This window comes from Aquarana catesbeiana, linkage group LG01, assembly GCF_042186555.1.
Source record: "Aquarana catesbeiana isolate 2022-GZ linkage group LG01, ASM4218655v1, whole genome shotgun sequence".
NCBI classification, from domain to species: domain Eukaryota; kingdom Metazoa; phylum Chordata; class Amphibia; order Anura; family Ranidae; genus Aquarana; species Aquarana catesbeiana.
This window is the reverse complement of record NC_133324.1, coordinates 341,609,751-341,681,839: the sequence shown is the minus strand read 5'-3', so window position 1 is coordinate 341,681,839 and position 72,089 is coordinate 341,609,751. Positions and strand designations below refer to the sequence as shown.

Sequence of the window (72,089 nt, the reverse complement as noted above, 5' to 3'; positions counted from 1 at the left end):
TCTTTCTTTTTGTCTGTGAGGGCTCTGTGTACTCTGTCCAGTTCTAAACGTTCAATAGGGACATCTGGCTTTAGTTCTTGTAATAGAGCAGTAATAGTAGATTGCAGGTCTGTCACAGTTTCAGGTATTCCCCTTATGCGCAAGTTTGAACGTCTGGCTCTATTTTCGTAATCTTCGAGCTTAGTTTGAAGTATTAAATTCTCTTTTTTTAATTGTTCCAATTCTGTTATATTTTCTTGGGTTGTAATTTCAATTTCATCCATTTTTATTTCTAAGGCTGCGGTGCGGTTTCCCAGCTCTCTTATTTCTTTGGTTAGGCTTTTTGTTATTTGGTCTGAGGTTTGTTTTAAAGCCTTATGAAGCATCTTTTCAAATTGTAATAATATTACTGGGGATACTGAGGAGGCTTGTGGAGAAGTTTGTGAGAGGATTTGTTCTGTATCTGACTCAAATGGAGAGTCTTGCTGTGACATTTTCTGTCTGTGAGAGCGCCCTGATGCTGTATCTTGTGAGGTGACTGGAGCTGCTTCAGCTGCAGTGAGTGCCTGTGAGTTCTTTGTGAGGTGATTTTTATTTCTGCCACGGTTTCCTCCCAGTACCATATTTCCTGCCCAAACTTTCACAGTTTGTTCCCTGGGGCAAAAAGGTTCAAATGGATACCTTTTTGAGCCTGCAGGCTCCGCTTTGTCCTTCTCTTCTCTCCTCAGCGGTGTGGAGCTCTAACAATGCATGTCTGCTCCGCTAGGCTCCGCCTCCTGCCCCCCACATGCACTACTTTTCAAAAATGCACTGTACCAAATCTCATGGCGCCCGATGTCCTCCTTATCAACTGATGACATCATTGGTTGTTAGGATGCCAGCAGCTAGAAGATTGTAATGGTTCACATGGTACATGAAAACCTGTGGCTTTGTGTACCTAAAAGACAGGCTTGATCCACTCACTGGCTTGTATACAATTGTTGGGCAATTTTTATCCATTTTGCCAAGGCACCCCTGAGGAGACTTGAAACCACCCTGTCCAAAATATTAAAAAAAAAAGTTTTTGCCTTTAGTTATACTTTAAAAGCTAAGTTCACTTTTTGAACATGCTTCACCTGTATTTAGGGTGGAATATTTAACATGTTCCAGCCCCTGCCTCCTCTCCCTTCAACCAGCCAAGTGACAGTGGGTGGGGATCTTCTCCCCGCACCTGTTGTCACAATTTAACCAGTTGCCGACCGCCTCACGACGATATACGTCGGCAGAATGGCACGGGCAGGCAGAATCACGTACCCGTACGTGATCTGCCTCCCGCAGGCGGGGGGTCCGATCGGACCCCCCCCCCGGTGCCAGAGGCGGTCGGCATTTGTCCCCCGGCGATCAGAGGTGAGGATCTCCCGATCGCTCCCAGCCAATAGAATCATTCCTCTGCTGCTGTATAGTAAACAGCAGCAGAGGAAGTGATGTCATCTCTCCTCGGCTCGGTATTTTCCGTTCCGGCGCCGAGGAGAGAAGACATCCAAGTGAGTGTAAAACACAACATATACAGTAGAACATGCCAGGCATACATTACACCCCCCTTTACCCTCCGATCACCCCCTAATCACGCCCCCCCCCCCCGTCACACTGACACCAAGCAGTTTTTTTTTGTTCTGATTACTGCATTGGTGTCAGTTTGTGACAGTTAGTGTGGTAGGGCAATTAGTGTTAGCCCCCTTTAGGTCTAGGGTACCCACCTAATAAAGTTTTAACCCCTTGATCACCCCCCATTGCCAGTGTCACTAAGCGATCATTTTTCTGATCGCTGTATTAGTGTCACTGGTGACGCTAGTTAGGGAGGTAAATATTTAGGTTCGCCATCAGCGTTTTATAGCGTCAGGGACCCCCATATACTATCTAATAAATGTTTTAACCCCTTGATTGCCCCCTAGTTAACCCTTTCACCAGTGATCACCGTATAACTGTTACGGGTGACGCTGGTTAGTTAGTTTATTCTTTATAGTGTCAGGGCACCCGCCGTTTATTACCGAATAAAGGTTTAGCCCTCTGATCGCCCGGAGGTGATATGTGTTGCCCCAGGCAGCGTCAGGTTAGCGCCAGTACCGCTAACACCCACGCACGCAGCGTACACCTCCCTTAGTGGTATAGTATCTGAACGGATCAATATCTGATCCGATCAGATCTATACTAGCGTCCCCAGCAGTTTAGGGTTCCCAAAAACGCAGTGTTAGCGGGATCAGCCCAGATACCTGCTAGCACCTGCGTTTTGCCCCTTGGCCTGGCCCAGCCCAGCCCACCCAAGTGCAGTATCGATCTATAACTGTCACAAAACACTAAGCACACATAACTGCAGCGTTCGCAGAGTCAGGCCTGATCCCCGCGATCGCTAACAGTTTTTTTGGTAGTGTTTTGGTGAAATGGCAAGCGCCAGCGCCCTAGTACACCCCGGTCGTAGTCAAACCAGCACTGCAGTAACACTTGGTGACGTGGCGAGTCCCATAAGTGCAGTTCAAGCTGGTAAGGTGGCAAGCACAAGTAGTGTGCCGCTGCCACCAAGAAGAAGACAAACACAGGCCCGTCGTGCCCATAATGCCCTTCCTGCTGCATTCGCCAATCCTAATTGGGAACCACCAGTTCTGCAGCGCCCGTACTTCCCCCATTCACATCCCCAACCAAATGCAGTCGGCTGCATGAGAGGCATTTTCTTTATGTCCTTCCGAGTACCCCTACCCAACGAACCCCCCAAAAAAGATGTCGTGTCTGCAGCAAGCGCGGATATAGGCGTGACACCCGCTATTATTGTCCCTCCTGTCCTGACAATCCTGGTCTTTGCATTGGTGAATGTTTTGAACGCTACCATGCACTAGTTGAGTATTAACGTAGGGTACAGCATTGCACAGACTAGGCACACTTTCACAGGGTCTCCCAAGATGCCATCGCATTTTGAGAGACCCGAACCTGGAACCGGTTACAGTTATAAAAGTTACAGTTACAAAAAAAAGTGTAAAAAAAAAAAAAAAAAAACACAAAAAAATATATAAAATAAAAAAAAAAATAGTTGTCGTTTTATTGTTCTCTCTCTCTCTATTCTCTCTCTATTGTTCTGCCCTTTTTTTCTGTATTCTATTCTGCAATGTTTTATTGTTATTATGTTTTATCATGTTTGCTTTTCAGGTATGCAATTTTTTATACTTTACTGTTTACTGTGTTTTATTGTTAACCATTTTTTTGTCTTCAGGTATGCCATGCACGACTTTGAGTGGTTATACCAGAATGATGGCTGCAGGTTTAGGTATCATCTTGGTATCATTCTTTTCAGCCAGCGGTCGGCTTTCATGTAAAAGCAATCCTAGCGGCTAATTCACCTCTAGACTGCTTTTACAAGCAGTGGGAGGGAATCCCCCCCCCCCACCGTCTTCTGTGTTTTTCTCTGGCTCTCCTGTCTCAACAGGGAACCTGAGAATGCAGCCGGTGATTCAGCCAGCTGACCATAGAGCTGATCAGAGACTAGAGTGGCTCCAAACATCTCTATGGCCTAAGAAACCGGAAGCTACGAGCATTTCATGACTTAGATTACGCCGGATGTAAACAGCACCATTGGGAAATTGGGAAAGCATTTTATTACACCGATCTTGGTGTGGTCAGATGCTTTGAGGGCAGAGGAGAGATCTAGGGTCTAATAGACCCCAATTTTTTCAAAAAAGAGTACCTGTCACTACCTATTGCTATCATAGGGGATATTTACATTCCCTGAGATAACAATAAAAATGATTAAAAAAAAATGAAAGGAACAGTTTAAAAATAAGATAAAAAAAGCAAAAAAATAATAAAGAAAAAAAAAAAAAGCACCCCTGTCCCCCCTGCTCTTGCGCTAAGGCGAACGCAAGTGTCGGTCTGGCGTCAAATGTAAACAGCAAATGCACTATGCATGTGAGGTATCACCACGAAGGTCAGATCAAGGGCAGTCATTTTAGCAGTAGACCTCCTCTGTAAATCTAAAGTGGTAACCTGTGAAGGCTTTTAAAGGCTTTTAAAAATGTATTTAGTTTGTCGCCACTGCACGTTTGTGCGCAATTTTAAAGCATGTCATGTTTGGTATCCATGTACTCGGCCTAAGATCATCTTTTTCATTTCATCAAACATTTGGGCAATATAGTGTGTTTTAGTGCATTCAAATTTAAAAAAGTGTGTTTTTTCCCCAAAAAATGCGTTTGAAAAATCGCTGCGCAAATACTGTGTGAAAAAAAAATGAAACACCCACCATTTTAATCTGCAGGGCATTTGCTTTAAAAAAATATATAATGTTTGGGGGTTCAAAGTAATTTTCTTGGAAAAAAAAATAATTTTTTCATGTAAACAAAAAGTGTCAGAAAGGGCTTTGTATTCAAGTGGTTAGAAGAGTGGGTGATGTGTGACATAAGCTTCTAAATGTTGTGCATAAAATGCCAGGACAGTTTTTTTTTTTTTGCACAAAGTTGTCACTAAATGATATATTGCTCAAACATGCCATGGGGATATGTGAAATTACACCCCAAAATAAATTCTGTTGCTTCTCCTGAGTTTGGGGATACCACATGCGTGAGACTTTTTGGGAGCCTAGCCGCGCACGGGACCCCGAAAACCAAGCACCGCCTTCAGGCTTTCTAAGGGCGTAAATTTTTGATTTCACTCTTCACTGCCTATCAGTTTCAGAGGCCATGGAATGCCCAGGTGGCACAAACCCCCCCCCCCCCAAATGACCCCATTTTGGAAAGTAGACACCCCAACCTATTCGCTGAGAGGTATAGTGAGTATTTTGCAGACCTCACTTTTTGTCACAAAGTTTTGAAAATTGAAAAAGAAAAAAAAAAATTATTTTTCTTGTCTTTCTTCATTTTCAAAAACAAATGAGCTGCAAAATACTCACCGTGCCTGCATGGGTGCCCCCCCATGTAAATTGGCACTCTGTGGGGGCACTCAAGAAGAGGAGGAGCCAGGAATGGCGCTGGGGGACCCCAGAAAAGGAGGATCGGGGCCGCTCTGTGAAAAAAAAAACCTTGCACAGAGCAGGTAAGTATGACATGTTTGTTATTTAAAAAAAAAAAAACATTTACAATCACTTTAAATGAAATGACTTGTCTTATGTATGCATGCATATACAATTAGCCCACTAGGTGACACCAGGCTGCACCTTATAAATAAGTAAATTCGAATGATGGCTACAAGTGCACTTGCCAACATACATGAAACAAATATGTTCTACTGTTTTCACCATTAGGAAACTCACATTGAGAAACACCATGTAGCCATCTCAGAAGTGCATGAATTTAGACATGAAGCGGTTAAAATGAGGCTGCAGTAGATCTGTAGCACTAAGATGAAGAGGATGAAAAAAGTGAAACACCATTTTCTTTAAGCGGTTGTTATATGCAGTGTTGTAAGGCCTCATTTACACTAGCATTTGGGTTTTTACCACCCCCAACCACACCCCTTATGCTGTAAAGGCAGCAGACAGGGGTGTACTCATGCAATGCATCGTGGCATGGAAAACATGATCCCCACCATTGTGTTCGGTGACAGTGCCGCTGAATGGAAGCACAACGCAATCGCTCCTCCATAGTGTGCTAGTGTAGGGTTCAAGGGGTTAAAGCAGGCAGTGGGAAGGAGATACCACGCCTCTTCGCCGCCTGTGAAATACTCACTGAAGAGTGATCTGAATGCGGCTCGCTCTTCAGAGAGCACTGCAAGTGTAAATGAAATGTCATATAGGGTATACGGCTACATTTACTAGCCATACACATATGTATAAAATGCATTCATACTCTATTGGTCTACTAGGTAGCAGCAGACTGTAACTTACACACTGGTAAATTAAATGTCTAGCCATATGTATGCATTCATACATGTTAATCCACTAGAGGGCAGCAGATTGTAAAGTGCAAATGAAATAACCTATCTTATGTACAGTGGTATTAAAAAGTCTACACACCCCTGTTTAAATGTCAGGTTTCTGTGATGTAAAAAGATGAGACAAAGATAAATAATTTCAGAACTTTTTCCACCTTTAATGTGACCTATAAACTGTACAACCCAGTTGAAAAACAAACTGAAATCTTTTAGGGGGGGGGGGTAAAAATAAAAAACTAAAATTAATATGGTTGCATAAGTGTGCACACACTTAAAGCGGAGTTCCACACAAAAATGGAACTTCCGCTTTTCGGAACCCTCCCTCCCTCCGGTGTCACATTTGGCAACTTTCAGGGGGGAGTGGGGTGCAGATACCTGTCTAAGACAGGTATTTGCACCCACTTCCGGCATAGACTCCCATGGGAGTCTATGCCTCTTCCTGTCAGTCCGCGCTGTCTCCTGGGAAACACACAGCTCCCAGGAGATAGCGGGGACCAGTTACGACGCACAGCGCGACTCACGCATGCGCAGTAGGGAACCGGGAAGTGAAGCCGCAACGCTTCACTTCCTGATTCCCTCACCCAGGATGGCGGCGGCAGCTGCCGAGAACCGAGCGGGTTCTCGGCGTCCCCTGCCGACATCGCTGGACCCTGGGACAGGTAAGTGGCCATGTATTAAAAGTCAGCAGCTGCAGTATTTGTAGCTGCTGGCTTTTAATTTTTTTTTTTTTGGCGGTTTAGGTGGACCCCCGCTTTAAACTAATACTGAATATTGAAGCACTGTTCGATTTTATTACAGCACTCAGTCTTTTTGGGGTGAGTCTATCAGCATGGCACATCTTGACTTGCCATTATTTGCCCACTCTTCTTTGCAAAAACACTCCAAATCTCCTGTGCACAGCTTTCTTCAGATCACCCCACAGATTTTCAATCAGATTCAGGTCTGGGCTCTGGCTGGGCCATTCCAAAACTTGAATCTTCTTCTGGTAAAGCCATTCCTTTGTTGATTTGGATGTTTGCTTTGGGTCGTTGTCTTGCTGAAAGATGAAGTTCCTCTCCATGTTCAGCTTTCTAGCTGAAGCCTGAAGGTTTTGTGCCAATATTGACTGGTATTTGGAACTGTTTATAATTCCCTCTTCTTTGACTAAGGCCCCTGTTCCAGCTGAAGAAAAACAGCCCCAAAGCATGATGCTGCCACCACCATGCTTCACGGTGGGTATGGTGTGTTTTTGGTGATGTGCAGTGTTGATTTTGCACCAAACATATCTTTTGGAATTATGGCCAAAAAAGGTCGACCTTGGTTTCATCAGACCAGAACACATTTTCCCACATGCTTTTGGGGGACTTCAGATGTGTTTTTGCAAAATTTAGCCTGGTTTGGATGTTTTTCTTCATAAGAAAAGTCTTCCGTCTCCCCCCCCAAAAGATTTCAGTTTGTTTTTCAACTGAGTTGTACAGTTTATAGGTCACATTAAAGGTAGAAAAAGGTCTGAAATGATTTATCTTTGTCTCATTTTTTTACACCACAGAAACCTGATATTTTAACCACTTACGAACCGCTCGCCGCAGTTTTACGCCAATACTTTGAAGGAGGATATTGTCGTTATGGCAGCAGCTAGCTGCCATAGCCCCGGTATCCTCTTCTTCAGCGGAAGGGCTGCTACAAGATAAAAGTGGCTCTGCGGCGGATTCACCATAAGATCACTTTTATTGGCGTCCTCAGCTGCTTTTATTGCCCTCCGCTGCTTACCGGAGCCGTTGGTAGTGGTGGAGGCGATCGGGTCTTCTGTTGTGTTAGGCATGGAGACGAGTGAGGGAAAGATGGCCCCCACCCGTCTTCATGACACTGCAGGGCGGAAGTGACATCAAAACGTCACTTCCGCCCATAGCTCTTAAAGGGCCATTTTTTTTAAATGACAATTTTTTTTTTAATTGCATTTTAGTGTAAATATGAGATCTGAGATCTTTTTGACCCCAGATCTCATATTTAAGAGGTCCTGTCATGCTTTTTTCTATTACAAGGGATGTTTACATTCCTTGTAATAGGAATAAAAGTGACCCAATTTTTTTTTTCTTAAAAACAGTGTAAAAAATACAAAATAAAAGGTAAAATAAATTAGAAAAAAACATTTTTTAAACGCGCCCCGTCCCGACGAGCTAGCGCGCAGAAGCGAACGCATACGGTATCGCCGCGATTGGTAGAGCGAGAGCAATAATTCTAGCCCTAGACCTCCTCTAACTCAAAACATGCAACCTGTAGAATTTTTTTAAACTTCGCCTATGGAGATTTTTTAAGGGTAAAAGTTTGTCGCCATTCCACGAGCGGGAGCAATTTTGAAGCGTGACATGATGGGTATCAATTTACTCGGCGTAACATTATATTTCACAATATAAAAAAAAATTGGGCTAACTTTACTGTTGTCTTATTTTTTAATTAAAAAAAGTGTATTCTTTAAAAAAAAAAGTGCGCTTGTAAGACCGCTGCACAAATACAGTGTGACAGAAAGTATTGCAAAGACTGCCATTTTATTCTCTAGGGTCTTAGAAAAAAAATGTATAATGTTTGGGGGCTCTAAGTAATTTTCTAGCAAAAAAAAAAAAAACGTTTTTTAACTTGTAAACAACAAATCTCAGAAAGAGATCCACTGTGTGTGCACATACAATTAGTCCACTAGGTGGCAGCAGGCTGCAACTCATACATTTTGTAATGTATGTAGCCAACTGTAGCCATTTTAAAATCTATACGAATCCAAACAGGTTGGTTCAAAAAGTAAGTGTTTTATGTCTATTCTTTTTGAATGCTTTTAAACAAAACTCAATTTTCAGAGCAGGAGGCTGCAGGTGAAAACTGTTTTTTGAGAGCAGTGGCTCCTTGAGGCTGGGTTCACACTATTGCGAATTGGATGTGTTTTTCCGCATCCAATTCGCATAGCAGGAGATGGTGACTGGCTCTCTATGGAGCCGGTTCACACATCTAAGCAGCGGCTCCGGTGCGAATGGCACAGGAGTCCTGTGCGTCTTTTGGTCCGTTTCAGGTCCAAAATTCAGCCCAAAATTTGTCTGAAATCGGACCTGGAATGGTGAATGGAGACGCACTGAACTCCTGCTGTGAGCTGCTGCGATGTCTAGAGTAAACCCAGCCTTACAGTGGTCTGACGCACCCCCAACCTTGGCAGCAATGTTCATGCTATCTGATGATTGTAGTTCTGTAGTAGCAACAAGGTAAAGGGTGTTTCAGATAACTGTAGAGACCTCTGTTGTCACATTTGAAAGAAACAACAACAAGTCTACTAGCCTAAGTTTTAGGGGTAGGTTGCCTTGACCCAGCTGATCATGATTGTGATCAGAAGCCAATTAAGAGTAGTTTAAAACTCCTAAAAAATGTTACATGTGCTATGAGCATTTAGGAAAAGCATGGAGTCCCGGTTCACACTGATGCAAATTCAGTGTGGATTAGATACAATCCTAAAGGCATAAATTTGCATGTCATCTGAAAAAAAACAGAAAATTGTATCATACTTACCGTCATTTTCCTTTCCTGACGCCAATCCATGGTAGCATACTAGTGATAGGCTCTGCCTTTCTCCCCTCCCTCAGGACCAATGAAATAGCATAAATTAAAGGCCAGTTAGGCCCCGCCCCATTCTTCGTAATTAGCTAGATACCGAAACGCACAAGGGTGGGTCCGTATGCTGCCATGGATTGGCGTCAGGAAAGGAAAATTATGGTAAGTATGATACAATTTTCCGTTTTCCTGACGCCACCATGGCAGCATACTAGTGATACATATCCTAGCTGACAGGGTGGGTTCTACTTAACAAACCAAAATAATTATTTTATATATATTATATATAATATATATATATATTCAAATGGGACAGAAGACTGAACAGTCATTCCTCCGAAGCCCACTGATGACAAGGCACCCAGATCTATTCTGTAAAGGTTGAAAAGGTATCCTGGGAAAAGCATGCCACTTTCCTGTAGAATGAATCCATAGATGCTTTCAACTGGGCCGCCTATGAGGCCTCAACCCCTCTGGAAGAGGATGTATCTTCCCACTGAAGGAGGCTCACGACCCATTTCCCATCTGCACAACCAATCTTGCTAAAGTCCAGGAGGCAACCTCTCTTGCCTGATGAATTCCATCTGGAACAGTGAAAGACTTATCATATGAACTGAAAAGAACAATTGTGGACAGAAACCTCTTTCAAGCTCTGGGAATGACCAATTTGTGTGGTTTTCTTGCTTGAACATCTGGAAAGTTAGGCAATGGACAGATGATTGATAGATAGAGGGCTGTCGCTACCTCTGATATAAGCTGAGATACAGGATGCAGCTCTACTCCTGTAATAAAAGCAATATGCTTTTCTGAAGCTCTAAGGGCTTGAAACTCAAACCGACTTCTGTTTGACGATTTGCACTAAATACTGGTTAGTAAGCGATGTCTTAAACCGAACACTGTCCTGTTGGAGTAAACAGTTGAAATAAACCCCAACAGCATCGAAAGATTTTAATTGTGAAAGATTCTCTCTCGCGGTTGACGAAACCTCCTGTCTTCAAAATTTTGCAAACTAAAGGGCCTTTGGCCAAATTAAACCTTGTTCTTGCTGATACCTGCAACCTCAAAAGAGTATAGGGTAAGGTTCATGTGCAATCTGACCTACAAGAAGACCAGAACAGGTGCCACCAGAGGTGCAGTAAGAAAAATATCTTGTCATCCAAAATAGAAAAAAATACAAGTTTGTTCCAGATCTTGGCATAGAGGCTGTTAGTAGAGTGCCTTTCGCACCCCCCAAAGTAGAGCTCACTCTTGGAGCAACTCTGGAGCAATCTAGGTTCTGCAGCTTCCCCTTCCCGCCATTATGCTTGCATCTCTGGTCTGTGCATGTGTGAAGGGGAATCGACTTCTGTATTCTGAAGTAGATAGCCAGGAAGCACCAAGACTCCCATGGTCAGAATGGAGGGGTGGTCGTGACTACCATGCTCATTCTTGACAGCTTCCAGAGGAATTTCATTACGAGAGAAGTTGGGGAAAAACATATACAGTAGGCTTGATTGCAGTTTCATGGAGAAACTCAGCTTCTGTTCTCTGCTTTGGGGAGCGGAAACCAAGTCAGACCTCTTCTTAAATTGGCATTTGCTGTGAGAAGCAAAGAAACCTGTCTGTGGTAGGCCACCTGTGGACAAGCCTCCCCCTCATGCTCTGGCAAGCTTGCATGATGGACAGTATATCCGTGTATTTCAGTCCCCTAGGAGGTAAATAGCTTCCAGAATTTGCTGGTGATCTTCCTACCCAGACATTCTGGGTTCTACATCTCTCAATAGCATTTTGCCGCAAGATCCTCCCTGGAGCTGAAAATACGCAATTGCTGTCCTGTTGCTCAACCGCAAGATGACTGGTCACCCTTGATTCTGTGTAGCAAGGTCAAAGTGATAAAAAAAGGCTGCCTGACCTTCCAGCGCTTTCGAGACTATCTTCCTTGGCTAGCAATCTCCGCTTGCCTTGACCATCAGACCCTCGCAGTGCGCCCTTCAGGCTGTCTTGCCGATATGATTAATCACATTGATCCAGTCAGATGGTTCGTGACATCCTCAAGGTCTTTCCATCACAGCGGACCGCTATACATACTGCGTGACACTGACCATAGCTGCGTGGATCCTGTTTCCTCCGTTGTAGTTGAAACTAGCACCGGTGCCCATGCACCCAAGGAATCATCGGTATGAATGACAACATTATGGCCAGGAGGCTGAGACACCTAGAAGTCGTCCAGGAAGTAGAGGCATCTGATCTCAGAATTCTCCTTATGACCGTCACCGTCCTTTTCTGATGGAAGCAAAACAGAGGAACCAGTAGAGCCCCCACAGGCACTTTAACTGTTGGAAAGCAAAAGTTGGCCTTTTTTTTTTTTTTTTTTTTATGTAGAAAGGAATGACGCCCTGTTCTCCAAGAGGAACTGACACGGCACTGAAACCTCTGTATATTCTTAGAGATATTCATAGGCTAAAAGGTAGGCTGATAAAGCGGAGATGTGTCCAACCAATTGCCAAATTTACTTACTTTGGAATAAAAAAGAAAATAAAAAATTTTGGGATGTAAGGCTAAGAATCCTAACGATCTAGCAAAAGCCTCCAGCCATCTGCTGCAAGTGAATGCTTCTCTTCAACCCCCGCAACCTACAGTAGGAAACCTACAATCTCTCCTGTGAGATGGGACCAGGACAGCTCCCCTCTGAGTCTGAAGTGTCTGTAAGTATTGTAACCGCCGTGGTTGCGGTGGATCTGGCAGCTCCGAGGGGGAGAAAAAGGTCCGGAGAAGGAACAGTGAGGAATCCACCGAAGTGACCATGAGTGCCTATCCTCCAAGGATCTGCACAATCCACTGTTCAGTAACCCGTGATGCGTGCCCACTGGGACTTACCTTAAAAGTCTGGGCATGCGCCCGGTAAAAGGGTTTTGTGGGTACCTGCGGCATACCCAAAGATTTTCATTTATGGACCTACTGTAGGCATGGATTTCAGCGATGCTATATCCGCCTTGAATTAAACCAGTTTCCTAATGGAAAAGTGATTGCTCATTGAAAGGGTAAATAGGACTTTGTCTTTTAACCCATGTAATGGTCTGCATGACTGCCTGGATACACAGTTCTCCAAAGAAAAACTGACACCAAGTAGCTCCAGATCTTCCTCTGGTGCAAGGGAGCTAAAATCATTTGCAGGCTGCACCACCTCCTCAGGAGTACTGAGAGGATGAGTGATCCATGAGGCAGGTTGTTCTGCTAGTGGCTAGACCCACAACAAGGGGGCTGGCTAGCTAGAGTAATTACAGTGAGTTTAAAACAGAAGTTTTGTGCCACCTTATAAGTAATAAGTACATTCGGTATTACCCGTCAGCTGCAAACTTCAACCAGGCCGACTTCACTCACCAGCCTCCTGGGCATAGGCACTGTGCCACAGGTCCTGCAGGACTATTGTTGGGGCGCTGGGTCTGGGAAAGAAGAGCTAAGATGTTTTCCTTGGAACCTCTCTCCTGAGTGGGAGCGGCATCCGAGCTATGCTTCTCTGAAGAACGTCCGCCTTTCTATGGCCTTTGGCTCTGGCCTTTGAGAGCATGGGCGCGGGGAGCTGAAGCAAATCAAAGCAATCCGCATGAGAGGGCACTCTTTTCCTGAAAACTTACCGGCATGGTGTTGAGGGTCTTTTGTATGGGTGGTGACTGATACTCGAACCATGGAGAAATGGGACAACCAGCTGAGAGATGGACAGCCACAGAAAGACAGAGAAGAGGAAAAATAGATAAGGCAACAGTGACTTCGCTTCTCCCTCTATTAATGTATATCTAAATATATACATACACATATATACATCTACACACTCTCTCCTTTCCCTTTTTTATTTTTATTATTTTAAACAATATGCATGCATATATAAATACATGCACATACCGCTCCATATAACCCCCCCCCCCCCCCCATACATACATACCAACAAACATAAGAACACACACACATATATATACACAAACATATACATGAACATATATACATACTGCAGAGGGTCAGCCTGGGATAGGGTTAAGAAGGGGTTAATCGAAGAGGGCGGGTACTTCCCCTTCAGACCTGCTTATTGTCAGCTGGGCTGAAAGTCTCAGAGAGGAGCTGTTTGAGTAGGAGAGAGAGAGACAGCAGCATGCTGTATGAAAATGTCCATTGCTGGATGGTGTGCTGGGTGAGCTTAACCACATAAAGACTGTAGCTCTGATTGGAGCCATGAACTATTACCTATAAGCCTGAGTGCTGCTGAACTGTGATCTGTACCTGTGTACACAACCGGGTGACAAGACAAGTCTGTCTTATCTTATGTTTATTTTGCCATTTTGCTGAATAAAGCCACTTTTGTTTTAATGGGCTGTCTCTGAGCCAGCTGTCCACCCCTATATATATATATATATATATATATATATATATATATATATATATATATATATATATATATATACACATATACATATACACACACACACACACACATACCCCCTGCCCCAAACCTATACATACACAACCTACAAACATAAGCTATACCTACAGCCGGCCTAGGACAGCAAAGGACAGAGAACCTGTCTAGGGGGAGTAATGTACCCAGACCAGTGCCACTGCAGGAGGAAAAGAACAGGATGTGCAGAAAATGAGAAAATGGCAGGAGACAAACAAAGGCAAAGGTAAGAAGGATGCAAAGCTGGCCTCCCCAAACCCAACAAGCTTTGCAGACACCAACCTTAAAGGCAGATTTCAGTCCTAAAGAGGAAAAACTGCTCAGCTCCATCGAGACCCACAGAAGGAGCTCCCAAGCTACTCTGGCGCTTTTAGCAGCCTGATACTGGGACTACGTACTGGGAGAGTCTTAACCCTGGAGGCAGAGGGGGGAACATAGTACTGCTTACTCTTCACTGGTGCGTGGAGGTATGAGGACAAAAAGAAGAATGGGGCGGGGCCTAACTGGCCTTTAATTTATGCTATTTCATTGGTCCTGAGGGAGGGGAGAAAGGCGGAGCCTATCACTAGTATGCTGCCATGGTGGCGTCAGGAAACATTGTTTTAAATGAAGCCTGTTCACATTTATGCAGTGTGATTCTGATAAAAAAAAGGGTCCTGTGCGAGTTTAGTGTGGATTAGGTGCAAATTTTATCTCCAGCTATGCCAAATCCCCTTTAGAAATCACATTTTCACCTATCACAACAAAAATTGAACTGTGAAATTGCATCATATTCGCACCACATCAGTGTGAACGGAGACTTAGGCCTGGTTCACACCTATGCATTTTTTTAGTGCATTTTCAGTTTTGCAGAAACACACTACAGTCCATTTAACTTGCTTTCCTATGGATGTAATTCACATCTGTGCATTTTATGGAAAGGGTTAGGGACAAGCAGGTTGTGTTTTTGGTTCCATAGACTTCAATGGATCAAAAATATGTATTGAAAAAAGCAAAATGCACTTGGAACATGCACCAACTGCAGCCTGCATAGGTTTGAACCAGGCCTTAGAGCAGTGATGGCGAACCTTGGCACCCCAGATGTTTTGGAACTAAATTTTCCCATGATGCTCAACTACACTGCAGAGTGCATGAGCATCATGGGAAATGTAGTTCCAAAACATCTGGGGTGCCAAGGTTCGCCATCACTGCCTTAGAGCTTTATTAGATTGGAAATTCTAGTTCATTGGCTGTACTAGCTAGAGCTACTAAAATAGTACAGGATTGTGGCCTATGTATTTCTGTGCAGACAAGGTTTTCTTTAAAATGTAATGTACCATCTACACCTAAGGGGAAAATGTCTGTTATCACAACTCTTATGCCCCGTACACACGGTCGGACATTGATCAGACATTCCGACAACAAAATCCATGGATTTTTTCCGACGGATGTTGGCTCAAACTTGTCTTGCATACACACAGTCACACAAAGTTGTTGGGAAATCCGATCGATCTGAACGCATTGACGTAAAACACGTACGTCGGGACTATAAACGGGGCAGTAGCCAATAGCTTTCGTCTCTTAATTTATTCTGAGCATGCGTGGCACTTTGTGCGTCAGATTTGTGTACACACGATCGGATTTTGTTGTCAGAAAATTTTATAGCAAGCTCTCAAACTTTGTGTGTCGGAAATTCCTATGGAAAATGTGTGATGGAGCCCACACACGGTCGGAATTTCCGACAACAAGGTCCTATCACACATTTTCCATCGGAAAATCCGACTGTGTGTACAGGGCATTACAGGAAATGCTGTAAAGTATAATGTTAGAATGAGACGCAGATGGTGAACATGATCCACAAATTGCTCATACCTCGTTACATACAGTTTTCCTTTAAATATATTTTTTTCCCAAATAACTCCCATGATATGAATTTACAGTATTACACTGTGAGCCCAAGCGGTCTCAGGCTAAGGCGCCCAGGGGGAGTGTCCATGAAAGTCTGGGCTCATAGGGTGTGGTTGAATGATGCTGGACATCATTTAGCCTTGAAGTGGGTATAACCGGGATTGAAGGAAGACAAAGATGGTAGTGCTGGAATATGGAGAAGGTAAGTAGTGCAAAAAAATCAAAAGCAAATTCCTACATCAACACACACTAAAAAGCATGCATGGATTAATGTGCTGCTGCGATTATTATATTCTGATATCCGGGCACCAGCAGCTGTCAGAATACCTGAAGAGTGGCTGTATTTGATTGAATGCAGTCACTGTTCGGTAAATGGCTCTCTATCTTCCTCTGTGGTTTTTTTAAGGGACATTGGGTGGTAGGGTGGTGACAGGACCAGATATGGGCTGAATTTCAGCTGGTTCCTGATTAAATTCACATAGTGAATGGCTAAAAGTGTTTATAAACTCACATCATAAAAAAAAACTATCAATAAATGCTGTATTACATGCCGTTCATACTCACTCAGTCACACTGAGATTCGTTTTCTGTATTCTGCAAAAAAACCTGGTTGATCCTGCTGATCTCTATCTCCACCTTCTGTTCATGTTCCCAATTCAGCTGGGGTTTTGCAGCTGTGGTGGCAACTTTGCACATGCTCAGTTTTCAGTGAGTTGCTATGCTGAGCATTTCTTCCCCATCACATCTGAGCAGCCCACGTGACTATAGAGTCACACACGTGGGCGTATACACAGTGGTAAATGACAGCCCACTCCCTCCCTCCTTCATGTCCACTAACCAGCTTACCATAATGGGGGTGTGAGATTACATGTAGATTGATGGAGGCTTCACCTCCCTCTTATTCTAAGACATAGGCTGGAGGGGCGTGGCATAGCCTGTGACTGGCAGAAGTCCACCCACACCATGTTATTTCCACAAAATAATAAAGATTTGATTTCAAATATATATTTGCACGACAATTTAAAACAGTTTATTACTATTTGTTTATTTTTACTCTGTATTCCAAAAGGCTGTTTTTTATTTATTTTTTTCGAACATGTGACCAGCAGCAGAGGACTAAAAGCTTCTCCTGTTTATGTTTCCCTGCAGACAGGCTGGGAAAGAGCTGGATGATGTGACAGCTGTATATTGATTAAGAAGAAGGTACTTAGATTTTTTTTTTTTTTTTAATAATTACAGTTCCTATCATCCATAAATAGAAGGGACAATGTAAATTAAACAGTGTGTGTTTAGTATCATTTTAAGACACTGAACCTCTCTTTTACAGTCAGAGAGAACAGAGACACACAGACTGTTGCTGCCTCCTTTTTCTGGCTGCCCCATAAGGCAACTCAGTGACTGTCGCTGTACTGCATTTAGGATGCAGCCTGGGCTCTACGTTTGAGCTGCTCACAAACATGTACCCAACTACAGTGAGTGAGTCCTTTAGTTAGGCCCCTTTCACACTGGGGTGGGGGCGGCGTTGGCGGTAAAGCGCCGCTATTGTAAGTGGCGCTTTACCGTCGGTATTTCGGCCGCTAGCGGGCCAGTTTTACCCCCCACTAGCGGCTGAGAAAGGGTTAAAAACCACCGCCGCGCTGTCCCATTGATTTCAATGGGCAGGAGCAGTGAAGGAGCAGTGTATACACCACTCCTTCACCGCTCCGAAGATGCTGCTAGTAGGACTTTTTTTCCTGTCCTGCTAGCGCACCACTCCAGCATGAAAGCCCTCGGGGCTTTCACACTGGAGAGACAGCAGCGGCTGTTTCGGGTCGGTTTGCAGGCGCTATTATTAGCGCAATAGCGCCTGCAAACCGTCCCAGTGTGAAAGGGGCCTTAATGCAATAGCTGCCCAGTGGAGGACTCAGAAAAAATGGCTAAGCAGGGCTAAGCTTGTAGTCACTATAGGATGCCAGGGGTGAGCTACTGACACATGACACCAAGAGTGTGCCGTAAAGCAGCAGAGCATTGGAGAGCAGAGGTTTGAAGTGGACATTAGTGTACAATCCATACTGTCCAGTTTGGCAACCCCAGTCACATGTATGAATGCATATAGAAATTTAATCAACTAGGAGGCTGACTCCAATTCACATTGATTAAAAAACAAAATACTAGCCTGTGTTTTTAAATAACTACACAGTTGTCCATTTTATAACTTTGTGAAATCGGGCTTATGTAAAAGTGATATGTTTTCCCAGGCCAGAACAGTATCGATTTTGATTTGTTTCCCCAGGCCAAGATGGTATCATTGTTGGCTTAGGTATTCCCAGGCCAGGGTGGTATCATTGTACGTTTGTGTTTTTCCTAGTCTAGGGTAGTATCATTGTAGATTTAGGTTTTTTTATGCCAGGGTGGCATCATAATAGGTTTAGGTTTTTCCCAAGCCAAATGTCTTTGTAGGTTTAGGGTTGGCCAGGATGGTAGCATTGTAGGTTTAGGGTTTTCCACATCATCTACCTTACCTTTTGATATACCGTATTTATCGGCATATAACACGCACCCCAAGTTTAGGAGGGAAGTTTAAGGAAAAAAAACTTACATTTAAATGCCCATCAATGCAGCCTCATCAGTGTTCATCTGCAGCCTTCTTAGTGCAGCCTTGCCCCAGTGTCCAGTGCAGCCTTGTCAGTGCAGCTTTGCCCCAGTGCAGAATTGTCAGTGCAGCTTTGCCCCAGTGCAGAATTGTCAGTGCAGCTTTACCCCAGTGCAGAATTGTCAGTGCAGCTTTGCCCCAGTGCAGAATTGTCAGTGCAGAATTGTCCCCAGTGGTCAGTGCAGCCTTGTCCCCAGTGCCGCCGACATACACAAGTTTAGTGTGTATTTTAAATATGGCGCCGCGGAGTTCGGAGGCACTCAGCGGCGCTTGTTCAGCTGAACGAGCGCCGCCGAGAACACAGTGACTGGGCGGAGCCGAGATACACATAGCCGAGGGTTCTCGGCGCCGTTCACAGTCACGCCCAGTCCCTATGATGGACATAACAGAGGTCCAATGGCGGGACTGGGCGGGACTGTGAACGGCGCCGAGAAGAGCCGAGAACCCTCAGCTATGTGTATCTCGGCTCCGCCCAGTCACTGTGTACTGGGCGGGGCTGTGAGCGGCGCCGAGAAGAGCCGAGAACCCTCAGCTGAACGAGCGCCGCCGAGTCCCTCCGAACTCCGCGGCGCCATATTTAAAAATACACGCAATGTGAATGTCGGCGGCGATCGCTCCAATAGATCACAAAAATAGTGGGGATCGGCGTATAACACGCACCCACGATTTTCCCCTGATTTTAAGGGGAAAAAAGTGCGTGTTATACGCGATAAATACGATAGTCAGTTGAAGAAGGTGTTTCAGCAAATCTCATAGAAGACATAAAACTCATTTGGAAGGTTTCATGAGTGCAAGATCTCTTTATTTTTAGAGTGGATTTCTGATGGTAATAATTAGTTCACATGTACAAAATGATCAACACATTAACCATTGTTACAAGACTTTATTAAAATAGAAAACAATATAAAGTTAGCGAAACTATACAATGCACCAAAATGCTGGAGGATTATTATGAAAACCATTTTTTCTTATCATAATGTAAATATTACAAACAGTCCAATAACATTATGTTCTTAATACGAAATAACCCTACACAGACCTTCATTGTTACTACAAATGACAATATATACCAGTAACACTAGTCTGTGATTAAGGATAAGACATAAAACTCAAAATGTTGTTGAAAACATTATCATGTATTAATTTCTGTATGTGGTTTATAAACTTGTTGCGGTTTTGTATTTACATATATAGATATATTTATTTATTGAACTGCATATAAATATATTCAAATTACTATTCTCTTTTATAGGAGTTTTTTAAATAATGTTTTTCTTCTATTCTTAAGCACCGGAAACAGGAATAAATGATGTGACAAAAAAAAACAAACAAGAAACTACTTCATTTCAATAAAATGAAACTCATTCGGCAGTATACAGAAGAAAGCACCAGTTATTTAGTGAAAACATTTTAACTATGTTAAACTTCCAGTTTGGAGACTGGCAAAGTTTGTTTTTTATTAGTACCATTATTTCACTATAAACTGGAGCTTTGTGGGGGCACAATGTTCTATATTTAAAAGTGCCCATTATTACAACTCTGTGCTTTATCTATTAAACTGAAGGCAATAAAAGCCGATCAGATTTCAGCTTTCACTCCTTTCTTGAAGATAGGCCAATAAAAGATGCTTTCCATTTGCAAATTTCAATAACTAGTATTAATGCTATACAATAAATCCATACAATTGTATAAAGTCTACAACCTAAGCAGCAAGATAAAGTGATTTTTGTTTTTATATCTGAAGCCTTATTACTAAGGGCGATTCGCTTTTTTGTGTTGTCTTTCTACAGCATTAACTAATCATACTACAGAATAAAACTAATCAGATGCTGTCCAACTAGTTGTAATGGTGTGATAAAATGCAAGAGCTGCTTAATCTATGTGGGCCCCCATTGTAAACACATATTGTTTACAAAAAAACGTAGGGAAATAATGTATTGAATATACTCACCTTTCAACTGGCATCTACCTGTACGCCTATGCGAATGCTTCTTCTAGCAAGATCCTGGGGATTATCAAGTAGCCTAAACTGTGCTAGAAGACGCTCCTTGCACTGTGTTGCGGTGTCATCACATGAGATTTGGGCTACTCTGCATTCCCTGGGATTTCCTCATAAGTTATTTGTTTTGTGCTTTCTTTGACATACAGGGTTTAGTACATTTTTTTTTTCAGTAAAGACCCTTTCAATAGTATATAAAAGGAGTGTTGGCACCTGTGCTCTGCCACCAACCTCAAAAGTAATGCCCACTAATTTGGCTCCTGTGTGGGGAGAAGCAGAGTGGAGGGACTAGACAAAGAAAACTGTGTTCTTATGCTACAAAACGATCACGGTTTTCAGAAAAAATACAAGGCATTTGCTCTCCCTATAATTACATTTTAAATGCATCACAAGAGTTCTTCTTTAAGTCAGTCATTCTTAAGGCCTGGTTCACACCTATGCAGGTTGCAACTTGCGTTTTTTCAATACACATTTTTGATCCATTGAAGTCTATGGAACCAAAAAAACAGAAAAAAAGTCCCTGGTCCTTTCCATAAAATGCACAGATGTGAACATGACCTATAGGAAACCATGTTAAATGGACTGTAGTGTGGTTCTGCAAAACGGAAAACGCATTAAAAAAATGCATACATGTGAACCAGGCCTAAGAACATGCCAAGCTAGTACTGCATATCACTTGTGTGACAGGTAAGGGAGCAGGTGGCATAATATATGATGGGTTATATTTGAACTATTCTCATCTCGAAGGCACTCTGTGAATATACAATGCCTGAGAGAATAAGCTATGCAGTGTATTTGCTAAAACAAGCTACAGTACGGTACAGAGGTAGAAGGTTAAGATACGATTACAGGATAATCAAGCAGTAGACAGTTAGATCCTATTTTTTAGTTGGTTGCTGCACTTTACTAATTGCATTTTTAATAATTTTGTCCATCCAATTTCACACATCCTGGTGTGATACACTTTACAGCCCTCGGATAGCAAGAGGGCCTGAAAGCAAAGAGTCCACCAGTGGTCTATCTTGCTGCTCAAAATAGAAAGGATTTGCTTGTCTGGAACATTCTACACATGGTCATACTAAAAGTGGGATGGCAGTGGAGTCAGAACGTGGATCCTAAAAATGCTAAAGGAGGAAATGCTATATAGAAGTCTCTATTTATATATTAAAATGACAACTATTATTAGCTTTATTTTTGGCCAAATTAGCAGTTTCACTAGGCCTCCCTCATTAGTCTCATTGCAGTCTATCTAATCCCCCCAAAAAAATTGTAATAGATTGCAGTTTACCAGTCCTTCGATTTGGTGGTAGCTGCATTAGTTTTCTCAGGCTTCATTTTCACCTATTAATCCTGATGATAACACACTTCTTGTCCTTGAGAGACTAAGCAATTGTCCTCCATTGTATCTATGGTAGCAGCCATGGTAGTCGCCAAGGCTGACTTCAAACATGTGTGCCTTTGTTCATCTCCATAACATGTGAGATGATGGGAGTAGTAGTTTACACAGTATAGATTACATACTTTCAGTTTAGCTGTCAGGAAGTGATGAGGACACAGCATTTTTACAAGATCACATCTAGACTGGTGGGCTGCAATATATGTAACATTTGTTGACAACACTGTTCCTCTATTATATGGAACTATAGTACAGAACAGGATCCAATATAGAACATCCCTGGAGATCTCAACTATTCCATTCTTTTTATATCCTGCCTCTCTGTTATACACATATAGGAACCAATCACATTTTAGCTTACTGAGGTTAGATCAGTAAATGTTGTCAAATATCGCCATTGGCTTCACTGCATGCCTTCTATTGAGGTTTCTTATAAATGAACGTCAGCAAGTCTTCATGTTTTCTTCTGGTAAAATGTTAATGAAGGTGATGGAACATCTCATACCACTTAAACAAATACAATTAGAACTGCAGTGCATGTGTTCAGTATTGTGAACATAAAATATACCACAGATTACACAAAGAAACAAGTTTACCATAACCTGTTCTGTCAAGTACAATATAATGAATACAAGATGCATCACTATGATAGATCTGAATATTACCTTCAAATATAACAGATTCTTTGCACATTACAGAGGTAGTTCTGGCAACAACAAACATGTAATCCACAGGTTTCTGAAAGTCACGTCCCGTTACTCATTTAAGAGCCCTCTCATTTACATAGCCACTAGAAGCTAATATTGGCATTGGTTATCCTACTAGAATGCCTACTCAGGAGCTTGTTTTTTCATTTGAGCCGGTTTATACAAGACATGCTCCTCTATTTGTGCGCTAGACGGGTTTGGCACATTAAGGTCAAACATTCATTGCTTTGAGTCCTTATAGATTCAAACTAAATAACAATCTTCAAATAATAAGTAAAAAAAAAAAAAAAAAAAAAAAAAAGACAAAGTTTGGATAACTTTTAACAGTTGGTGCTCCAATAGCAAGATCATCATCAGGCATACAGTTGGTGAATATCACCAGGAGAGGGCGCCATGCGCTGCTGTGGCACTGTGGGAAACCTACTGCATTGTAAAGATGGGCTCTAAACTATCCGGCTTAAAGAGTAAAGCGCAAAATGTGACCCATTATTGAGATTTATTATATTATTAATTTCGGTTCACACACCAGGAGCTTTTCCTTATTTTTCGATATCACAGGGTACTCTCAATCCACCGCATCACAAATCTCATCCACCACTTCATTGAAGATACTTGGTTGATCTGCATATACATGGTGGGAGGCACCTTTGATGGCCTGGGGATAGGAAAATATTACAGTGAGGTTTACCAATACATGTATATAAAGATCTAATTAAGGCATCACCACAAATAGTATCTGAATAGGTATAAAATTATCATATTTTCATAGATTACACAAAAGATAGGAGGTGATGACGTCTAGAAAGGCCCAGTTGCTTAGTAGTTTGTTTCCCATGACTATCCTCCAATACCATTTACATGCATGTTTTGCAGGTACCTCACATACTCACACATCGAAGTGTTAATGTGATAGTAAACTCTTATTTTTATTTTTTTGTTTAAAAATAACAAACATGTTATACTTACTTGCTCTGTGTAGTGGTTTTGCACAGAGCAGCCCAGATCCTCCTCTTCTTGGGTCCCTCACTGGCTCTCGACCCCTCCCTCCTGCACAGCGCCCCCACAGCAAGCAGCTTGCTTTGGGGTCACCTGATCCGAGGCTCTGTGTGTCCATTCAGACATGGAACCGCAGCCCGGCCCCACCCCCTCCCCTCATTGGCTCACTTACTTTGACAGCAGCGGGAGTCAATGGCACCCTGCTGTGCTTTTTTACAGTCCAAATACGTGCTATACTTTTAAGACTGCCACAGAAACTTATGTTGTGAAATAATTACTGCTTTGGACTAAAACTGCTATGACCACTCAATAAGCCATGATTGACCATGTGAGCCCCAGCATCCCATAATGCCCCCTGTGTACTGGCATCTTTGTACCACTGCTGTATGAACAAACACTTATTATTAAAGTGTATGTAAAACTATAACAATACATTTATCTTATTTGCTCCCCAAATAGTCTGTTAAATATACCATAACCCTGTTAGAAATGCAAAAAATTAAAAATAATAAATTCTGTTTGTACATTCAGAAAACGTGTGAGCTAATAACAGCCAGTGCGCTCTTACTCTGTGACTACTTAACGGAGTTAGCTGGGAACAATGCTAACTATTAACTACAAAACACCTCCCTTATGGAAGAGAGGGAGGTGTTATATAGTCCTAACACACACCCTTCCAAGGAAGGCTAGAAACACCTCCTAGATGGGGGAAGGAAAAAAGAAAGAAAGAAGGAAGAAGAAAAGAAGAAGCCAACTTCAGCGATCACATCTAAGCTGCAATACATTACATTTTCATTGCTGAGTTTTAATACAAATTGAAAACCCAACTCCATGACAATGAAAAAACACCCACTCTTCAACCCCCACCTCCTGCACTGCAAGGGTTATTTGCTCGTTGTCTAGGGGTATAGGATTAAAGCGATTGTGAAGGCAGAAGATTTTTTATCCTAATGCATTCAATGCATTAAGATAAAAAACCTTCTGTGTGTAGCAGCCTCCCCAGCACCCCCCTAATACTTACATGAGCCCCCTCTCTATTCAGTGATGTCCACGAGTGCCTGGCTATCTGGGACTCTCCCTCCTGATTGGCTGAAACAGGTCATTGGCTAACTGACTGACAGAAGTGGGAGCCAATCAGGAGAGAGAGGGGGTGGGGGACGAACCAGGGGTCTGTGTCTGAATGGACACAGGGAGCTGTGAATCGGCTCGGGTGCCCCCATAGCAAGCTGCTTGCTGTGGGGGGCACTCGACAGGAGGGAGGGGCCAGGATAGCCGAAGAGAGACCAGAGACGAGGAAGATCTGGGCTGCCCTGTGCAAAAACCACTGCAACAGAACAGGCAAGTATAACATATTTGTTATTTTTATATAAAAAAAAAAAATTGAGACTTTACAAGCACTTTAAAAGGAGTAAGCACTTACCATATTCTGAAATCACCTAGACATACCTAGCAATTAAAAGTGGTTGTAAACCCTCACGTATACCCAGTGAAGTGACTGGCCTCGGGTGATACACAGAGATGAAACAGATCCTCCTACATAAGTTGTACCTGTTTATCTGCATCTATTTTCACTGCATCCGTCACGGTCACCTTTTAAATATAATTGTCTGATTTTTTTCCCTAAACTTAATAGCACCAGGAAGGAGCTGTCATTCGAGCCTATCACTAAATTAAACAAAGGAGTGGGGGTCATCGGGTGATGTCACTTGGTGACCCCGCCCCTTTGTTTAATTTAGAGGCGGCCCGAATGACAGCTCCTTCTCGGCGCTATTAAGTATAGAAAAAAAAAAGACCCGACAATTGCATTTAAAAGCCGACAGTGACAGTCATCATCGACAAGTGAGGGAGCCTGTCCGTACAGACTGCCCCCTCACTGTATATACTGCTCTGTCCTGTCCCTCTCCTTACACACACTGCCCCCCCCCCCCAAATGACAGCTCCAAAATGTAAGGGAAAAAAAGCCGGCTATTACATTTAAAAGCAGAACATGACAGTCAGTGCCAGCAAGCGAGGGAGCCTGTCTGTACAGACTGCCCCACACCTATCAACCAATGCAAAAAACGGATGCAACAACGGACCGTTCTTCCATTTACATCCGTTTTTCGTCCGATCCTTTTTTTTTTTTTTTTTAAACGGATCAAAAATTCAAAAATAGGGCTTTCATACGTTCAAAAAAAAAAAACGGATGTTAACTGAAGCGGATGAAAACAGATGAAAATAGATGATCATCCATTGTCATCCGTTTTTCCATAGAAATGCATTGATGTCCGTTTTTCATCTGTCAACGGATAGAGGAAAAACAGACGAACAGTCCGTATGTGTGAAAGGGGCCCAAGAGACAAGTACACACTAGAAATGAATATGCTTTGTTCATATTTCATGTGTGAGGTTTACAACCACTTTACCCTCACGGAGTTGGTGGTTAGGTATAGTATATGTGTTCACATGGCAGTAGCTCACAGGCCCAAAGTAGCATTTGTTCTGCAGAGCTGGGTAAGCTCAATATAGAGGATTCCAGCATGCACATACATATAGGAAACTTTGTGCCCGTGAAAACCTGCTGTACAAAAACATAGGAGGTGATATTCAAGTGTTCAGTTTTTAGTTGTGCTTAATAAAGATGTATTCATATGGGTAATGCTTGTGTTGTGGCAGATGCAACCTGTGCCACCTTTTCTAGGTTTGATCAATCCTAAAACTTAAATCGTGAATTAGTTACAATTTTTTCAAGATAATATGTTGTGCTTGTATAGCCAATCTATATGGGACAGTTATATAATCTACTGTTAAAGGATGGCACAGCTCACAGATGCACATCAACGGGTCTCATCTCTTGGCGATACATGACGGGTTGATTCTCACCAAACTACTAATACATTTATTGAAAACTCATGTAGAGACAGGGGCCTACAATTACTCTGGTCTCTACATGAAATTTCAATAAAGACATTAAGAACAGCTCAGGGAGTACAGTAATTTACTAGCGGAACAAATTATATTATACTGAAGTCATAGTAACAAAAATGGTTAAAGCGTATTTAAACCCAAGAACAAAAATGGAATATATTAGAGTTTACAGGTCCGTAGATAGAATCACAGAACATGCCAAAAAATATAGCATCAGTTATCTGATGTTTGCAGACAGAATCCATCTTTTTCAGGCTCTTACCAGTGTATGCACATAAGAGTCAGGTCGTAGTTCTTTAGCCTTTTCACCCGTGCTGCTGTCAATCCAGGTCTCTGCCCCATAGATGAATGTGATGGGAAGGCTTTTAGGAATCAAATTAAGACGAGGCAACATTGGTCGCTTAGCCCAGCCAAACCTCTCCATCATGGTTTTGAAAGCACTCTCACCACTAACAGGAACATAAAGGAAAAGTTCATGATAAATTTTACACCATGTACAAAGATACATGGCAAATAATCCAGCTATTCTCTAAGTGCCACCCAACTGCATAATGTTTAATAACTGAATCGGCTATGTTAGCATAAGTGATGCATATGCCAACAAAAGCAAAATCTATTTCTGGTTTGTACACGTTTCAGATATGTACATGGGCTGCAACAGAAACACAGTATATATGCTGATGGCCTTCTCTGACAGCACAACATGGTGAGTTTCCCTTACTTGCCCATCTGGAAGCAGGCCTATGTACACTTTTTTCATTAGACTCATCAAAAGTTAGTAAGCTACTCACATGGAGCCGTTTGGTTGAGGCAATGTATAGCATGGAATGCTATACATCCTCCAGGCACTGCTTGCCTGCATGGGCGAAAACCCAACATAGATCCATTGTCCAGGTACAAGCATATTTGAACTTGTGCAGAATGTTCTTGGACTGCACGGACTTTCTCAACCATTGGTCATCTGCTTTAAAAGGCTATAGTGATATTACATGTGCTGGAAGATTTTCATTTTTTCTTAAGCCAGCCATAGATAGATCGAACTTTGGGCAGTTTAGCAGGGATACATGTGTGGCCGTTCTCATTCAACAGAAGTTAATTCTTAGATTGACTTCTGCTGAACAGGAATGTTTGAAAACTTTTGTCGCTACGTGGCTGCAGCTGCTGATCGTTGTATTCTGATGCTGGCTAAAAAAAAAAAAAAAAAAAAAAGGGAGGAGGATCTATGGTACCCACAATCCCATAAATGTCTTAAGCTTTCCTCCTAATTCTTGAAGTATGCCTGCTCCCCTAACCCTGACTTGACAGGTAGTACCTGAAATCTGGCCTTAACCTTCTACTACAGGGGTCTCAAACTGGTGGCCCTCCAGATTTTTGCAAAACTACAAATCCCATGAGGCATTGCAAGGCTGACAGTTACAAGCCTGACTCCCACAAGCTGAGGCATGATGGGACTTGTAGTTTTGCAACAGCTGGAGGGCCGCCAGTTTGAGACCCCTGCTCTACTATAAAGATTCCAGATGCCTAACCTCCCAAACACATTGTTCCACCTTTACTCATCACTTCATCAGTTAGAGGTGCAGTAAATACTGCACTCTTCAACTTCAGTTATCACCAGGTACAATGACAGGAGGTCGAATTAGCAGCTATATACTATACTCTTGATAATAATTAAGACCTTTTTTTTTTTTTAATCTGAGGTCATCTTATATTAACCTGGTCTAAGTTGGTTTTATCCTCCCTTAGGCTGGTTTCACACCTATGAATTTTTAGTGCTTTTTGCATTTTGCAGATTTGCACTACAGAACATGCTCCATAGGAAATCATGTTAAATGGACTGTATTGCAAATCTGCAAAATGCAAAAAGCACTAAAACTGCATAGGTGTGAATCCAGCCTTATACAATGTATGACACAATCTTTTGAGTAGTTAGATCCATGCTAAAATTGTTTTAGTTAAACTACTTTAGTTTATGTTGGAACTACAATTTAATATTATTACCATATATGTGATCTTTTCTTTTGCTGGCATCATATGTACACTAATTGTTAAAATACAATAAACAAAATTTAAAGCTCTATGTGAAGTGGAATCATAAAAACATGAAACACCAGGCATCTAAAACATGTAAAAATTATGTAAAATAAGCAAATTTTACAATGAGAATTAAAAAATAACTTAAAAACAAATCTTTTCAATTCAACCTACCTTGGTGTCTGAGCATTGCAGTGGTAAATGTATTCCATTATGGTGTCGTCCTCAAAGAACTCCTCAAATTTCCTTTTTAAGTCTGGACGAAATCTTTGCACCAATCTCGGACCTGGTAATTAACAGTTAGACAGCTGAACATGTGTTGCCTCTTTTCAAGGCCAAAATATAGTATCTTTTAGCAACTTATTTAATAGTATATATTACACATGCTTTAAATTTCTTCACCAATATATCTAAATTTACCAAAATGAAAAATTTGATTGAATACATAGGTCGCTACCTTTTGGGGGTATGAAGGGATACACTTTTGCCTGGACTCACAAGTGTACGTAAATGACCACAAAACCCATTCTGTGAATTTTTCCAGTCCAAAATTAGTGCATCCTTAAATTTCATAGCAACGTGTATATCGGCAGCAGAACCCAGTGTCTACACTTATTTAACCCCTTGTAACCAGTGCCTCTCAGCCCTTTAAAGGGTTTAGGATGCCAGGAGGTGGGGCAGGGCTTAGGATCATGTGAACGACATGAATGACTGTCACATGATTGGAAAGCTTTTCGTTAGCTGCCAGTAACTGTGTTGGGAGCGCACAGGGCGCACTCTTGGCACAGCTGTTTTTGCACTGATGCACACAAATATGCAGCCTCTCAGCGCCAAGGCCCACCCGCCAAAAGGCCACATATTTGTGTGTGAGCGGCGCCAAGAGGTTAAAGAAGAAGCGTCTCGTAGACTGCATGCCTGAAACTTCAAATGGCCTTCTCTAATGCTACATTAAAGTGACACTAAACGATATCCTTAATCTCCAAAAATAATCCATACACATCTGCTTAATGACCCTGTAATCTATTTTTCAGAAAATGGTTTCTTCAGTGGAGGAAGGCTACATTCCTACATACAGTGAGACCATGGAGAACGAATGTAGCCACCTTCTCACAGAAGGTTTGATCAGCAGGAATAAAAAAAATTGGGGGGAGGCTGAGAGCAATAGAAGGGATTTTAGTGGCACAACAGCAATCCAATGAGTCGACCTAACATTCAGTGCAACAATGTGTACCTGTCTGTACTAGTTCAAAATGTTACTTTTCAATGCAGATTTGCTTTTCTGGTGTGATCACTTCTCACAGCTATATACAGTGATACATCATATACTGCTTTGAGGGCCAGTTCACACCACGTGCAGTCCAGTGCGTTTTTTTTTCTGCATCAAAAATGCATGAAATGATTTTCAATGGCAGAGTTCACACCAGTGCTTGCAGTTTCAGTTCCATAAAAAAATAAAATAATGTAGAATATGCTGCATTTTTCCTGCACTGGAACGCTGTAAAATGCATCAATAACGCACCTAAATGCATTAAAAACGCACTGGAAATGCACCTAAATGCATCAAAAACACACAAACGCACATGTCCTTATTTAAAGGGTTAAGAAAAAAAAGAGGGGAAAAAAAAAGCAATGGACTGCATCAAAAACACACTGGAACTTATCAAAAATGTGCATGCAGAAAAGCATCTGGAATGCATCCAGACTGCATTTCTATGGTGTGAACTGGCCCTAAATCAAAGACATGATGTAGATCTACTTCGCGTTAATAGGTATTTTTAAGCATTTGTAATGACAATATCAGATTTGTTGCCTCTGAAGCCTGCTTGGTTTCCATGGTATCCAATAAACTATTAGACAGAATAGTAAATGCAGTGTACTATAGTTTTTAGAACCCCAGGGGTCCCCTTTCTCAGGTACTAGGTATACAGTGATTGTATTCCACTGGTAGGGCTTGCTTTATCTTTACCTTCTTAATTTAGGTCATGGATCGTCTCTGGAAAGGTTTCACCTCATACATATCTAACAGAATCCATTGGGGGTAACCTTCATATTGTAATTCTTAAACAATGGATTCTTACTTTTCCTGTTCCATTTTCCATAAAAGTAAAAAAACAGAAAAATCCACCAGGAAGGAAAGATTTGCCTCGTAATGGTGATCATATGGGGCTGCAACAATGGCCATTCAGTTTCTGCAATAGATGCTGGAGTCTGGACTGAGCGCACCTATTTTTTTTGGGGGGGGGGCTGCTTCCTTAACCAGTATGTGTACATTAATAGTAAGAACTCACCCCAAGGTCCTGCTGCTCTCACAACAGCCAAAGGATTGGATCGTCCAAGAACTGCAGCAATAGCTTTAACCCATGCTGGGGGAGAACGCACCTCACTGGGGTCTGTTGGCAAGGCTGGGAAGCCCCATGGATCAACAAGAATGAGATGTTTCACTCTGAAATGTGTGAAATAAACAGAATAAAATGTACATATGGGCAAGAATTTCTTGCATGGCAATAGAATCAGTGACGGAAATGATCCACAAAAATGGCAAAAATTATATATACATACACACACAGTATCTCACAAACGTGAGTACATCCCTCACATTTTTATAAATATTTTATTGTATCTTTTCATGTGACAACACTGAAGAAATGAGACTTTGTTACAAATGTAAAGTAGTGAGTGTACAGCTTGTATAACAGTGTAAATTTGCTGTCCCCTCAAAAGAACTCAACACAGCCATTAATGTCTAAACCGCTGGCAACAAAAGTGAGTACACCCCTAAGTGAAAATGTCAAACTGGGCCCAATTAGCCATTATCCCTCCCCGGTGTCATGTGACTCGTTAGTGTTACAAGGTCTCTGGTGTGAATAGGAAGCGAGTGTGTTAAATTTTGTGTTATCGCTCTCACTCTCTCAAACTGGTCACTGGAAGTTCAACATGGCACCTCATGGCACAGAACTCTCTGAGGATCTGAAAGAAAGAATTGTTGCTCTACATAAAGATGGCCTAGGCCAGTGATGGCGAACCTTGGCACTCCAGATGTTTTGGAACTACATTTCCCATGATGCTCATGCAGTCTGCAGTGTAGATGAGCATCATGGGAAATGTAGTTATTATTCAATATTATTATTCAATATTTATATAGCGCCAACAGTTTACGTAGCGCTTTACAACTTGAGGGTAGACAGTACAAATACAATACAATTTGATACAGTAGGAATCAGAGGGCCCTGCTCCTTAGAGCTTACAATCTAAGAGGGAAGGTCAAGAGATACAAGAGGTAATAACTGTGGGTGATGTGCTGATTGAGGAGATAAATGTACAGTTGTTAGGTGGGGGCCAGATAGGCTTCTCTGAAGAGATGAGTTTTCAGGGATCGTCTGAAAGTGGATAAGGTAGGAGAAAATCAGACGGATTGGGGAAGAGCATTCCAGAGGATGGGGGAGGCTCTGGAGAAGTCCTGAAGGCGAGCATGGGATGAGGTGACAAGGGAGTTTGAGAGCAGGAGGTCTTGGGAGGAGCGAAGAGAACGATTAGGTTGGTATTTTGTGACTAGGTTAGAGATGTAGCTAGGGGCCAGGTTGTGGATGGCTTTGTAAGTTATAGTTAGTATCTTGAATTTAATTCGGTGACTGAGTGGCAGCCAATGGAGGGATTGGCAGAGGGGTGTAGCAGACGCTGAGCGGTTTGTGTGGTGGATGAGCCTGGCCGCAGCGTTCATGATGGACTGAAGTGGGGATAGCCTATTTAGAGGTAAACCAATGAGGAGGGAGTTGCAGTAGTCAAGGCGGGAGATGACCAGGGAGTGGATTAGAAGCTTTGTGGTGTCATTGGTTAGGAAGGGGCGTATCTTGGAGATGTTGCGAAGACAGAGGCGGCAAGCTTTGGATAGTGATAGAATGTGGGGTCGAAAGGTTAGTTCAGAGTCCAGGATTACACCTAGGACCTTGGCGTGGGGAGATGGGTTGATAGTTGAGCCGTTGATCTTGACAGGGAGATCAGGGGAAGTGGCATCTGAGGGAGGAAATATCATGAGCTTGGTTTTGGATAGGTTGAGTTTAAGAAAGTGATGTGACATCCAGGCTGATATGTCTGCTAATAAGTTGGTAATGCGTGAGGAGACAGATGGAGAGAGCTGGGGGGTGGAGAGATAGATTTGGGTGTCATCAGCGTAGAGATGATATTTAAAGCCGTGGGAGGCAATCAACTGACCCAAGGAGGTGGTGTAGATTGAGAAAAGGAGAGGTCCGAGAACAGAACCTTGGGGGACCCCGACGGAAAAAGGAAGAGGAGAGGAGGAAGTAGAGTTGTAAGTGACACTGAAGGAGCGGTGGGATAGGTAGGATGAGAACCAGCGAAGAGTACAGTCACGGAGACCAAAGGAGTGGAGTTTTTTTAAGGAGGAGGGGGTGGTCCACTGTGTCAAAGGCAGCAGAGAGATCCAGGAGAAGTAGTACAGAATAGTGTCCATTGGCTTTAGCCATTAGTAGGTCATTTGAGAGTTTAAGGAGAGCAGTTTCCGTGGAGTGTTGAGGGCGAAAACCGGACTGAAGGGGATCAAGAAGTTTATTCATGGTCAGATGGTCGCTTAATCGGTTGTAGACCAGTCTTTCAAGAAGTTTGGAGGAGAAGGAGAGTAAGGAGATGGGACGTAAGTTGTTGAGATTGGTGGGATCCAGTGAGGGCTTTTTTAGTATGGGGGTGACTAGCGCATGTTTTAGAGAGTTTGGGAAGATGCCACAAGAGAGGGAGAGGTTGAAAATGTGAGTTAGAGAGCGTAGAATCGAGTCAGAGGGTGAGCGTAGCATTTGCGAGGGAACAGGATCCAGGGGGCAAGTGGTTAGATGAGTGCTAGATAAAAGTTTAGCAAGTTCCAAAACATCTGGAGTGCCAAGGTTCGCCATCACTGGCCTAGGCTATAAGATTGCCAAGACCCTGAAACTGAGCTGCAGCACGGTGGCCAAGACCATTCCACTCAGAACAAGCCTCGTCATCGCCAAAGAAGTTGAGTGCAACTGCTCAGTGTCATATCCAGGAGGTTGTCTTTGGTTAATAGAGGTTGTCTTTGGGTCAGCCTGTCAGTGCCCAAGCCATACTGCATCAAATTGGTCTACATAGCAGTCATCCCAGAAAGAAGCCTCTTCAATGGATGATGCACAAGAAAGCCCAAAAACAGTTTTCTGAAGACAAGCAGTCTAAGGACATGGATTACTGGAACCATGTCCTGTGGTCTGATGAGACGAAGATAAACTTATTTGGTTCAGATGGTGTCAAGCGTCTGTGGCGGCAACCAGGTGAGGAGTACAAAGACAAGTGTGTCTTGCCTACAGTCACGCATGGTGGGGGGGGCTGCATGGGTGCTGCCGCCACTGGGGAGCTACAGTTCTTTGAGAGAACCATGAATGGCAACATGTACTGTGACATACTGAAGCAGAGCATGATCCCCCTCCCTTCGGAGACTGGGCTGCAGGGCAGTATTCCAACATGATAACGACCCCAAACACACCTCCAAGATGACCACTGCCTTGCTACAGAAGCTGAGGGTAAAGGTGATGGACTGGCCAAGCATGTCTCCAGACCTAAACCCTATTGAGCATCTGTAGGGCATCCTCAAAACGGAAGGAGGAGGAGCGCAAGGTCTCTAACATCCACCAGCTCCGTGATGTCATCATGGATGAGTGGAAGAGGACTCCAGTGGCAACCTGTGAAGCTCTGGTGATCTCAATGCCCAAGAGAGTTAAGGCAGTGCTGGAAAATAATGGTGGCCACACAAAATATTGACACTTTGGGCCCAATTTGGACATTTTCACTTAGGGGTGTACTCACTTTTGTTGCCAGCGGTTTAGACATTAATAGCTGTGTGCTGAGTTATTTTGAGGGGACAGCAATTTTACTGTTATACAAGCTGTACACTCACTACTTTATATTGTAACAAAGTGTCATTTCTTCAGTGTTCTCACATGAAAAGATATAGTAAAATATTTACAAAAATGTGGGGGGTGTACTCACTTTTGTGAGAAACCGTATTTACTTTTGTGCTAAGGTTTTGGCTAGACCTATTCTTTCTTTTAGGAATGTAATATAAGCTGTACACACACTTGAGCAGTGGAGGACACTCTGCTGCTTGAGAAGTAAGCAATGTTGCCACATCCATTAACAGCTGGACAGTTTCCATTGCATTATACATATGTAGAAGTGTTTAATTTGGCTTACAGACTGTAACAGAAGGTTATTATTGATAATAAAAAGATGAACTTTCAACATTCTGAAAAATATGGATTTTCATTCCATATCCTCACACTAATGCCGCGTACACACGAGCGGACTTTACGGCAGACTTTGCCCGGCGGACGGGATTTCGTCGGACAATTCGATCGTGTGTGGGCTCCAGCTGACTTTGTTTTCTCAAAAGTTGGACGGACTTAGATTTGAAACACGTTTCAAATCTATCCGACGGACTCGAGTCTGGTCGAAAAGTCCGCTCGTCTGTATGCTAGTTCAACGGACAAAAAGCCACGCTAGGGCAGCTATTGGCTACTGGCTATGAACTTCCTTATTTTAGTCCGGTCGTACGTCATCACGTATGAATTCGATGGACTTTGGTTGATTGTGTGTAGGCAAGTCCGTTCATTCAGAAAGTCCGCCGGGCAAAGTCTGCCGTAAAGTCCGCTCGTGTGTACGCGGCATTAGGCTACTTTTTAGTGTTAGTGTACCAGCATGTCCAATTTCATTCAGCAACAATATGGTAGCTACCATATTTGAATTCCAGAAGCTCACACCACCAAAAGCTGACCGATTAACTTTATAGGCAGTTCATGCTTTTTATTTCTTTAAAAACAATAGAAAATCTGAGATTTGTGTTGTCCTGACTTAAAAGAAAGCAGCTTCTTGCATTTGCTCACCTCTGTGGGTATTTTGTAGAATACGATGTAGCTAGGAATCCACCCATGCTATGCCCCAGGAGAATCATGTCCTTAATTCCCATCTCCTCTCTCCACTGCTCAATGGATGATACAAACAGCTCTTCTGCTGCTTCTGGGTCACTTGGAAAGGTTGGTCGGGAGCTACGCCCAAATCCCAATAAATCAAAAGCATAGAGAGCCCGCCGTGAGCTAAGGCGGTCTATGTTTTGAATCCAAAGTCCTATCCCACCTCCAAAACCATGAACCATCACTAAAGGTGTCTTTTCCCGTAGCTCTGGGCTCACTGTCAAGGTCCAAATCTTGTTCTGATCCGGTAAAGAGACATAACCTGCAGAGAATCGGTTCTTGATACCTACAGAGATAAAGGACAGGAATATACCAGATGAATATATGAATGTTGTATTTTTTTTTAATAATGAAGTGGATAGTGCAATTATTATAAAAGTGCAGAAACCCAAATCAAACAGATCAGCTTACTGTAGTCACATTAGGTAAACTAGATTTAAAACCTAACCTAACTCTAAAGCATTATATATATATATATATATATATATATATATATATATATATATATATATATATATATATATATATATATATATACCATTTTTTTTCAATACAGTACTATATTCACACACTATCAAGCATAGCATTTATCAAGGTGGGTTCACCCATGGTGACAACAGTGGAATATAGTCACATAATGTGTGTTGAAACAGCTACTTGCAGTCTATTGGAAAACCATGGGGGAGATTTACTAAACATAGGGTTCAACGAATCTGGTGCAGCTGTGCATAGTAACCAATCAGCTTCTAAATTCAACTTGTTCAATAAACAAGTTTGACAGTAAAACCTAAAAGCTGATTGGTTACTCTGCACCACATTATGTGTGCACCAGGTTTAGTATATCTCGGCTGTGACATGGTGACAATGCAGGAGCACAACTGTGAGACAGGGACAGAGCACTATCAGCTTATAACAGAAGTGCCTAAACATTAACATTCATGGCAGGATCACCAAAGCTGAAGATGTAAAAATATTAAAAATTACTTTTGAACTAAGACTAACATGTTAACATTTATGACATTGGATTTACATATACTTTAATTCTTATAGTTTGGGATTTAACTAATTGCACATTAGTAACATTTAAATTGACTTAAAGTGTTCCTAAACCTAGGACCCTGCATTCACTATATCAGGTCTCCCACAGTACACAGAACATGGAAATTAATCGTTTTAGTAAATATAAACTGCTAAATACCTCTTCTCATCAGCAGTTCTATCAGTGTCTTTTTAAAGCTTGTATGAGGAGTTTTCAATATGCTCTGACTGTCCTATGAGGCTGCAGGACTCCTGTCCCTCTGTCTAGACCGTGCTGATTGGCCCTGTGCTGATTACATGCACCCTCCAGAGAACAAAAAAAAAACCCTCTAGCAATACACACCAAACTAAGCATGTGCAGAGTGCCCTCAAGGCTCTGTTCTATCAGGAGATGGTTGGGGACAGTGGAAGAAAGGGAGAAGCAGAGAAGACAGGATCAAACCGCCTTTTTACACAATGCACAGGATTAACCCCTTAGGTTCCAAAGTGAGTATAACAAGCATGCTTTACTGCATATACAGACTGATTTTACTGTTGCGGGTTTAGTAACACTTTAAAGTGGGTGTAAACCCACTTTAAAAAAAAAAAATAAATAACACCTGCAAGACAAAGACATAATGAGCTAGTATGAATAGCATACTAGCTCATTATGTAATACTCTGAGATCGAAGCCCTCGCTGCGGTGCCCATACACTGCTATGGCGGCCCACATCACTCCCGGGGGTTACTTCCGGGTATTGTGGCTTCAGCACTGTGATTGGCCAGAGCCGCGATGATGTCACTCCCGCACCGTAATGGCACACTCACTGAAGCAACGGCACATATGTGCCATTACTTCAGTTTGTGTCAGTGCGAAGGTGCCGATGACGTCGGCACAAGCAAATACAGGAGATTAACTGGGTAGCTACAGGTAAGCCTTATTATAGGCTTACCTGTAGCACAAAGTGGTCTGTAAGGGTTTACAACCACTTTAAGCTCATGCAGTTTGGGTATTTTTCAAACGCACTATAGCACAGATGGAAATAACCACTAAATTTGCCATATCTGATTGCAGCAGTAAAAATCTATGACCTAAAGCCCTTTGGGCTCTTGACCCATGGGGGGAGATTTACTAAAACTGCACACCAAATCTGAAGCAGTTGTGCATAGTAACCAATCAGCTTCCGGGTTTTATTGCCAAAGCTAAATTGAACAAGCTGTATTTAGAAACCGATTGGCTACCATGCACAGCTACACCAGATTCTGAGTGCTCCAATTTTAGTAAATCTCCCCCAATTTATGCTATACTGTCATTCATCTCTGAATACAGGTCCCAGCAACCAGTGGTAAGTCACATCCATCTACTTTTTCTCTTACCCCCATTTTTTAGTCTTAAAACAAATTGAACAAAAAGAGGCCATTAGCATGGTCCACATTCAAGGGATCCAACATCGATTTTGTTCATGCTATGTAATCATAATACATATATAGTACACAGTTTCACTAAAATATGATGGAATTTGGCAAATGTTCTCACTGCCTATTGTGCATTGGGCAAATAGGTCTCAGTTTTGCCTCTCACGATAGTACCAGCAGTTTCCCCAGATTCGAGGAGGACCACACATAAAAAGACTGTACTCAGACCCTGTTGTAAGGGACCCAACAAGGTACAATTATTTTTTGGCCATTTATTCTCAATCCAGCAAGACCAGCAATTTTATAATACATAAGCCTTAGCAGCTGCAATTTTACCAACAACTTTACAAACTGATCATGAGCACGCAACCTAGGCAACAAATCATACTACAGTATCAAGTGGTCACAAATATAGGGATTCCTACACTTGTTAAAGGGATTATGTTTTCTTATTTAGTAGAAGCCTTATTAAAAAAAAAAAAAAAAAAAAAAAAAAAAAGGTGTTGCTTAAATGCACTGCATTTTTCATGACTGTTGGATAACAGATGTTATACCCTTATACTAAAAAACCCCCTCATACTTTCTATCCCCAATAAACCAGACCACACCAACCTTGGAGTATAAAAAGGCCGTAGCAGCCTACTTTTATTTAAACAATATATATAATTATAACTTTCTTATAAAACTCTGTCATCAAAATAATCAACAATAAAAACATCTGTTATTCCCTGAAAAACTTTAAACTAAAGAGCGTTGGTCTGCGCTGTCGCTTAAAATCAATTCTGATGGTCATCACCCACGTAGCACTGCGGTACTTCTCAACTATCTCAACTATCTCAACTATGCCTCAAGCCGACAAGCTGGCTCAGAGACTAACAATTCCCGCAGTGCCCCATTATCACTTCCCGGTTAACCTCCGTTAACCGGGAACCAAAAAACCTCCGGATCTATAACACCGTTAGATCCCCCACTTACTTTTTCCATCTTCCTTCCTTTTCACAGACCAACGCCCGCCACTGCCACGACTATTCGTCCTCCATTACCTGTTGAAGACAATCAAACAACTTCCCCTATACCTACCTTTATCCCAGCACAAAAAAGGGGCGGCTGGGCGGGAACTTTCTTCTAGCCTTCTGTTAACCCCTCCCAGGTTAAGCTTCTTATATATGACCCCTCCCTTCCTGTCCCTCCCCCTCGGCTCCATTTTAAACAACCCTTCCACACTGTTACCACCGTCATGCACCCCCTCCATTTCATGCATTTCATGCTGCATTTCGGGACTTCCTTGACTGTTGGATAACAGATGTTATACCCTTATACTAAAAAACCCCCTCATACTTTCTATCCCCAATAAACCAGACCACACCAACCTTGGAGTATAAAAAGGCCGTAGCAGCCTACTTTTATTTAAACAATATATATAATTATAACTTTCTTATAAAACTCTGTCATCAAAATAATCAACAATAAAAACATCTGTTATTCCCTGAAAAACTTTAAACTAAAGAGCGTTGGTCTGCGCTGTCGCTTAAAATCAATTCTGATGGTCATCACCCACGTAGCACTGCGGTACTTCTCAACTATCTCAACTATGCCTCAAGCCGACAAGCTGGCTCAGAGACTAACAATTCCCGCAGTGCCCCATTATCACTTCCCGGTTAACCTCCGTTAACCGGGAACCAAAAAACCTCCGGATCTATAACACCGTTAGATCCCCCACTTACTTTTTCCATCTTCCTTCCTTTTCACAGACCAACGCCCGCCACCGCATCCTACGAGTAATACCTTACTCTTGGATGCCCCTCCACACCCTCATGGCTCGCTGTATGCCATCCTGCAATCCCAACATCCACAAATCTATCCCCACGTCATTAAGATGGACCCCATCAGCTCTCAGATATCTCCATGTTTCGAATTCCAATTCAGGATGTCTGATCGCTAAACAACCATTGCGTGCCATAAATTTGCTCACCTCTCTATTAATCTTTTTTCTGGCCCGATTCACACCATCCACTGACCTAGCCATTCTCCAAGATGTCCTAGCCACCATATCCGACCATATCAAAATAGTCTTGGGAAATAATTCCTTCAAGCGCCCTAAATCTCTTTTCATATCCCTCGTGATGTCTACCATGGATCTGATGCTTAGATCATTCCCTCCAACGTGTAAAATTAACACATCAGGTGGTCCTTCCCGCAGGGCATATTTCTGTACCTCAGGAAACAATCTACTCCACAACATTCCGGGTATCCCCAACCATTTAATATAAACCTCCCTTCTATCAAAACCTAACTGCCTGCCCTCCCAACGAGCATCCCCCCTTCTTGCCCCCCAACACACATAAGAATGGCCCATAATCCAGACCATTCCTGGCGTCGCTCCTGTAAATAGAAGAAGACAAGAAAAGACTCCACTAAAACACTATCTTCCAATAAAAAACCTTTTATAACTAAACTCTATTACAATCCTGTTCCCCTATTTCCTTCCAACTCCACCACCAAATGAGGCCTAACGTAAGACCTGAACCTGTGCGATTCCCACCTTCCAATTCGTTTCACCGCCTCCACATCTAGCCCATTTCTGGCTGCTTCAGTGGCCGCTCCTATCCTAAACGAGTGGGATGAAAAATCTTTTTCCTGCAAGCCTACTCCCTTCAGACATCTTCTAAAAACTGTTACGAATTGAAATTTTGATAAAAAACTACCGTCCGCGTGCATTAAGAAAGGACCGTGCACATATGGACGAACTTGTAAGTACTGCTCAACTGTGTCCACCGGGCACAGGCAGGAGCCCTGAATCGGGTAAACCCTCACTATCCTGCCTTTCCCCAATTGATCGGTTTTTGACCTCTGTACCAACAGCGTTAAACCTCCCCTCTCCACCTGAACTTCCTGCCATCCCAAACCACCTTGAACCTTTTTTGACGGACTCACCAGCTCGCTTATCCTGAATGCTCCAAAAAAGGCCAAAACAAATGCCACCTTAAACAATGCTACTTCGTACTCTGAAACGCATACCTCCCCCAACTTTGCTACAATCCTCCCCAAAATTTCGAACGTAACTGGCCTTCTGGAATCCCTCTTGATTCTCCTCTTCCTATACCCCTTTAGCGCTTGACGCACCCAAAATTCTTTAGTGACGTCCTTCAGACCTTGTAGCTTAAAGAGAAAGGCCAAACCCGCTAACTGAGTATTTAACACTGCTACTGATGTCCCCTCCTCCATTTTTCTTGCCACGTAATATAGTAACAACAAATGCAAAGATGTACCCGACGGCTCCTCACCTAGTTCCCGAACAAATCCCATCCACTCTTTCCATACTTTTGAGTACGCCGCCCAAGTAGCCCCACTTACCGACTGCTGGATCCATCCCGCGATGACGCCAACGGTATCTCCCACAGCCAATCGGGACAAGGTACCCCTCGTTGCTCCGCTTCCGGCGCCAACTCTCGGAACCTGTCCCACTGGAAGCGAGACAACGCATCAGCTATCACATTCTCCACCCCCGGTAAGTGAACTGCATGGATGTACACGTTCAATTGCAAACATCTTAACACTAAATGCTGCAACAATTTTATCACTGGCGGAGACGATGCTGTTACTCTATTTATCACTTGCACCACCCCCAAATTGTCCCCGTGGAAACGCACCTTCAGATCCCTGAAAGATGGTCCCCATAGCTCCACTGCCAATACTACTGGAAACAATTCCAATAAAACCAAATTTTTGATAAAACCTTCCTCTATCCAGGACTGAGGCCAAGGCCCCGCACTCCACCGGCCTTGAAAAAACGCCCCATAACCCGTGGACCCTGCCGCGTCAGTGAACAATTCCAGATCGAAATTACTGACCGGTCCTGACATCCACATCGCCCTACCATTGAAAGATTCTAAGAAGGTATGCCATACCTTTAAATCCTCCCTGTGTGATTTTACCAATCGCACAAAATGCCTTGGCGATTGTACCCCACTCGTGCTAGCCGCCAGCCGGCGGCTAAACACTCTCACCATCGGAAGTATGCGGCAGGCAAAATTTAGCTTACCAAGAACCGATTGCAGTGCTCTAAGTTGCACTTTCTTCAAACCCATCAACCCTGCAATCTCTTTTTTTAAATCTTCTAATTTATCAGCCGGCAACCTACATTCCATGGCCTCGGAATCTAGGACAATGCCTAGGAACGTGATGACCGTACAAGGTCCCTCCGTCTTTTCGTCAGCCAATGGAATGCCGAACCTGTCCGCGATGTGTTGCAAAGTCGCCAATAACACCGCACAGATTCTTGATGATGCCGGCCCTATGCATAAAAAATCATCTAGGTAGTGAATTATTGAATTCACACCCGACACGTCCCTCACTACCCATTCCAAGAAAGAGCTGAATTGTTCAAATATCGCACACGATATTGAGCAACCCATCGGCAAACATTTGTCCACATAAAACTCCCCATTCCAATGGCACCCCAGCAACCTAAAACTGTCCGGATGTACCGGCAACAGTCGAAAAGCCGATTCGACATCCGCCTTGGCCATCAACGCTCCTTTTCCATAACGGCGCACCCAACCCACTGCGGCATCAAATGACGTATAAGTCACTGAGCACGCCTCCTGATCAATAGCATCATTCACCGATCCCCCTTTCGGGAAAGATAAGTGATGAATGAGCCTGAATTTGTTGGCCTCCTTTTTGGGCACCACGCCTAGCGGTGATACCACCAAATCCGCTATCGGTGCCTTCCGAAACGGACCCCCCATTCTCCCCATTGCAACCTCCTTCGCCAGCTTCGCCGAAACCACTTCCGGATGTTGCAATGCGGAACGTAAATTGTTGGGCACTTTGGGAACTGCCGTCATCCTGCATGGGATCCTAAATCCCCCCGTAAAACCCCCATCCAACAACCTCGCTGCTTGGCTGTCGGGATACTTACCGAGAAACGGCCGCATCCTTTCCACTTTCACCGGCGTCCTCCCTTTTGTTCCCAACGTCACCAGTTTTGCCTCTTCCCTGCTTATAGCATCTAGATGCTGGATGCGTTCCCCCGCAGCCTGAGCACTCGTGCTTATACTTACATGCTGCACCGAATTTACAGACTCCGGAATTGTATTGCCAACAAACCCCTTTTTTGTTTCCAGCCGAATGTCCCTGGGCTGATGGTCCACCGGCTCCCCCTTGAAAAAACTGGTTCGGGGCCCTCGTCGTCGTCATCAAGCGCATCCACAAGCTAATGTCCTTGTGGTCCCAACGCAGCTCTGGACGTATTGCTTTCCGCTGCCTGAACTGCTCGTCGTATCTCAGCCAGCCGGTGCCTCCATACACTCTATACGCTTCCCCTATCGCATCCTGATAGCAGAACAATGCCGAACAGTGCTCTGGGTGTTTCTCCCCTATCACACTAGCCATAATTGCAAACGCCTGCAACCAGTTGGGAAAGGTCCTAGGTATCAGCCGATACCTCCTCTTCTCTTCGTCCTCCTTCTTGGAACTGTCCGGTTTAACTCTATCCAAATTAAATTTTTCCAAAGGTAGCAGTGAAAATATTTCCACATACTCACCTTTCCATACCTTTTCCCTCACCTCCTGTTTTAAGTGTGCTCCCAAAGGTCCTTCGTAACATACATACACCTCGCAACGCGCTGCATCCGCCAGTCTGGTTATATCCTGCCTCTCTGCAGCCTCCGCAGCTTTTTCCTTCCCTTGCGCAGTGTCACAAACCGTGGCCTCCTTGGCTGGAACCGCCCCCGCAACTGTGGTTGCTGTAGTCTCCACCCCTGCTACATTAACACTGCCCCCCACTGTCGGGACCCACGCAGCTGCCGGGCCTACCGCCCTACGCTCTCCAGCCTCAAATCTCTGCACTAACTCCTTAATGCCTTCTAAGAAGCCCAATAAACCTGATCCCCCCCCCAAGGGGACCACCCCCCCTACATTATCCTCAGGCCTGCGTGTGTCATGTCCCACCCTATTTTTTCCTTCCAACCCCAGATGTGGTGACTCACCGGGCTGCACAGGTGTTGCCCCATCAGCCGACCGTCTGCTCGCCCCCTCATCCGCGCTCCTGGAAGGGGGGGCCGCCTCCTCTTCCGAATCTGACGCCTCTTCTTGCTCCCTCAGGTCTCCGACATCCTCTTCTATATCAGAAAGCCCGCCCGGCCTGGGATCCTTGGCTGCCGCCGTCCACTCCATCCTTTCTCTCCTCCGTTCCGCGTAACCTCCTGCTGATTTTTGGACAGCCTTTGCAGGGCCGGTGCAGGATACCGCAGCCCTGTAGGCCTCCGCTCTTCTTTCTGGCCACCTGACTCTGCCTCTGTCTTCTTCCACCCTCATTATTTCCCCTGCCGCAGAATTGGACGGCCCAGGGACAGCAGCATGACGCCCGACCTCTGGCATATTGGTTCCCTCCGCCGTCATCCGGGGGGCGGGGCTTGCGCTCCCCGCTCTACCTCTTCTAACGGTCCCGCCATGCGTACCCGCACTCTCCGTCCTCCGAGCCGCCGGGTGATTAACTTCTCCTCTGTTAGCCCGGCCTGCCTTCTTCTTTGCTGGTGGGCATCCCTGTTCTCTGTGTGCCGCCCGTTCAGGAGAGAAGCGCTCAGGCGGACGGGACCTCCGCGCTCTGACGCCGCTCCTCTCTCCTGTGCTGGTCTGAGGTCCTGCTCGCTCGATAGCAGACCCGATCGCTTCCTGCAGCCAGGCCGTGCCTCGCACTGCAGCCTCCGCACGCAGTTGTGACATGATGCGCTCCACCTCAGCCATGCTGCTGTCTAACGAACTTTCTTCTAGCCTTCTGTTAACCCCTCCCAGGTTAAGCTTCTTATATATGACCCCTCCCTTCCTGTCCCTCCCCCTCGGCTCCATTTTAAACAACCCTTCCACACTGTTACCACCGTCATGCACCCCCTCCATTTCATGCATTTCATGCTGCATTTCGGGACTTCCTTTACAAGCAATCCAAACACAATAAACCTGCATCTATATAACTGGAATATCAGGTTGTCTAATGACCTACTAACTACCACCTGAACTTATTGTAATGTCATCAACCAAACCCCAGGTGACTAATTTCTATTGCATGCCAATGGAAATAAGATTAGATCTGGCTGATACATTAATTAATGTGGCAATACAGCCAAATGCTGTTCAGTGATCTATGTGAATCCAAGCATAAAATTAGCTTTACCAACACTTAACAGTTTTTTCTAATGTTTATCAGATAAACCAAGCTACATATTTCCTATAGAGCTGTATGTATTGAAGAACAATGATGAGATGTCACTCACCAGTAATTCTAATTTGTCGAATGTATAGATGCAAAACCGATATTTTCGAATGCATTGATTATGCTTAGTACTGATACTAAAAGAATTAGTGTACTGGCATGTTTCAAATAAAAATTAACATAGTAAGGTTGATTTACTAAAACTAGCAGTGGGCAAAATCTGGTGCAGCTCTGCATAGAAACTAATCAGATTCCAGTTTTTTTTGGTGAAATCTTAATTGAAGAAGCTGACATTAGAAGCCGATTGGCTACCATGCACAGCTGCACCAGATTTTGCACTGTCCAGTTTTAGTAAATCAGCCCCATTGCTCCCTTCAAACCAGACTGATCCATTTAGGAGGTGTTGGTAGTCCTAACATTTCAACCCCCCCCTCCTGTAAAGTTTTAAATAGACATCAGATCAAAGGAAAAAAGGTGAAAGGTGAAAGTCGAACTATAGGCAAAACATTTTTCTTTTCCATTTTAGATATAGTAAGGGAGGATTATAACCCCTTTCAGTGTGTTATTGCCATCTGTGTCTCACTTGGGACATTTCCCTTCACTCCCTGTCCCATAACCAAAACAAGAAGTAGTGAGAGGAAATCCCTGCAAATTAAGGGAATCCCTTGGAGCCCCCAGGTCACCATTGGAAGATTTCCTCTCGATTACTTTTTTTGGGGACAACCCAAAAATCGTTTACTTTCCCTTTCCATGATAATGGTAAACATGACAAATAGAGAGTGAATCTCCCCATCGGTGACACAAACAGCAATACAAACCTAATAGATGTTCTAATCCCTCTGCACTCTGTCCAAAACCAAAAATAAGGTTTTGCGGTTTTGCCTTTAGTTATACTTTAAATTGCAAGCTTGCCTTGTTTGTGTGAACAAGTATTGGGCAACTAAATATTTTTCATAAAACTCCTGTAAATAAAGTCATCTTAACAGGGCCCTTTCGTAACCCTAACATCACTGGGGTGCTAGAGGGCATATACTGGAGGTGTGCTTAATTGGCTCACTTTGGGTTGCAATGATGTTACTTGTAGCTGCTGAGTGCTAGAAGTAATAAAAGCTATGCTACTTTACTGCGACACTTCTGCAAGGCTTAAAGCTGATCTCCAGGCATAAAAAGGCTCTAATTGAACCACTTCCAGACCGGCTCATGCCGATATATACAACGGCACTTTGAAGAGGAATATCGTTGTTATGGCAGCAGGTAGCTGCCATAACCCCAGTATCCTCTTCTTCAGTGAGTGGTCCAGTTTCAGATGAAAGTGGTCTCTGTGGTGGATTCGCCACGAGATCACTTTTAATCGGTGGCAGGAGAGGGCCCCCCTCCTTCCGCCGCACTCCGTAGCTTACTGGAGCCGCCGGGTCCTTTTCAGTGTGTGGTATGGAGCTGAGTGGGGGGGGGGGGGGGGGAGGAGATGACCCCCACCAGTCTCCATACCATTGCAGAGTGGAACCGACATCAAGATGTCAAAGAACAGTGTAAAAATAAAAGTAAAATAAAGAAAAAAAACATATATACATATATATATATATATATATATATATATACATACACACACACACACACACACACACACACACACATTTTTAATGCGCCCCGTCCCACCGAGCTCGCATGCAGAAGCGAACGCATACATGAGTAGGGCCCGCATATGAAAACAGTGTTCAAACCACGCGTGAGGTATCTCCGTGATCGTTAGAGCGAGAGCAATAATTATAGCCCTAGACCTCCTCTAATTCAAAAAAGGCAACCTGTTGAATTTTTTAAACATAGCCTATGGAGATTTTTAAGGGTAAAAGTTTGTCAACATTCCATGAGCGGATGCAATTTTGAAGCGTGACATGTTGGATATCAATTTACTCGGTGTAACATCATCTTTCACAATAAAAAAAAAAAAATTGGGCTAAATTTACTGTTCTTATTTTTTTAAATGCAAAAACATGTATTTTTTCCAAAAAAAGTGCGCTTGTAAGACCGCTGCGCAAATACGGTTTATATATAATGTTTGGGGGTTCTAAGTAATTTTCTAAAGAAAAAAAAAAAAAAAAAATGGATTTTAAACACCAAGATCTCAGAAAGAGGCTTGGTCCATAAGTGGTTAAATATACTAATCCATAGCCACAAAGAAATCCCTTTTGTGTGCACCAAATGCCTTTGCAAACACACATGCCTCTTGTATTTTGACAACATTTGCTTGTTCTATAGTTCAGCTTTAGTAAGTAAAAGACGCAAGTGACATGGACTAGACATGACTCTCCACGTTCATAAGTGGCTGGGAAATACCAAGGATGTCTGCATCCAGCCAGAAGAAGAGGTGTTGCAGAGTCCTGGATCCACAGAGCTTCCAATCTACTAGTGCCTACAGTAGGAGATTGTGAGGAATTTTCTCACGTCAAGATTACTTTACTTTCCTCAACAGAATGCTTTTGAAAAGTGGATAGTGCCCCTTTGAGTTAGCAATGGTATTTTAAAGAGAACATAATCTGTAATGTGGTTTCAGCTTATTTACAGTTCTGAATATTATCATCATCATCTGAATGCAAAAAATAAATAAATAATATGTTCAATTCTTTCTGCTTCTTGTCTATCCATTTAGTACCTGCATTCCTTATTGCTTTTGTTTCTTTTGGGTTATTCTTCTGCCTAATGTAACAAGAATTTTGCAGTAGGGGTTGACTTTTGTCCACTTATGCCTGATTCATTGCCTGACACACCAATCATATTTTTGGCTTTGATTTCTTATAGTCTCCATACTATTACTACCTGCTGTCTTTAGCCAAGGAACAGCTCTCATTTCTGCCCCTTGCCAACACACAGTACAATAAAAAACACCAGTGTACACTCTGGTCCTATTCGGCATGGACAAAAAAAAAAAAAAAAGCATATACAGATAGGTTGTATCTCCAGAAAATATTACATATGAGCTCAATAAGTGCAGATAGCCTGCCAATGAAATTCATATGACACTAATAGTGTGAAACTGTACTTGAGCGTGAAGTGTAATACTTGAAAGGTTTTAAACAATTTTGAGAAATATTAAGAGCTTCTTACAGGGAACAGCACTTCAACAGTTGTGAACATTCTTCAATCCTTGACTCCAATGCTGGAACTCTCACAAGGCACACTATTTGGACATAATGCAGTTTGCATAGTCTAGAATTGCAGTTAATTGACAGTAAAGTGCCCAGCTGATTGCTTTTATACTTATCTTAGGCAACTCATGCATTACAGGTAAGCCTAGGTTCACACTAATGCGGTGCGGAAACCCCGCGATCTATGCGCATTTTCCCCACCGCATTTAAATCGCACTGACCTTGCAATCTGCAGTTGGTGTCAATGCAATCTTAACGACACCCCAAATGCAGGTCACAAACGCAGTGCACAGTAAAAAAAGTACCGGTTGCAGTCGCGTTCCAAAATTGGTGCATTCACAACTTTGGTGCAATTTGAAACCATTGAAAATGGATGGGCTCAAATCAGACCGCACTGAATCACATGTGAATTGAACAGAAATGCAGTACCAGCAAATTCAGCCCCAGAGCCAATAATTGATGCAAAACGAAGTCTCCAAGAGCCCCAAATGTTTATTACAGGATCTGCAGGTAACTCTTGTGACAGTTGGTGTCAAAGTGCATGCATGAACATCTAAAAAAAGGAGTTTGTACCGATTTAACCTGAACGGAGTGTGTGTGTGTCATAAAAAAGCCTTTCCTGGGAATAAAATTAAAAAATTGGAACCAAACTACAAACCCCAATTAAAAATATAGGCAAAGGCTAGGCCTTCTCGGACAATCTGATGTGGACTGATGACTCAGATAAAGTTGTTTGCCCACAGTAACATTAGACATCGGAGAAGAACCTCCTAACAACTGTAAAACATGGTGATGAAATGGTTATGGTTTGGGTTGCTTTAAAGCCTCAGGTCATGGGCAGCTTGCAGTCACCAAATCAACTAAGAATGCTGTATCATATCAAATTAGGAGTGATGAATGTATGGCCATTGTCTGCAAGTTGAAATTAAACTGTAAATTGATTTGTTAACATGATAATCATCTGAAGCATACTAGCAAAGCCATCAAGGAATGGCTAGAAAAGAAGAAACACAGGGATTTGGACTGGTCTAGCCAAAGCTCGGAATTGAATCCCATTTTGTGTAGGGATTTGAAAACAGAAAGTTCACGCAAGGAAGGCTACAAACATGCAACTGAAAGAATTTTGCAAGGAGGTGTGGTAAAATATATCGCCAAGTCAATGTTAGTGACTGGTGGGCAAGTATGCAAAAAGTCTAAAAAGAAGTCATATCTGCTTAAAGGAACAATATCAACTTTTGAAATCAGCATTTTCCACTGTGCATCAGTACATCTATTGTTTTTTTCTGTTGAACGTAAAAGGCAATTTTTTCTTGTGTTTTCAAATTTATCTTTTTATATGTAGGCACTATTTAAAGAAGATCTAACATTTGCCGATCAAATACGTTAATAAATGTCCATAGTGTGTACTTAAGTTTTCATAAGACTTTATAATCAAATGGGTGTACCAGTTTACCTTTTCGTTTTTTGATTATGGGAGGAAACCAACAACCTCATGCAAAGAAACTTTATACAGATATTTTCAGACTCTAACTATTGTGCATAACACTAGCTTAGGTTTAAAGCCCGACTTTGCACAAAAATCAAGAAACTCAATGTAGACTCCATGTAATTTATTTTTTTTTTTATAGGAAAGGATCTAAAACCAAGCATAATTTACCTTACTTCAAAGTCCTTCAGGCTTCCCCACTGCTGGTTCCATTAGTGACAACCGTTCCCTTAAAGCTGCTCTTTTTATCAGTCACCAACTAGTCTGGTTACCCACCTGTCATCAAGAACAATTAGGACCAGCAGCTGCCAATGGTACTGAATTGTTCTATATGTAGTAAGTGTGTCCACCCACCCAGTACTGGATAGCCGAGGAAAGAACTACTGGCCTACAAAGAACCACAGACTATGGGAAGCAGGAAGAAGTTCTCTGTTTTAGATCACCCTCTAGACCAGTGGTCATCAACCCTGTCCTCAGGGCCCACTAACAAGCCAGGTTTTATGTATTACCTTGGGGAGATGCAGACTAGAATACTGCCATCACTGAGCAGCAAATGATATCACCTGTGATGTATTTCAGTTATCTTGCAAACCTGGCCTGTTAGTGGGCCCTGAGGACATGGTTGATGACCACTGCTCTAGACAAAACCTGCATAATATTCTTCATCAGCTGGAAATTTGAATTGTTTGATTCTTGCACTGAGTTTCACGTTAAACCTGGAAGCAACACATAATTCCCAAGTGACCAACCTAAATCTCAGTGCAAGAGAGTGTCTATCATTACCTTTAACATGGAAAAGGATAGGAAACATTCCCGTTTGTAATACTTCTGCCGAATCCCACAAATGATCTTGAAGTTCAGGGGCAGTCATCTGCCATACTGTTCTTTTAATTTACCATATACACTTGAGTATAATCCGAGTTTTTCAGCGCATTTTTTTGTGCTGAAAAAGCCCCCCTTAGCTTATACTCGAGTTTCCCTGCCTCACTGTGCCCATCCGCAGCCTGATGCGCCTGATCTCCCAGCGCTGTGACGTGCAGTCTAGTCGGCGGCCGTCCAGTGTAACAAAGCCCCGCCTTCTCCTCGTCCTTGTCCGTGATAGGCGGAACACTGACTCACTGCTGGGAAACCGAATCAGTGTTTCGTCATGGACGAGGATGAGGAGGAGGCGGGGCTTTGTTACACTGGATGGCCACCGACTAGACTGCATGTCACAGCGCCGGTGTTCTGGAGAACAGGTACATGAGGCTGCAGATGGACACAGTGAGATGGGCACAGTGAGGTGTGCAGATAGGCACGGTGAGGCATGCAGATGGGCACGGTGAGGCATACTGAGGCTGCAAATGGGCATTGTTGGCCCTCTTTTAAACTTATAGTAGCTGCTGCATTTCTCACCCTAGGCTTATATTCATGTCAATAAGTTTTCCCAGTTTTCTGTGGTAAAATGAGGTGCCTCGGCTTATATTCGAGTATATACGGTACTAGAAGTCATTACTGGCTCTACAATGTGACACAGTCCTAACATGGATATCCCCAACACTGTCACCTCTATGCATGTCCTTATTAATCTCCAAAGGTTATGCCCATCAACAACCTAGCCTCTACTCACAAACTTCTTTCATACTACCTTGTCTTAATAACACCTCCAGGACCTTTCTTATGCTATATACCATGCTTGAGATTCCCATTAGAAAAATGCAATTTTTTTTTAAAGAAATAATAAATACTTTGATTTGTCCATAACAAATTCCATGATTTTTCTATAAATATAATGGCTTCCTTTAAGTATTTATCCCTTCCCCTTATAGACCAAAAAGATGACTCTGTGTGCAACGATGATAATAATTTAAATGATGTAAAATTATATGGCGTACACATAGAAGTTGCTACATTTAAATATAAAACAAAATTACTATTCTTACATTGAAGTATCTTGGATTCCACTGCCTTTAATTTTGACATGGAAGTTGGGCACCAAGATGGTATCCAGCCAGTTAACCAATGAGACCTGTATCATAAAAAAAAAAAATATGAAATAACTCACAATCAAGAGATAATTTGTATCTATGAGCGTTCTTTCAAACAGAACCATGTTTAGCATTAAACAATTCAACCAGTTTTATAAGGGAAACTTCAAACCAGTATCCAGTGCCTTAAAATGGACACTTAGGAGCTTAACATATACAGAGAGTAACTCACATCAAGAGTGCAGAGATCATGTATGACAGAAAATCTATGTGACCATAATTAACCATTCAACACATACTGGAAGTGATACTCTCCATCCGCCCCTTTTTTTTTAAGCCTTACCTACCGGGTGTGAGTTCTACTACATTTTGATACTCACCCACCCAGCAGATCCAGCACTATGCAGCTAAGAGACTCTTCTCTTCTAGCAGCACTCGGTCTTGGGCCGCCATGTTTCCCCAGTGATGTCATCACTAGGCTGCCAGCTGTTCCGACTTCAGCCGGCATGCCTCGGAATGATGCCCAGACAGGCCCACCCCCCTCCTCCTTTCTTCAATGAAAGCTTATGCCTCCTGGGATATGTGACATACATATCCTGGGAAGTGAGTGCGTTATTCGCCTAAGGCAAGTGACATGCATGGGGAAGCGGGATGGACTTTATATTGAAAAAGAGGTAAACAAAAGAAAAAACAAAAGTCCTATTCATGCAAAGGACAGGAGGAGGGGTGGAGAAGCGGGATCGTTCTCGGGAGGATGAAGGTCCGCTTTAATATTTTAAAACGAGTTTAAATAATACAAAGCCTTCCATGACTGGGCAAGAGGGGCGGGCAAAGCAACTGCAAATGACATATGAAAGTGGGATGTAAACGACATTGGCATACACCTCATTGGACTTAACCGCTGAGCAGAGTTTTAAAAGTGCTGTAATTTCTAGAGTTCCTCTTGAAGTCAAGGGTTCAGTGCAAAAGCCAGGCAACTAGCATTTTTAGGAGGTGGTCAGCATGGCAGCATCTGCATTTCTCATGCCTGGGTTATTAGAGGCTTTTGTTATGCTGGCTACACACAAACATGCAGAAGATTGAGAATGAATACCTTAGGTGTTCTGACTCTAGTCAAATACACCTAAAAAGGAAGGGAGAGGAAAATAAAAGACAATATAAAAGCAATGCCTTCAGATTCACCAAACAACCATGCATTACTGCCCAGCCCCTTCCCTAGATCGTAATGACTGACACCAAAACCCAGCTCCACATGGGCTATGGTCTTTTCCTTTTTTTTTTTTAAGGAGGAGGGGGCCACAAAAAGCCTTTGGACTCCTATACTTCTATAAGTAACCACTTGTGGACCACCCACCATAAATATACTGCAGCAGGGTATCCGCTCTGCGCCAGATCACTGACACTTCCCAGGTCTGGGGTGCGCGTGCAGCCGGCGACCCACTCCCACTGTGATCACACACAGCGGAAACCCAGCGGCGGGTACCGTGGGCTCAATCCGCCGGCACCCACCGATTACACAGGCAGAACAAGAATCTGCCTATGTAAATGTAGCAAGGTCCCTGGCCTTCTTTGGTCTAACAAGAACCTCCAAGGCCAGAGATAACTGACATCCTTCTGTATATGGTGGGTTGTGAGGCATAGTGGGTGCAAAGTAGTTAGAGTCATTGGTCCATAAAGCTATTCCATAGTTTGTAGACGCTATAACTTTTTTTTTTTACCAAAAAAATGTGGAAGAATACATACTGGCCTAAACTGATGAATACATTTGTGTGTGTGTATATATATATATATATATATATATATATTTTAATCAGCACAAGAGACAGTACTTTAATTCAATGAGAAGCGTCCCTTGTGCTGGTGGCTGCTATGTCAGTTGAAATCTTCTGTCCTCTGTCCGCCCCCCCCCCCCCCCCCATTTCCCCATAATGGTAATCTCCTGGTGCTATAGAGGTTAATATAGCCACCGGACCTATCAAAGGGACAGGTTCACTACAGTTTAGAGCAAAAAACAGTGCTCAATGAATAGAGGAGGTGGACTCATTCGCCCCTCCTCTATTCATAGATCACTTTTCATCGCTGGAAACTATAGAACACCTTCTATGAATGGGGGATGGAGGCAAAAAAAGTGGGCATAGTCTGCACTTTTGACTAGTGCCTATGACAGGTCCAGTGGCTGTATTAAGCACTTCAGCCCCGGAAGGATTTGCCCCCTTCCAGACCAGGCCATTTTTTTGCGATACGGCACTGCGCCGCTTTAACTGACAATTGTGCGGTCGTGCGAAACAAAATGTATGTCCTTTTTTCCCCACAAATAGAGCTTTATTTTGGTGGTATTTGATCACCATGATGCTATCATGGTATCGGTGGTGAGGACATGGTGACCCCCATTCAAATGCCATTTTGGATCCCCCCTCTACCTTCCTCGGGCCGCCACTATTCACCTCTAAGCAGAATTTGCTGTAACCATCACCAGCGGCACGGTCTTGGTCCATCACCCGCAGTGAACTCCTGCTCAGTTTGGGGATTCCCTCCCCCCCCCTCCCCATTCCGGACACGGATAACTACATCAATTCCTGACGGAGGAAACTACTTTCACCTTGCACTCCGCATCTGAGCTTCCCCACACACACCGGGATGATGAATGATGGACTACAAACATCAAGACCAGTTGCCTAGGCTGTGATCGGCCAGATACATAAAGAAACGGTGAGCTGTATTGTATTTCTATTACCTTTACAAGGAATCATTTCCAGCATATCCAGCCAGTCACCTACGATAAATCTTCATGTTACATATCTTATACTAGCCTTTGATCTTCAGCTACAGCGTATACCTGATGGTTACACTACTGACATTGTTACATAGTATATATAGCGGCTTAAGACGCTTTTACACTGCACTAGCATTTGAAATTGTAAAAAGCTTCTTTTTCCATGAATATCCTGAATGAACACTTCAAAATGTCTACGGAAAGTAACTCCTTTCTTCCACTTATTTACTAGTGATTCAGTGCACTTAGGATATCACCTTTCAATCTGCAATTAAGATTGGCTCTAGATTGACGGTGTATGTGTGTTTGTGAGGGATATGCATGGTGTGATCTTCAATTGGTGGCCACCTGTGTCTTATTAAGACTTTATGTCCTTTTTAACTATGTGTTGGAGATATCTGTAGATTTTTTCACGATTTTTGTAATGGTTAAATTAATTGGATTATCAATAAATGATCAATAGCTTTTCACCGGTTTGTTCTTTATGAAGAATTGCTTTGGATTCTTTCCAGATTTTTATGCATATATGCCATATTCAGAGGACAACTACACCTAAGGATCCTTAGTAGATTTATTAGGATACTCATTAGGTTGCCGGTGGAACCGGATCCTTTTAAATGGGTGAGGGCACTTTTGAGGCTCCAATTTTTTTCACCTGAGGATACCGGAGTCTATTGAGGATGAGCCCCAGTTCCCTTTTTTTTTTTTCTTTGTTATAGGTATTTGATCACCTCTGCAGTTTTTATTTTTGTGCTATAAACAAAAAAAGGGCAACAATTTTGAATAAATTCTATCCCCTATTTTGTAGTTTTTGCTATTGTAAATATCCCCAATTTAAAAAAAAAAAAAAAAAAAAAAATTTTTCCTCATTTTAGGCGGATATGTATTCTTCTACATATTTTTGGTTAATAATAAGCATATAGTGATTGCTTTGCGCAAAAGTTATAGCGTCTACAAAATAGGTTATAGATTTGGGTCATTTTAATTAATGGCGGCAATCTGCGATTTTTATCAGGACTGCGACATTGCGGCGGACAGATCGGACACTTTTGACACTATTTTGGGACCATTGACATTTATACAGCGATCAGAGATAAAAATAGCCATTGATTACTGTATAAGTCTTACTTGCAGGGAAGGGGTTAACACTAGGGGGCGATCAAGGGGTTAACTGTGTTCCATAGGTGTGTTCTAACTGTAAGGGGGCTGGGACTGACTAGGGAAGGAGAGAGAACGGTGTTAATACTTAGTACTTACTTACTTAGTATGAACACACGATCTCTCCTCTCCCCTGAGAGAACCGGGATTTGTGTTTACCCACACAGATCTGGGTTCTCGCTCTGTCACGAGCGATTGCGGCTGCCCAGTGGTCATCGCGCCCGCCGGGCATACGCACTGGCTCCGGAGACATGCGGGCTCGTGCCTCCGGCGGCATCATAAAGAAGTGACGTATAGCTACGGTGATTTGCGCAGCCATGCCAACCTGCTGCAGTATAACTGCGGCGCCTGGTCGGCTAGTGGTTAACCCCCACTGTACTGGAAGATTTCCCCTGCAGGGGTATGAGGAGGGTGGCAGAGGATAGATGTAAAATAAGAAAGCAGGGACCAGCACACAAAGGCCACCTCTCATTGAATGTACAGTGCCTTGAAAAAGTATTCATGTTTTTTTGATCTGGGTTGGGAGTGACTCAGGCAGAGCTGAGTGACTCACAGGCAGCATCACCGAGACCTCCCACTTCTTTCCAGAACATGCTGGAATCTTCTGGAAAGGAAGGAGGAGAGGTGGAGCTGCCTGGAGTATTCTGAGGAGCCTGACCAATCCCCAATCTGGATTGGCAGGGGCAGGCCTCCTTAAATACTCAGTCAGCCCAGCTGGGGGAGGAGTCATTCAAGGTGGAAGCTGGAGATGGAGTGTTAGGCTGTCGTGGCCTTTGAGGGAGCTCCCCAGTCTGGGGGTGGGGGGGTGATCTTGGGCCTTGGCACAGGTGCGGACAGGACCTTCTTACAACAAATGGAAGTGTTCTGGACAGGTGGCACGGGAGCAAGGAGAAGACAGCAGGAGAGCACTGCCAAGCAAGTCTCCAAGGAGGAAGAACAGGCCGCAGCCAGGAGGGCTGGTGAGTGACACACAGTTAGAAGGACTGGGGAGGCATGCCTGAGAGGACAGGGAGATTGCAGACTGGGATGGGTGCAGATCCAGTGGAGTGGACTGTGGTGGCACAGGCAGTGGAAAGAGGCAGCTGTAGCCAGGAGGGCTGGCAGGGCCTAAAGAGGTGGTGCTGGAATCAGTAGCCACATGGGACAGCTAGCACTGGGACTACCTTCATTTTGGCTACACCAAAGGGGCACGTGGTCCCTGCCTCCAAAGGGCAATTGCTTTGGGTCTGGCTGAGCCAGTGTCAGGCCTGCATTTCAGTGCTAGATAGTCCTGGGGAGTGATAATCTGCAAGCAAGTTTGTGCTGGAGAGTGTGTTTAGCAATCAAGTGATGTGATGAGGAGTGAGATCAGTAATCAAGTGATGTGCTGGAGAAAGAGAGGAGATGGTGTATATAATGAAGATGTATATAGTTTCAGTCCCTACATTGTCTTTTGATCCACTGGGCATCTTATATCTACCCTATTCCCATCCAAATTGAATTCCCCCAATAAATATAACAAAGTGCATGGACTGTTTTCTGTCTGGGAGTGACTGAAAAAAAATTGTGTGCCTGGCTGGGCAGGGTGACAGACAGACCACAACTACCAGCAGCCCCTACGGGGGTACCGCTACTCAAATAAATATGTGAAAAGTGTGGTGTGCATTTGTAATTAGCCCCCCTGAGTCAATACCTTGTAGAACCACCTTTCACTGCAATTACCGGTACATTTGCAAGTCTTTTTGGGGATGTCTCTACCAGCTTTGCACATCTAGACAGTGACGTTTTTTCCCATTCTTCTTTGCAAAATAGTTCTGTCAGATTGGATGGAGAGCGTCTGTGAACAGCAATTTTCAAGTCTTGCCACAGATTCTCAATTGGATTTAGGTCTGGACTTTGACTGGGCCATTCTAACATGAAGCACGGAAATGCTTTGATCTAAACCATTCCATTGAAGCTCTTCTAAGATTGCCCTGTGTCCATCTTCCCATCAACTCTGACCAGCTTCCCTACCCCTGCTGAAGAAAAGCATCCCCACAAAATGATGATGCTACCGCCACCATGTTTCACAGTGGGGATGGGATGTTCAGGTGATGTACAGTGTTTTTTTCAGCCACACATAGCGTTTTGCTTATAGGCCAAAAAGTTACATTTTGGTCTTATTTGACCAGAGCACCTTCTTCCACATGTTTGCTGTGTCCCCTACATGGCTTCTCGCAAACTGCAAATGGGACTTTTTTATGACTTTCTTTGAACAATGGCTTTCTTCTTGCCACTCTTCCATAAAGGCCAGATTTGTGGAGTGCATGACCAATAGATGTCCTGTGGACAGATTCTCCCACCTGAGCTGTGGATCTCGCATCTCCTCCAGAGTTACCATGGGTCTCTTGGCTGCTTCTCTGATCCTTGCCTGGCCTGTCAGTTTAGGTGGAGAGCCATGTCTTGGTAGGTTTGCAGTTGTGCCATACGCTTTATTTTTGGATGATGGATTAAACAGCGCTCCGTGAGATGTTCAAAAGCTTGGAATATTTTTTTATGACCTAACCCTGCCTTAAACTTCTCCACAACTTTATCCCTGACCTGTCTGGTGTGTTCCTTGGCCTTCATGATGCTGTTTGTTCACTAAGGCCAGGTTCACACTGGTATGACATGACAGTCGTACCACTTTGGATGTGAATTTGCCCTGTTACTTGAAGTCCAACATGCGTCCAACGTCAATGAACAGGGATCCGACTTTGATCCCCGACAATACCAGGCACTGTGTCTGGTATGAATCTTTAGGAAAAACTCCCCGCCAATTTCTTAAAAAATAACGGCATGGGTTCCCCCTTCCAAGAGCATACCAGGCCCTTCAGTCTGGTATGGATCTTAAGGGGAACCTCCACACCAAAAAAACAGCGTGGGGGTCCCCCCAAAATCCATACCAGATCCTTATCCGAGCACACAGCCCGGCAGGTCTGGAAAGGGGACCTGAAACCTATTATAGAATCGGCTTTCACTTTCAGGGCCAGTTCACACCACAAAAGAAGCACTCCAGATGCGTTCTGGATACGTTGTTGCTTACAGTTCACACCGCACTCTGTTCTGGTGCGTTTTTGATGAGTTTTGCGATGTCCCAGTACAGTTCTGTGCAGAAAAAAATGCAGCGTGTTCTACTTTTTTTTTCTGCGCCATAAACTGACTGGAACGGACTGCATTGGTGTGAACTAGGGCCATTGGAATACATGAAAAACATTGTGTATGCATTTTTGATGAAGAATAAAAAAAATGCACTGGACTGCATCTGGTGTGAACTAGCCCTCAGGGTCCATTCACACCAAAGCTCAAGGATCAATGGCAGAGGAGCCAAAAATGTGCAGGTCTGCTGTCTTGCCTGGCGTTGATGCAAACTGTACGGTGCTGTTACAGCGGTCACATGAACAGTAGCCTGTCCCACCATGTCCCAATCATAATTAGAGATCGGGGCAGCTTGATCACTGCGCTGGGAACACTCGGTGAACATTCCCTCAGCACAGAAAACCTCAGCCATCATAGACGCCTGTGTGCAATGTGTGGCCATTAAAGCACACCTTCCTTGCCACCACAAATCCAGTATGTGCTATGTGGTCAGTAGGATGTTAATTATAATTAGATATCATTACTTATAATGTGCACGTATTATAATATTAACTCCTTTCCAACTGCCCAACACATATGTGCTGTGCTATAAGGGTAGGCTTTAACACCCACACATATGCGTTGCTGGGTGGCAACACAAAGACTGAGCTGTGAAAAACAGCTCTTGGTTCAAGGTAAATTGATTGCTAGCTGGCAGGCCTGGCTTTTGCTCATGTGACCACCATGACAGTGGTTGCACGATGGCCGATTTTTCCCGCTACCCCATCCCCCCTCCCCCCAAGCATTCCTAACTATTTAAAAGGGTGCCAGAGTGGGCAGAATTGAATTAAGGACAGAAGGAAAATTCTTCAGAACCCGAGACATTTTTAAAATATTAGTCTTTAGATCACATACAATCTGGCCATACAATCTTTGTACAAACAACATTATCAAAATTATGTACTATGACGACCTACCTAATCTACCCAATCAGTGTGTATTCATTCAGGCAGGCCCTTGCACTACATAGTTGTTTATGGATCTAAAGCAGGCCATACACAATACAATCAGATTATACTATCTCTATATGATTTCTTTAGCATTACTATAACTAATATAAGGACAGACCTAGACAATCCATATTCATTCAGGCAGGCCCTTGCACTACATAGTTAATGGTAGATCTAAAGGGGATTGTACAATGAGATTGTATAACCAGATTGTATTTTGCACAGCCAACTTTAGGACCCGTTCTCACTAGTGCTATGCCAGACGACATCGCATGTGTTTCGCACCACATTGCTGTGCAGATCACATGTGATGTCTGTGCGATGCAAATTTCAGCCATACAAACTGTATGGCTGAATTTGTATCGCATTCGGACCAAACTCGTCCAGGACCCTTTTTTTTTGGTCCGCACCATTAGAGCTGTGCTTTGCACACTGATTGTGGGGTGTTGTTAACTTAACATACACTCACACAATCAGTTTGCATGAACAGGGCTGCGATTTAGATGTGGTGCAAATTCGCTGTGAATTTGCGCCGCATCTAGTGTGAACTGAGCCTTAAGGAGATTGTACAATCAGATTATATTTTGTATAGACAGCTTTAAAGGAGATTGTACAATCAGATTATATTTTGTATAGCCAGCTTTAAAGGAGATTGTACAATCAGATTATATTTTGTATAGCCAGCTTTAAAGGAGATTGTACAATCAGATTATATTTTGTATAGCCAGCTTTAAAGGAGATTGTACAATCAGATTATATTTTGTATAGCCAGCTTTAAAGGAGAGTGTACAATCAGATTATATTTTGTATAGCCAGCTTTAAAGGAGATTGTACAATCAGATTATATTTTGTATAGCCAGCTTTAAAGGAGATTGTACAATCAGATTATATTTTGTATAGCCAGCTTTAAAGGAGATTGTACAATCAGATTATATTTTGTATAGCCAGCTTTAAGCCCCCGTTCACACCTATGCGAATTAGAAGCGGCTTACACCGCATCTAATTCGCAGGACATTTTAAAATACATTCATATGAATGCATCTGGTTCACATATGTGCGTGGCATTTGCACTGCGCATTGCACAAAAAACGTGTGCGTTTTCTGGGCATTGCGGTGCGAATTACGAGCCCCTTATCTTCTATGGGAACGCATCTGCTTCGCAGATGCATTGTGTTCTGAACATGGATTTTCTCCTTCTCCTCACTACACCTTCCCCTCTCCCTGCTCACTGATCCGGAGCTAAAACGCATATGAACCTTTGAACAGGAGATTTTTATCTCCCCAGTGAAACCTGAGCTTCAATTCGCACCGCAGATGTGTGAACCCAGGCTAAAGGAGATTGTACAATCAGACTGTATTTTGTATAGCCAGCTTTAAAGGAGAGTGTACAAGCAGATTGTATCCTGTATAGCCAGCTTTAACCATTTGCTGACTGTATACATACGGTGGCAAGGTGTCTCTCCTGCGCAGGATCCTGTACCCAGTACGTGATCCTGCACTTCCAGGTCTGGGACACGCATGCACGCTGCTGGTGACCCACTCTCGCTGTGTCACAGCGGGAGCTGATCTGCAGGTACCATGGACTCAATGTCCGCCGGCACCCACTGATCGTTAGGCAGAGAGCCAGAACTGTGATCTGCCTATGTAAACAAGGCAGATTGCTGTTCTGTCAGTAGGTAAGGCATTGATTTTGACTTTTTTTTTTTTTTTTATTGGATGTGCTTTAGAGCAGAAAGTAAAAAATAAATAAATTATATATATATATCAATTTCTTGTTTTGTTTTGTTTATAGCACAAAAAATAAAAACCGCAGAGGTGATCAAATACTACCAAAAGAAAGTTCTATTTATGAGCAAAGGACATACATTTTACATTGTATTTGGGTACAGTGTCGCACAACCACGCAATTGTCAGTTAAAGTAATGCAGTACCGTATCGCAAAAAATGGCCTCGTCATGAAGGGGGGGTAAATCTTTTAGAGGTCAAGCGGTTAAGGAGATTGTATTTGTATAGCCAGCTTTAAGGAAAGTGTACAATCAGATTGCACCGTGTGTTAGTATTATAGCCTCCACTTTCCCATAGAACCACCTGTAGCTATCTATGTCTATGATAATAGAAGCAGGAATGAAGAATCATTGTGTGTGATTGGACATACAATGTGATTGGAGTCATACTAGCACACATACCCCTGAGCCCTAAATCTGATACTTTTCTGTGTAGTGTGACAGTTATCAGGGATGACTCTGTTCCCCATCAGATCAGTACACAATCCCAGAGATGTAACATAACGACACCAGAAATGTCCCAATGTAACGAATATCTGAGAATGATACCGATGAATGTCTGTGCTGGCTGATTTCAGCAGTTTGTTTTGCTCCCTGGGTTGTGTAACAAACACGGGCCTATCCATACCCACCCTTTGTGTGGGTGATCAGCTGTGCTGTATTACTACCGTATGTGATAAGACTACATGGTATACTCACTGTTCCTCCAGCTCCTCAGCCATCACAGGTCCTGTCTCCTGTACACCGGGCATTACACAAGCAGGAAAGCGCCCGATCACCTGGAAATAAGGGAACACTGTCACACCAATGGGCGGGGATAGAACGTTCAGCTGACAGGAGGGAGGGACCTGAGCAGTCACTTTACTGAAAGGGGCACAGCTGGAGGGCGTGTCTATAAAGGCAGGAAACGCCCACTCCTAAGTCATGCACAGGTTCTGTATTACAATGATGAATGGAGGGGCTGGCTGGGTATGGGCTGGGATGGATATGGGAGGGGAGGGGGGGACAGAAGTTTGTGAAGAAGGAAACTTGTCATTACTCCTGCTTACATCATTGTATAATAGAGGAACGTGCTGTGTCATCGTGAGGACAGGGAAAGGTGCCTACACACACTCCATTCCACTGTCACCTTACCCTGGATCCCCCCAGCCCATCTTATCCGATTTCTTTTCACATATTTTCTCATGCTGAGACAATCCTGCAACTTTCTACATCCACCTGTCTGATTTCTGGCAGAGTCTCAAACAATCATGTACATGGGATCACCATAGTCACCTGACTGTATAATCAACTGATTTACCATAACTATCCAATATAGAATCTATCTAAACTATCCAATAAATATACGGATAAAGTAGTATTCCCACGCTATCAAAATAAATATAAATATTGAAACTAACAGCTGCAATCACTGAAATGGTCAATCCAAAACCAAAAGGTAAAATAATGTGATGTGTGGTGCTGCGCTGTTGCAAGTAGAAAACCCAAAATACACACACACATACATATATATATATATATATATATATATATCTCCAATCAGATATGCAAATGAAAGACTGTGCATAGTGTAAAACTGATCAGCATAAAGGTAAATCAGTTATCAAATAAACTATGAAAAGTCCAGAAAGTGCAATATCTGCAAATAACAATGGTGCAGTATTAATAATATTGTGACACAGATTAAATCCTAAGTGCTGAGGGTGCTAAAGGGAAATGAGTGAAGTGCTGAATTCCCTCTTCCACTCTGTGCAGAAACTCCTGTGTAGTGACACCTAAGTGCAGGATGGTCTCACACTTTACTGCTGTAAGGTAACAGCATATGAGGATAATAATGGAGATCCTGGGGATGTAATCAATCTCACTGTGGGCTTCTATGAATGGATACAACTGACTTTCTCTAGGGGGCCCTATTCTCCTGGTAGCTGATTCCCACCAGGCTAGATGTATTACAGTGCCTTGAAAAAGTATTCACACCCCTTGACATTTTCCACATTTTGTCATGTTACAACCAAAAACTTAAATGTATTTTATTGGGATTGTATGTGATAGAGCAACACAAAGTGGAGCATAATTGTGAAGTGGAAGGAAAATGATACATGGTTTTCAACATTTTTTACAAATAAATATTTGAAAAGTGTGGTGTGCATTTGTATTCAGCCCCTTTACTTTGATACCCCTAACTAAAATCTAGTGGAACCAATTGCCTTCAGAAGTCGCCTAATTAGAAAATAGAGTTCACCTGTATATATGCTTCTTTGGAGCTGATGTATGTTCTGGGAGTCCCTCCCAGGCTTACCCATACGGTATATGGAAGGAAAGAAGGGGTCCCAGATAGTGTAATATTGTAAAACCAAAGGTACTTTATTCTTCCCCTGATGAAGTCACGTGGGCGTGACGCTATGCGTTGGGAAAGACAGGCACACCAGAAGTGACATCGGTATACAAGCTCGCCGCTCGTGGATTTTATGTTTTTTTTTTTCAAATGCTATGTGAGTACATCCACTGTTGTTTTTTTGAATAAAGTACCTTTGGTTTTACAATATTACACTATTCTACACCCCTTTTTCCTTCTATATACCATATGGGTAGGCCCGGGAAGGACTCCTAAAACATATATCAGCTCCAAAGAAGCATATATGCAGTGCCTTGAAAAAGTATTCACACCTCTTGAAATTTTCCACATTTTGTCATGTTACAACCAAAAACTTAAATGTATTTTATTGGGATTTTATGTGATAGACCAACACAAAGTGGCAGATAATTGTGAAGTGGAAGGAAAATGATAAATTGTTTTTAACAAATATGTGAAAAGTGTGACGTGCATTTGTATTCAGCCCCCCTGAGTCAATACTTTGTAGAACCACCTATCACTGCAATTACAGCTGCAAGACTTTTTGGGGATGTCTCTACCAGCTTTGCACATCTAGAGAGTGACATTTTTGCCCATTCTTCTTTGCAAAATAGCTGAAGCTCTGTCAGATTGGATGGAGAGCATCTGTGAACAGCAATTTTCAAGTCTTGTCACAGATTCTCAATTGGATTTAGGTCTGGATTCTGACTGGGCAATTCTAACACATGAATATGCTTTAATCTAAACCATTCCATTGTAGCTCTGGCTGTATGTTTAGGGACATTGTCCTGCTGGAAGGTAAACCTCCGCCCCAGTCTCAAGTCTTTTGCAGACTCTAACAGGTTTTCTTCTAAGATTGCCCTGTATTTGGCTCCATCCATCTTTCTATCAACTCTGACCAGATTCCCTGTCCCTACTGAAGAAAAGCATCCCCACAACATGATGCTGCCACCACCATTTTTCACGATGGGTATGGTGTGTTCAGGGTGATGTGCAGTGTTAGTTTTACGCCACTCATAGCGTTTTGCTTTTAGGCCAAAAAGTTCAATTTTGGTCTCATCTGACCAGAGCACCTTCTTCCACGTTTGCGGTGTCCCCCACATGGCTTCTCGCAAACTGCAAATGGGCTTTTTTTCATCAATGGCTTTCTTCTTGCCACTCTTCCATAAAAGCCAGATTTGTGGAGTGCATAACTAATAGTTGTCCTGTGGACAGATTCTCCCACCTGAGCTGTGGATCTCTGCAGCTCCTCCAGAGTTACCATGGGCCTTTTGGCTGCTTCTCTGATTAATGCTCTCGTGGCCTGTCAGTTTAGGTGGACGGCCATGTCTTGGTAGGTTTGCAGTTGTGCCATACTCTCTTCATTTTCGGATGATGGATTGAACAGTGCTCTGTGAGATGTTCAAAGCTTGGGATATATTTTTATAACCTAACTCTGCTTTAAACTTCTCCACAACTTTATCACTGACCTGTCTGGTGTGTTGCTTGGCCTTCATGATGCTGTTTTTTCACTAAGGTTATCTAACAAACCTCCGAGGGCTTCACAGAACAGCTGTGTTAATACTGAGATTAAATTACACACAGGTGGAATCTATTTACTAATTAGGTGACTTCTGAAGGAAATTCGTTCCACTAGATTTTAGTTAGGGGTATCAAAGTAAAGGGGCTGAATACAAATGCACGCCACACTTTTCAGATATTTATTTGTAAATAATGTTGAAAACCATTTATCATTTTCCTTACACTTCACAATTATGCCCCACTTTGTTTTGGTCTATCACATACAATCCCAATAAAATACATTTAAGTTTTTGGTTATAACATGACAAAATGTGAAAAATTTCAGGGGGTGTGAATACTTTTTCCAGGCACTGTAATACATCTATCCCAGTGGGAATCAGCTACCAGGAGAATAAGGCCCCCTAGAGGAAGTCGGTTATATCCATTCATAGAAGCCCACAGTGAGATTGATTATATCATCCATGATCTCCATTATTATCCTCATATGCTGTTACCTTACAGCAGTAAGGTGAGAGGCCACCCTGCACTTAGGTGTCACTACACAGGAGTGGAAGAGGGAATTCAGCACTTCACTCATTTCCCTTTAGCACCCTCAGCACTGTCATTTGGATTTTATCTACTACACCATTGTTATTTTCAGATATTGCACTTTCTGGACTTTTCATAGTTTAATTGATAACTGATTTCACGTTATGCTGATCCGTTTTACACTATGAGCAGTGTTTCATTTGCATATCTGATTGGAGATTTAGATATTTATATATATATATATATATATATATATATATATATATATATATATATATATGTATATGTATATGTGTTTTGAGTTTTCTACTTGCAACAGTGCAGCACCACACATCACATTATCCAATCAATATGTATGCAATCAGAGAGGCCCTGGTACTACATAGAATTTGGTGGATCTAAAGCCTGGTACACATGATGAGAATATCAGACAAATGATTGTCCTTTTTTTTTTTCTTGCACGCTAGTCTCATATCGAAAATGAAGAGGTACAACAGAATACAACTTGGGAAGTGATGTAATGTATTCATTTGTTTCTCAGCATGCGTGGTCTTTTTCTTCCGATTTTATCGGACGAATACTGTACTGCTTATACGAAAATCGTACGATAATATTTTGTGTTTGTCCCTTGGGACAATTTCAGATGAACTGTCGCGATCAGCTCTCGAAAGCTGTGTACTAACGTACGATCAATTCAAAAGCAGTATTTTTTGTCCAATTTTCTGATCGTATGTGCTAGGCTTTACAATGGCCTTTGATAAATTATCAATTTCTTTTCCATTCAATCTTTTCTGATAGATGTTAGAATAGTTGGTAAGGTCGAATAAAGTCATCAGTCCATGCAGTTCAACCTGTGCGGGTGTAGGTGTGAGTATGTTCATTTTAAAAACTATGAATACTTTGAGCTGACACCACCAATTGTGGAAGTGAATTCCACATCCTACTTGCACTGACAGTAACCCCCCCCCCCCAATCTGCTTCTCCTGCAATTTCATTGTGTGGCCCTGTGTCTTTTTACACTCCCTGAGACTGAATATTCTATTCACCATTAAGATATTTGTGTATCGCGATCATATCTCCTCTCAAGCGCCTCTTCTTCAGCATTTTATGCTTGCAGTTGTTCCTTGTAACTGAGGTCCTTCAGTCCTCTTATTAGCTTGGTTACCTTTCTCTGGATTCTCTCCAGTTCCAGCACATCCTTCCTGAGGACTGGTGACCCAAATTGGATAGAATACTTCAGATGTGGCTAAACTCGAGTTTTATAAAATGGCAGGATTATAGTTTTATCACTTAAGTAGATCTAAAGCAGATTGTACAATCAGATTCTAATGTGTGTGGTAAGCTTAAAGTGTTTGTAAAGGCATTTTTTCTTTTTTAAGTAACAAACATGTCAAACTTACCTGCTCTGTGGATTAGTTTTGCCCAGAGCAGGTCCAAGCCTCCTATTCTTGGGTCCCCTGCCGACGCTCTGGGCCCCTCCCCCCGTTAAGTGTCCCCATAGCAAGCTATGCTATGGTGGCACTTATGTGTGCTCGCTCCCGAGCCATCTCTGTCTGTTCATAAGACACACAGAGCGTGGCTCAGCCCCACCCCCTCCTCACTGTGATAACCCAATAGCTCACCACGCACATTACAATTTGATTGTACAATCTGCTTTATGGTAGCCAGACACATTTTGAAAATGATAACCTGTTTAATGTGCCATTCAATAAAAACTATCAAATCAGAACACAAATGAATAGCCATAACTTCCTTTCCAACAGATTTAGACGATTTGGATCAAATTTGATCAAAGTGAGGCAAGATTAGAACATTATTGAGTGTTTTGCATTGATCAGCTGCGCTGATATACTTTGTTCATAAATATGATCATATTTCATTTGATCAGACACCATGGATGTTAACTCTGGGTAACCATTTCTCCAGGCAGGTCAGAAATCCTCCTGGAAAATTCAGCAGCAGTGCCAAGACAAGCAGCTCTAATACCTATGGAGAAAATGGCGAGTGACATAAGACCAACATTGTCCTTCAAAATAGTTAGAGTGTATCTATACCTCAAAATAATATATTGCTTCTGGATTTAAATTGTAGTGTAAAGTATAACTTAAGGCAAAACTTTTCTTTAGTTTTGGATAGAGTGGGGAGGGATTAGAACACGTGTCAGGTTTTTACCTCTGTCTGTGCTCCCATTAGGGAGATTCATCTTCTCTATTCATCATGTAAGAAGATCCCAAATGATGGGCTGTCCCCACTCCCCAGAAGAGTAATACAGGGGAATCTTCCAAGGGGGACATTGTATCTGGGGACCCTAGTGTCAACCAGATATCCTGGACTTTGGATGGATTTGGGAAGTGAAGGGAAATCTCCCCAGATGACACACAGATGACAAAAAAAAAAAGCTAACTGGGATTTTAACATCCCCCTCCTTTATTCTATCCAAAAATGTTGCCTTTAGTTCTACTTTATCCACTTTCCGAACCACCACAGTAATTATACTGCGCCCCTCCTGTGACCGCTGTTTCCACCAGACACAATGGATTGCAGTCACCAGTAATCGGGAACCGAGTATTAGGTGATCGCTATGATCGGTCATAGCGATCACTTGATAACAATGTAAACAACCTGCCATCAATGATATGCCATGCATAAACAGCTTGCTTACTGTTGTGATCTGTGATTGGACCTAATTGGTGGCCAGAGATGTCACCTCCCACCTTCTTTTGAATACTTAAACCCCTTCCATACCGGGCCTATTCTGGTACTCCTCTCCTACATGTAAAAATCATCATTTTTTTGCTGGAAAACTACTCAGAACCCTCAGACATTTTATATTTTTTTTAGCAGAGACTCTAGCCACTTCCCGCCCAAGATACGTCCAGTGACGTCCTTGACTTTGTGGGGGTATATCTTAATGATGCCTGTAGCTACAGGCATCATTCAGATATCGGCTTTTTCAGCCGGCAATTCCCTACACCATAAGAATGGTTATAGTGGCTGTTCCACCACTTGATCATTCTTAAGGGCGGCGGGAGGGGACGCTCCCCTCTCCCGCCACCCTCTGGTGCTTCTACTGACTCACCGCCTCCACCGGTGAGTCTGAGAATGGATCTGCTGGCCTGGATGGTGATCATAGAGATTTCCGGCTGACCAGATGGTCGCTGGAATCTCTATGATCGTTCGGAGGCCGGGCGCGATGTTATGACATCATGCCCGGCCTCTGCATTCAAACGAGGCGCCGCCTCCGCTGGGAAGCCGAGATCGTTTATTTATTTTTTCTTTCAGGCTTCCCAGCCTAGAGGTGAGATGTGGGATCTTATTGACCCCATATCTCACTGTAAAGAGGACCTGTCATACACTATTCCTATTACAAGTGATGTTTACATTCCTTGTAATAGGAATAAAAGTGATCAAACTAAAAAATAAAAGTCAAATTAACAAAAAAAAATTAAAGCGCCCCTGTCCCCGTGTGCTAGCATACAGAAGCGAACGCATACGTAAGTCCCGCCCACATATGAAAACGGTGTTCAAACCACACATGTGAGGTATCGCCGCGAACGTTAGAGCGAGAGAAATAATTCTAGTCCTAGACCTCCTCTGTAACTCAAAGCATGTAACCAGCAAACAATTTTAAAGCCTCCTGCCATTCCACGAGTGTGTGCAATTTTGAAGCGTGACATTTTAGGTATCTATTTACTCGACGTAACTTAATCTTTCACATTATGCAAAAAAATTGGGCTAACTTTAATGTTTTGTTTTTTTTTAAAGCATGAAACTGTTTTTTTTTCCAAAAAAAAAGTGTTTGAAAATTGCTGCGCAAATACTGTGCGACATAAAAAGTTGCAACGACAAGCCTGCTGATCTCACACGTTTGCTAATCTGACAGAAGACCGCTGCTTTTAAAATTCATCATCAAAACAGTGTCACTGACTTCTAAATACTGTATTTCATGATATAAGCTCAGTTTACTGGTAAAAATAAGTGTGAAATGCAAGACTTCGGTGGATGTAAAAAGATGTCCGCTTGGCGACTTCAGATTGTAGGCTTACTGCGGCTGAGTGTGGGGTGTAACAAGATGGCTGTGACAGAACGTCACTTCTGTTACAAGATTTGCAGGGTTGCCTAATCAGACGGAACACCTGCAGCTGCAGGCATCATTCAAATATCCCCACTCAAAATCCAGGACGTCATATGACGTCCTTGGGCTGGAAGTGGTTAACTTGATGAGACACGCCCAATAAACAAGTCTCTGCTCCTCATTCCGGTGTGTGTGTCTGATTAGGCAGGACTTCCGAGGCCACCCTGATAGTCAATGTAGGTGACGGGAGACCAATGGTAGAATTTAACCCCTACAGTACCTGTCTACCTGTATCATGTGTAGCCAATCACAGATCACAACAAAAAGCAAGCTGTTCAGGAATGGTAAACCCATTCATGTCACATAAAACTATTGCCTATACAATGATCTTTACTGTATAAGCAATAACAGTGTAAAAAAATAAAATAAATACCTGATCACCCCCTGTAAACCGCTGGCAACAAAAGGGGTGTACTCACTTTTGTTGCCAGCGGTTTAGACATTAATGGTTGTGTGTTGAGTTATTTTGAGGGGACAGCACATTTACACTGTTATACAAGCTGTACACTCACTACTTTACATTGTAGCAAAGTATCATTTCTTCAGTCTTGTCACATGAAAATATATAATAAAATATTTACAAAAATGTGAGGGGTGTACTCACTTTTGTGAGATACTGTATATACCATAGTTTGTAGACACTATTACTTTCACACAAACCAATTAATATACACCTATTGGGATTTTTTTTTTTTTATTTTACCAAAGACATGTAGTTAAATACATTTTGGCCTAAATTTATGAAGAAATCTGATTTTATAGGATATGCTACATAATAGAAAGTAGAAAAAAATACATACACACACACATATATATATATTTATATTTTAACTTTCAGTCCTTTTTCATTTATATAGCAAAAGAAAAAAAGAAAAACAGTGGTGATCAAATACCACCACAAAAAAAATTTGTGTGAAAAAATGATGTACATTTCATTGGCGTATAGTGTTGCATGACCGCACAATTGCCAGTTAAAGTAGCACAGTGCTGAATAGCAAAAAAAGGCCCGGTCATGAAAGTGGTTAAAGCTGATGTTTGTTTTTTTTTTGGCACATCACTTACCTGTAATAAAGTCTGTGCCATGCATGAATAGATAATAGATAAGTAATAAAAGAACAGAGTTCCTCTAAAACCCCTGTCCCATGTCACTACACACCTTCCTCAATGTATGACGCATTTAGGAGGGACACTGCTGAGCCTATGCCCTCTCCACCAGTCTAGCGTACCTGTGTGGTACCTCACTCCCAGCTTCAGAATGGGGTCCCGCTGTGCACTTGGCTCGGACCTCATGTGTGCACTTGTTAACCACTTCAGCCCCGGAAGGATTTACCCCCTTCCTGACCAGAGCACTTTTTACAATTTGGCACTGCGTCGTTTTAACTGCTAATTGCACGGTCATGCAATGCAGTACCCAAATGAAATTTGCGTCCTTTTCTTCCCACAAATAAAGCTTTCTTTTGATGGTATTTGATCACCTCTGCCATTTTTATTTTTTGCGCTATACACGGAAAAAGACCGAAAATTTTGAAAAAAAATTATATTTTCTACTTTTTGTTCTAAAAAAAAATCCAATAAACTCAATTTTAGTCATACATTTAGGCCAAAATGTATTCGGCCACATGTCTTTGGTAAAAAAAATGTCAATAAGTGTATATTTATTGGTTTGCGCAAAAGTTATAGCGCCTACAAACTAGGGTACATTTTCTGGAATTTACACAGCCTTTGATTTATGACTGCCTATGTCATTTCTTGAGGTGATAAAATGGCAGGGCAGTACAAAACCCCCACAAGTGACCCCATTTTGGAAAGTAGACACCCCAAGGAAATTGCTGAGAGGCATGTTGAGCCCATTGAATATTCATTTTTTTTGTCCCAAGTGATTGAATAATGACAAAAAAAAAAAAATTACAAAAAGTTGTCACTAAATGATATATTGCTCACACAGGCCATGGGCCTATGTGGAATTGCACCCCAAAATACATTTAGCTGCTTCTCCTGAGTATGGGGATACCACATGTGTGGGACTTTTTGGGAGCCTAGCCGCGTACGGGGCCCCGAAAACCAATCACTGCCTTCAGGATTTCTAAGGGCGTAAATTTTTGATTTCACTCCTC

At 42.8% G+C, this 72,089-nt stretch overlaps 1 protein-coding gene across 1 annotated transcript; it reads right to left on the bottom strand.

Annotated features, from left to right (window-relative positions):
* Positions 1 to 19,242: 19,242 nt before the first annotated feature.
* Positions 19,243 to 62,292, bottom strand: ABHD4 (abhydrolase domain containing 4, N-acyl phospholipase B). Its single transcript, XM_073632062.1, has 7 exons — positions 62,138 to 62,292; positions 51,594 to 51,679; positions 35,310 to 35,682; positions 30,699 to 30,853; positions 28,585 to 28,696; positions 26,642 to 26,828; positions 19,243 to 23,131 (listed from the first exon to the last, which is right to left on the bottom strand). The coding sequence occupies exons 1-7, from the start codon at positions 62,188 to 62,190 to the stop codon at positions 23,042 to 23,044; spliced, it is 1,056 nt and encodes a 351-aa protein (XP_073488163.1). The 5' UTR covers positions 62,191 to 62,292; the 3' UTR covers positions 19,243 to 23,041.
* Positions 62,293 to 72,089: the final 9,797 nt, after the last annotated feature.

What these genes read in the sequence shown, in the direction of transcription:
- ABHD4 (XM_073632062.1), bottom strand. Translation starts at nt 62,190, where the DNA reads ATGCCCGGTGTACAGGAGACAGGACCTGTGATGGCTGAGGAGCTGGAG. An exon ending in GAGAGCAGCAGGACCTTGGG is followed by an intron (nt 28,697 to 30,698) that starts GTGAGTTCTTAC and finishes GTTAATTACCAG; the next exon opens with GTCCGAGATTGGTGCAAAGA. An exon ending in TGCAATGCTCAGACACCAAG is followed by an intron (nt 26,829 to 28,584) that starts GTAGGTTGAATT and finishes TGTTCCTGTTAG; the next exon opens with TGGTGAGAGTGCTTTCAAAA.